This window comes from Ambystoma mexicanum, chromosome 2q, assembly GCF_040938575.1.
Source record: "Ambystoma mexicanum isolate Mex_15411 chromosome 2q, UKY_AmexF1_1, whole genome shotgun sequence".
In the NCBI taxonomy this organism is placed as follows: domain Eukaryota; kingdom Metazoa; phylum Chordata; class Amphibia; order Caudata; family Ambystomatidae; genus Ambystoma; species Ambystoma mexicanum.
Genome location: NC_090924.1, coordinates 508984260 through 509056348, shown reverse-complemented (window position 1 = coordinate 509056348; position 72089 = coordinate 508984260).

The window sequence follows — 72089 nt, the reverse complement described above, 5'->3', positions numbered from 1 at the left end:
CAGCATGCCCAAACCAGTTCACCCACTCCTAGTTATCAGATTCAAACAACCTGTTAAGTAAAATTAATATGCATGCTTTATATGCAAAGTGAACAGTGCCATAACTGTGAAAATGGTTCTGAACAGTAGTGGAGCTCAATCCCCTTTAGTGATTGGTCACTTCAATCTCTTGCCATAAAGATTGCCACCCTAAACAGCCCTTGTTCGGTGGTCTGAACGGGCAGTCATCTTTAATTGCAGTAACGTGCATATTTGGTCATCTGTCTGTTCATTAATGTGCATATTCATTGACCTGCATAGTCAGTGATCTGAATGTTTACAGATCCACCATGCTCAGTGTTCTGCATGGTTAGAAATATGTGTATCTCGCGACCTACACGTTTATTGATCGGCAAGTTAATTAATCTGCATGTTCAGTCATCTGCATATTCATTGATCTGGATTTTTAGTGAACCACATGTTCTGTGTTCTGAGTACTCACCAAATAACAGGTTCAGACATTTACATGTGTAGGGATCTTTATGTCTGTTGATCTACATTTGAGGGATCTGGGTGTTGAATGATCGGCATCTTTACAGCTCTGTGTGATCTGCCATCAACATGTTCACTGATTTCCATATTCAGTAGCCTGTGTGTCCCTTGAAATGTATACTTGTTGGTCTGTGGGGTCAAGGAAGCATATATCCCATGAGCTGGATGTTTGGTTGCCTGCTTCTACCGTAATTTGCTTTTTCAATGTTCTATGTATTTATTGTGAGTCCGGATGAACGCATTCAGTCAAATTCCGAAGCATGCGAATGTGGGTGTTTACACTGCGTCTAATGTTACTGAGATGTCTTTGGAGTTTGAGCAAAGTGGTTCTAGTGAGTTTGGCCTAAGCGTTTATGAATAAGGCATAGGCAGGTGCAGTTCATGATCATGTTACTAAGAAGATGCAGGAGGTTGCAAGAGCAGGAGTAGGAGAGTTTAAAAATTGAAATTACATTTAGTTGAGGGGCATTTAAAACATTTAAAAAGTATTAAAATGCGGCAGAGGTGGAACATTCAAATAGGGTTAAGTTAATTTATAAACGTAACATAGAATTTAGGTCAGTGCTAGGTGGAACACAAACAAAGGATTCAAATCTGGTAGTGGGAGACAAATACATCATTGTATAGGCCATCTGATTCTGACTAGTAGAGGAAAAATGTGCAGTGACCACATTGCTTGACATACACACATGTGATTTCTATTGTCAAAGAAAATCCCCAGCATTTCTTGGAGGCAGTGAGTGGTCCATCTTTTGTGCTAAAACAAAAAATCTTGTTGCAAAGAGACATCATACAATTCTTTGGAGCCAGAGATTACCTTCAGTGCATGTAACTCAGGTTGGCAACCTTTGTGGCAACACAGATATGCTACAGCATGAGGGCTGTTAACCATCACCTTATTAACTGGATTGCGTGTTTAACTGGCATCTCTCACTGCCAGTAACAGAACAATTCCGGAAATAAAGCTGGATATCAAAAATGTAAATTTGGGTAACCAACTATCCAAATAGTAGGGTCTCAGTAAACAGAGCAAAACGCCAGGTAGCTGTATAGTCAGACTTTTTTTACTCTATTGTTCAACAATCTTCCAGCTTGATGAGTGATATTAAAGTAATGCCAGTTAGCACCATGTTTTCTCTAGTTATGAAGGAAACATCTTAAGGTTATTTGTTGGCAGAAGATAACATTCAGCGGCTGAAACTCTGTGTGCAAACTTTACATGATGACACAAAATACTAGTTGCAAGAGAAAATCATATTATTTGGAGACATGAGATTACATTCGGTGATTGTAACTGACTCTGCCAACTTTTTCTGATGGACAAGACAAAATACTACTTGAGGAGAAGAAGCAATATTAGCATGGTTTGGGTTCAGAAGATCACAGTCAGTGGCTGTAACTGAGTGTGCGAACATTTTGTGATGAGAAAAAATACCATTTGTGTGAAAAGAAATCATAGCACTGTTTGGATACAAGAGATTACATTCAGTGGCTGTACCTGACTGTGCCACCCTTTGTGGTGGATGATTAAAGATTCTAACTACGAAGAAAAATTCCTTAGATTTATTTGGTGTTTTAATTTAAAAGATTCGTGGCAGGACACAATACTAATTGTGACCACAAAAATCATACAATTGATGAACAGTGGGAGATTACATGTAGTGGCTTTAACTGACGGTGCTTTCGTTTTGTAATGACCAAAAAATACTAGTTGTGAAGAGAACATCATGCAATGGTTTGGAAGCAAGAGATTACAATAAATAAAACATAAAATTGTTGGAGGCAGGTTATATTTTGTGGCTGCATTTGAGTGTTCAACACACAAACCATCATCTGCTCGCTATTAATAATGGGCAGGAGAGAATGCCAATGACCACTTTGTTTACTAACTGACATACATACTGGCAGGGGACATGTCTTGCCAGTTGGGGGAGAGATAACTATCTTGAGAGCAAACATGAATGGAATACCTAAATATGCAGGTTGTAAGGGTAGGGTAGCAGCTATATTGCATTTTACATTAGCCATAGCAGCTGCTGTGTGCAATGGAGATGCCAGAATTGTGTGTGGTAATTTTTTGGCAACAATGTTCCATTAAACAGCACTTTATGAGCAAGGTAATAATAGTTTGTGCTCAGCTATTTCAGTTAGAGGAGGAGGTCATCCAGTTCATTTTCTCTGGGACCGAAAAGGGAGAGCTTTCAATTTCATCTGCTGGTGGCCCTGGCGAAACAACGCATAGTGGAAAGAGCGCAGTGAGACAAGGGAACAACACAAACTGTAGAGGAGAAGGATATGGGAAGCGTAGTTAAGTAGCCTCGAGAACAGAAATCAAGCAAACCATGCAAGCAAAGTAAGCACATAAAGACATGTTACCACATAACTGATACATGGGCAGCATAGCTGAGAAGAACATCGCAATGCAGTTTCCTCTACATTTGCACTAGCCTGAGCTGTCATCTTGCCACTGGCCCTGAATATGAGGGGATCGTGAGGCTGCCCAAAGTCTGACGTATAGTCCCCTGGACTTAAGTAAAACAACATTATCCTCTTATGGGAGGAACCTTCTTGCATCTCCCCACTTTCACTTCACTGTGCACCCGGTACCTGTTGGGATACCTAGGATTTTCTGGTACATTTGGTACTTGCTGTGTGGGTTACCTGTGAGGCGAGCCTTTCCTGTGACTTCCATAGCTCACCTGGGTAAAACTCTCTACCCTTCCATTTTGAATTGAGGGGCTAAGTTAAAACATGTTCCTTTTGCTCTTGTTTCCCTGAGGGGCAACTCTCCTTCTTTCACTAGCGGAAAAATACCTCTTATAATCAACAACTCCATCTCACCACCCTGTTTTGATTATTATATGCATTGGGAGGCAAGCAAACTCAACTGGTTAACGGGTTTCTGCCATCACTAACTTCTTTTCTCCACACGTAAGCCGATTACATTATTTATACTAACTGCCATATGTGTCATTCTACATGGCATCAATTGGTAATGATGTCCAATACCTTTCCTGGGTGCTTTATCCATTCCTAAGCACATGGGCTAGCACCTCTCCCGGGACCTCTGTCATTTTGGCTTGATCCACATAAAGCAAGTTTCCTATCATGTGTTTGGGTTCTTCCCTTCCCAATAGGGGAGATGAGAATCAGAGGAAATCTTGAATGGGGCTTTTCTTAGTCAGGGACTGCATTCACAGAATCATTCACCTGCAAACTAACTGTTTATGCCTATCACAAGTCCACAAAGTCATTGGCAAATTTGACTGTCAGACATACAGTCACTGGGAAACAGCTAATTTCTTCCAATCTCTTTGGAGATACCATTCTGAAACCTACTGCTAGACCAATGCAACCACAGTTTGCTGACCACCCAACCAATGGACAGCTAGCATGACATCACACCAGGAGCTACTGATCTGGGAGCTTAACTCGTTAGATCCCAGGCAGATTTCCAACCAATAAATAGGAAAAACAGCTTTCTGAGCTTGCCAAATAACCTGAGACATAAACGTTCATCAGGTATAAATAGCAAGTTCACATGAATAAAATGCCCCTTAGCATGGGCATGACTGATAAACTGGTGCAAGGGCTTTGTACAGCACAATATTCTCATTGTGCTCCAGACAAAGGCTTTCAAGCAATATATGCCTTTCAACATATGGGGGGTCATTATAAGTTGGTCGGTAAGGGATACCCAGCACCGGTAAGGAGACCGGTGCCGGTAATCCCTTACCCCCAATTCCGAGGTCCCTTAGCAGGAGCCTCAAGGAACGTGTGGTCTGACCACACGTCCTTTACGGGTCCCGCTAAGGGACCAGGGCACTAATAACGGTACCGCAAATTGCGGTACCGTTATTAGCTACTTCCCCATTCCCATTGAGCCCTGTGGGGGCTCAAATGGGAATGGGGAATGGTTGGTTCAATGGGGACTTACCGGTCCCTCCAGGGTCGGAATGCACCGGTAGGTCCCCATTGAACCAGACCGGTGCCGGACCCGGTATTGGAGGCAGCCATGGTGCAAATAGCTACCTCCAATCTCGGAATGAGGCCCATATGTGTGTTTGTGTTCTCTTTCAGAGTAGTACAGTGCTATCTTTTGGTAAATTGATTGTTTGTGGTTTCAGTGTACTCTTTGTACATCATTTAAAACCCAAGCATTCTGTACTTAAAGGTGGGTTGTAACACTGATGATGCCTTCTGGATGGTACAGACATCAAAGGTATTCTATGTACCCTTTTCGGAGGCTGTGTAAGCTGTTGGATTTGTGCAGAAACTGCTGATTTAAAATGTTATTTAATGAGTATTTAATAAGCTAGCAAAGGCTAGCAACTCACTTCATAACAGCTACGTGAGGACAACACTTCAGTTCCATGTTTGTTGAAATGGTCCCGTTCGTTATAGGGAAAATACAAATTCATGCCTGTACATGTAAAATGCAGAGAACAATTCTAAAAGCCAAAACTATTGGTTTCCCCAATGCTTGAATTATTTCCTTGGTGGAAAGAGGAAAGGTTTGGGAAAGGGTTTAAAAACAGAAACAGTCACAAAGAGTTTCTCAAAGGGGGAATCAGACTTAATAAAACACTCAGAAAACAGGAGCAATACAAAATGAAGTCACACATGGATTGAAATGTGAAAGAGAGATGCACAAATGCTTTCACTTATGTAGTGTCCTGGCAAGGACACAGTTAACAGAGCTCTGGTGCTCTGCCAGTTTAGCCAATGAGCATGTGCGAGGCTTGCGCATGCGAGGTGAAGAGCCCGGGAAGCAGCAGTTTGACGCAGGGATTGAATACAGATAGTTCAACCTACTGCAGGCTCCTGGTCTTATTACAGGTCGGGGCCTGTTGAATATGAGTGTGTGTTGCTTTCCCCTCCTGCATGCCGTCTTCCCTCAAGGGCAAATTAAAAGAAGCCCGGGCAACCAGACAACTCTCTGCAGTACTAGCTCTTATGCTCTGTTTTTACTCTGGATCAGCCATGGTCTTCCCTCTAGCAGCTAAGAGAATATGGAAGGGAGCTGGCACTTTTTTCTCCAAACCTCTCACTCGGATTGCTCTGCTGGATCTCTCCGAGAAGTACAGGGGTTTTGATTGGCCAGTCAAACCCAAGCCCATCTGTTCAACTCACATGCAAGACCAGGCAGTGCTTCAGCCTGTCATTGAATCTTGCAATTTCTCAGAAGTCTGCAAAATCGGAGACACAGGATGCTATGCTAGTTCACATTTATTTCATCGTCTCTGTAATAGGCCTGTTTTCTCAACAAATATTCAGAAGACAATTATTGCACTGAAAGATTGACCAGAAAAGAAAGACCTGTGTAGCAGAAAGAAAGTATGACAGAGAGCAATAGAGAATTGGAGAGAAAAAGAGATAGACTACAATGAAGGGACAGAGAGGGCACAGGATGGGAAAACAAAAATCATCTGACTGCCAATAAAGTGGGGCACCTAGAAAGCAATGAGACTGAGACATAGGATAGGGAGTGGTGCACAAAAAGAAATAGGACTCATATCAATATTGGGCACATGATTGTGATAGGCAGAGATGATGCTAAGTCTGTTTGTTGCCCATTAGTGGCCATCCCGCAGAGGGGCCTCAAACCGACATGAACCCTCTCCATTGTCGGGTTCTAATCCACAAACCCTGCACACACTTTGCCATGGCCACTGCCACACTTCCCCAGTCTGTCTGCCTATGTGTCAGAACTCGTAATGAAAGGGTTTACCCACCTCCAAGTGTCCAGATTGACCCAACCCCCCAGTCCCAATCCTTCTTTTTTCACACTCCTTGGCTTCCCATCCTCAACGCCCAAACCTCTGACATACTTGTGATCTCCTCTTCCATGTCGGTATCTTCTTTGGGCAACATTTCATATGCATCTGCTTTTGGGCTTTACCGGAAACACGGTCCACACCATGAATGGGTATAAAGCCATTATCCCAGAGAAATAAAGTTGAGCAGAGATATTGCAGGAGAAGAGGGCCACAAAGAAGCAGGTTTTGGTACCTTTTCTTGGACTGCATGTAAGTATGGTGCAGAAGTGGAACACTGCATAAGCTTTCACAGTCCCAGAGACCTCTTCATCAGATGGTGCAGAGGGAAATTAATAGCGAAGAAACACTCACATGGATGGTCCATGCCAAGAGTGAAAACCAGGATAATCAATTTAAACATTATTGGGTGAAGAAACCACATGCGTGGAATCCAGGCCTGGGACCACCTCCTCATCAGCAGTACCATGTGGCAGGCAACACATTACTTCATACAGGGAAAACAGTTCACATTTTTAGCCATACCGAAGAGGCATTTTAAGGAAGCACATTTTATTCACACATGTTCTCGATATTAAGTACTGACAGTCTTACAGTGGGCCACAATAATTCAAGAGAAACATATTGAAGTTAAAGATTAAGGGCCTCATTACACGGTAGGCGGTAACCATGGCGCTATTAGCACCATGGTTGCCGCCGGGATTTTACTGTGTCAGCCTTGGTGGATGGCGGAATTACCGCCCTACTCCAAGATGAGCAGGGGCGGTAATTCCCCATTCACCAATGCACTTCCCCATTCCCATTTTTGCCCCCATAGGACATAATGGGAATGGGGAAGGAGCTAATTACGGTACCGCAAATTGCGGTACCGTAATTAGCACCGAGGTCCCTTTGCGGCACCCTACTTTAACGGCTGGTAAAACCAGCCGTTAAGGTCGGGTCCCGCAAAGGGAACTCGTAGTAAGGCGGTAAGGGTTTACCGGTACCCTTAACGGTACCGGTAAACCCTTACCGCCTAACGTGTAACTAGGCCCTTAGACATGCACAGTTGGAAAGTAGCCAGTATTTTGCATTTACCTCCCACAGAGTCAGAACATGTGCTTTGCAGCCTCCATTCAGTGTCTGGACATTGATTTCAATACAGCTGGTTAGGTTAACTGGCTGATATACAAAGTGGCCTCTAGAAAGTATGTACTCAAGGTTTACAAATTAAGTATACAATTGTACCTAAGCATGTCTCCAGCTTTATAATCTCTTCTATTATTATTAATATTATTATTATTATTATTATTATTATTAGGATATTTATTATACGCAGAGCTGCTTTGAGAAGCAACAGAGAGCTTTACAACCATAGGGGGAAGAACATGGTTAGGGAAGCAGAGCAACAAGGTAGTGGGGATCTAACAACAGGGAAGGGCAGGCAATTTGTCAGCAAGCAATCAGGGGAGGAAACAGTGGGGATCAGATCGCCCATTCTCAGGTAGGGTGGAGAGTGGAGGATATGTGGACCTAGGTGTTGGGGAGGAGCCATTCCTTGAAGATGAGGGTCTGGAGTACCTTTCTGAACTGTAGAAGCGAAAGGGGGAAGCTGATGTTGATGGGGAAGAGGTTCCAAAGTCTTGGGGTGTACACAGAGAAAGCCCTGGATTGCATGCAATGGGGCACTTGCAAAATTAATTATCATTTTTGAATGATACATAGTCTGCTATTATTTCAGTGTCTCTCATGCATGTTAATAGGCGCCAAACATTTGAGCTTAGACAACCAAGATTTCCGTTGTGATGTACTATGTCCTATGTCCCTACCAGCCCCTGACACCTGTTGTCCACACTTACCCATGCACTTGCCACATGCTGGCCGCTACTCACTTATTGTTACCATCTTGTACTGCACTTGCCACATGCTGGCCGTTACATACTTTTGTTATCATCTTGTACTGCACTGCCCTTGCCCCCTTCCCACACACTTGCATGATCTGAATAACACCTGGCCTAGTAGGATCGTTGTCTGTCCTCCCTCTGTTCCCCTCCCTTGCCTCGTCGGGCCTTGAAGCACTTGTGCATAACATATCATATCATATCATATCATATCAGGGATACTGAACAGTAGTGTGCAACAGGTGTTGGTTAAGATGGAATTGCAGGGTTGTTTTATGGCTTTGTTGATGTGATGGCCTTGCTAGTCCTGGGCTCAAAGTTGACTATAGTGTGTCATGAAACCTATACCTGTGTTTAGTACTCTTTCTTTTGGGGTAAGCATATTTAAGTACTTAGATTCCCCTATTCTTCTGTGTCTGGTATTTAAGAGGTCACCTTTCAAAACCATTACAAACAGGCCCTGCAGTGTACACCCACCCTGTGTGTAGTGGCAGTCCACTAGTGTTTTTTTATCTGTGGTTCAAGATGGTGTGTCCATGGAGGTTTATCCTTTCATGTACTCCTGGCAAGCACCGCCTTCAGACTTTCCTTGCTGGCATTTCTTGCATTGGATGGGGTTCACAACATTGAATGATCTGCAGTTGTACATCACCTGAATGTGTTTTGTTTGGTTCTGTGGGGATGTTCTGGCAGATTCGGTGCAGGTGTGTTTGCACATTTTGCATTTCCCCTCCATTCTAACCTGCGTGCAGATTATGTCCGTCCAACGGCCCCACATGCACCTGTGGCCAGGGATGCGGGATGGCTGCGGGAGGATCTATATGAATGCAAAACTCAGCCAGAAGGCTGATCCCAGACTCCATTTTGTACCACACTCCGACTCCAGTTTGTACATAGTAAAACAGGCCTTATGAGCAAGAGCCGCCTGCAGGGCTGCAGCTCTCCCCTCGAGATCGCACACAGTGGGCCAGTTACTTCCCTCACCCTCCTCCCCTGTGTGTCCCTGCAGCGGGCCTGTTCTCACAGGAGATTAGGCGCAAACAAGCTACAAGACAAACACTGTATCGTTCACCTTCCGCAGTCCATCGCTGACCTGTGTATGACTGAGCATAGGCTTGGGTTTGAGAAAAACAATTCATCTCCACAAACACGTCGCCGTCCCCTTGCAGGCCCTACATTTATGACATATGCTGTGGATAACCCCCCAACCTCACTCCTCTTTTTAAGTAACAGATATATACCCCACGCCTCTTTGCCACTCCATTTCACCCACAGTGCTAATCTCTTTGTAAAGGCTATACATCTCCTTCTGTTGTTGTGTATCAAGGGGCTGATTCTATGAAAGATACGATATGAAAGACAATTCTATGAAAGACAAGACGATCTTTACCTATTTCGCCATGCATAAAGCTATGGTTTACATGCCTAGGCCCCATACTGTTGATTGAAAATTATCATGTGTCAAAATCTTACACTGATGTATTATATGTTAATTTACTCATTTAATATGATGCAAGATATAAAGATCCGGATGCTCGATGGTTTTCTAATATTATGTATGTTCACAAACATGCTCAACTAATATACGTTTCTCATGTATATAATATAAAACTGCAAGGCCACAAGACTAATGTAAATAGATTCATTTCATAGCATGATGATCATGGTAAACATAATAGTATAATACATAGTGTAATTAGAGGTCACTCATTATATGATGTACCTGTATTCACAATGGCCTAGTTCTACCTCATCCTAATGATTCACATAAAACCCCACACAAGTGAACGGGACCCAGTTCAACAGGCCTCAGAGCTCTCTCTCTCCCCTTTCTTGCAGCACCACACACTCAAGCCCCAGCAACCTCCCCCCTCATGCAGGGCTAATGGCTGAAGGCCCTTGTTCTCACTGATGCCCTGATGATACAAATGTAACCTCTCACCCCTTCCTCTGAGCCTGCACCAAGTATGCACCCTCCCCTCAGCCCCCTAACTCATGATGTCACCATGAACTCACCTCACACCCCCTGACGCCGGTTAAAGAAATATGGACAATGAGAACCTTACCCCAAAGCCTTTTGATGTAACGATTGCATGCCCCTCATTCCATGTGTAGCAATATATTCTTTTCATGATAACAAACAATAAATAATTGCCTCAAGAGATCTAAAGGAATGGGTGATGAATGTGACAACATAATCTCATGAATAAGTTTGCCACCTGGACCCATGTATTCTCAATTTTATTGTCCAGGTCACATGTTTGGTAATATATCTCTCATCTGTTAAATTAGATAGATGATGGTCAAGGTATGTGTGGCACAAGGGCAACTGCTATGTAGAATAAATTGTAACAGCTCGGACATCATCAGACCCTGCGCTCCACCCCGAAGAGCCCAGCTGCCCCGTGCACCCCGCGCTGGCACCACGTGGACCTCTGCAAATCCTGGAATACCGGACTTAAAGATTACATAGTGTCTAGTCTTCGCCATCCAATCCCCACGATTTATGTGCCCCCTATAGTTTACATCATCGATGATGTGGTTTTGTAATAAATATGAATTTTTCTATTGTCTGGCAGAGCGCTCTCGGTGTTTGCAGAGTTCTCTGTTTGCCCTATTTGGCTTTGGGCCTCATTACGACCCAGGCGGTAAGTTACCGCCTGGGTCGTACCTTTACCACCATGGCGTAAACTATGTTTACGCCATGGTGGTTGGCGGACTTACCGCCCCATTCCTAGGTTGGCGGGGCGGTAAGTCCCCAATCCCCATTTACCCTTTCCCATTCCCATTTTTGCCCCATAGGGCATAATGGGAGTGGGGAAGGCGTTAATTACGCCACCGTAAATTACGGTGGCGTAATTAACAACAAGGTCCCTTAGCGCCATGGATTTTAACACCTGCTAAAAGCAGGTGTTAAATCCTCCATGGCGCTAAGGGACCTCGGAATCAGGCGGTAAGGGTCGGCGCTGTTTACGCCGCCGTAAACCCCTTACCGCCTGGGTCCTAATGAGGCCCTTTGGATAAACTTTTCTTTTTATCTTCACCCGCACTTGGTCCTGGTCTCATTCCCTCCTGCAGTTTGTCCATTACTGACTCTCATTGGGGAGTTATCATTGCATTTTTGGGGGACGCTCATTTTCAGTATGCACAAGGTCTTCTTTGCTCTTGATCTGGTGGGAATGCCTGTACGGTCATAGACCATGCTAGGTTTCTCGGTGGATTGTATGCAATTAAGGGAATTTCTTTGAAGATGTCTCTCATCTCATCATCTCTGCTACGTATTGGTTGCTTACTCCTTAACAATCCTATTCTGTTTTACTATTGATGAATTATAGTTGACAACCAAGGGTAATTCTTTCGTATTATAGCAGGTTTTCTGGGGGTATTTTCAATGAACAATAACATTCTCTGTCAATTTGTCTAGCTGAGTGACCCTTTTGAAAGGATGTATGAAGTGTGTGTCATACCCGGCCATCGCCACATCTTGCCCTCAACCGGTTGTCACCTGTACTCCCGCAGGTCCTCCTTTCCCCGGTGCGGCGCTGGTCCTCCATGCAGACCTATGGGCTGGAAAAATGACGGCCCGATTGAGAGAGTCAGATGAACGTGGGAAATCACGTTCCGGATGCCAAACCCAGCCCACACTCTCAACTCATCCTCAGCATTGCCATGGCCACTAATGCAGGGCTCCATAAAAGGAAGAAGCGCTGTGGGCAGGGCGCATCTTAACGCTCCGTCCAGGCAGCCTGCTTCCTCATGCTTGTCTCCTTTCTCTGCCCTGGTTGGGGCCTCTCTCAGCCTGACCTCCGCTCACCTTTGACCTGACTGATTTGCTCTTGTCTGGTGTCAGCTCTGTTTCCTTCCCTGGAGTTTCCCCTTCTCCTCTCTCTGCTTGTTTCCTGTTCTGCCATTTTCTTGTGCTTTCCTGTTCTGCCCTTCCTGCAGGTAGTTTCTCTTCTCCCCTCCTTCAGCCACTCTACATTCCTTGGCCTATCACTGGCCTTCATTTCATCTCCATTGTATCCTCATATAGTTCATTTGGCTACTTTCTTAGAGCCCTTTACAACTTCTGGTCCAGTGCTTGCACTGTCTTCACACCACAGAAAAATCGGAGGTCGAGTCTGTGGTGTGGGGAGCTGGTTTCCAGCTATACCTGAGTCCCATATTCTCAGGGTGGAAGGGGGCTCGTACCTCCTGCTACTCAATCACCTGGAAGCACATTGAACCAGCACCACCACCAAGACACCAATGAACCGGGCCAAGTGATCAGGTATTTGACAGTGCGGTGCATTGATTGTACCTTGTCTTCCTGTTGGAGCATCTGAGCTGGTACCTGTAGACAACTAACTGCTTTGTGTGGCTAGGGTGCAGATTTGCCCGGTGCAGGCATTTTTTCCTGTCCATAGGTTTCTTGTATACAGCTGTTTCTAGGTGGCCATTCCTTCCAACAGAGATAGTTGTATCCAGGAAGTGTATGCTCTTCTTAGAGTATTACACAGTGAAGTAGTTCAGAGGTGAACGCTATTTGGTCATTCATAGAATTCTTTAATATAATCTTCCCCTATTGTCCAAATCAAGAAGATGTCATCAATGTATTATAGGTATGTTATTGGTTTCTGGCTTTGCTGTTATAAGAATTCTTGTTCGAGGTCTGTCGTTTAAACTTTTAGCAGATTGTGGTGCAATTCCCAGTCTTTTGTAAAAGGGGTCTTCCATTCAAGCTAAGATTGTTCTGTCTATGAAACCCGTGAGATATGTGATGGCCATTTCAAAGACATGCATTTTCAAGTTGTAGACATTGACATTCTGCTCTGATCCACATGCATTGCGACATGTCTGGAATACACTTTTTCCCTTTAACTTTAATGTAATCTCTAACATGCATATGTTTCATTTTCATGTGGGATATTGGAATACAGCGAGGAGACATCCAGCATAGAATGGAAAGCATCTGGTGGCATACATTTTACCTCTTGAATCTTACAGAAGGAGTGTGTTGTGTCCTCTACACAGTGGCTATGCGGACAACTTCAAAGGTCAGGTTGGATTTAATATATTCTGGCAAGCCAGAAGAAGGATTGGACCAGAGAACATGTTGTAGAAGAGTTTTAATTAACTTTAAAGGAAATACCTTTCTAGCCCTATTTCTAAAAGGGAAGCTCCCTTCCTAACACACTATACTAAAGTGCTTGTCAATACCAAAAAATAAAAGAATAGTCCTCTGTTCAAACCCATCCTCTAAATTGGCCCTACCATTTAGAAGAAATATTAAAGAAAAACTAGGCATAGTGTCCTGCCCTTAGAGTTGTTCGCCCCTATCTCGTGGGGCTTCCAGGAATCCCTCATAGTTCCAGATCCAATGGTTATCTGCAGAAAACAATTCTCTCTGGTTTAACAGTTCTTAATAGTCTGTCAAAGTTCCAAATGGTTCTCAAGTTTAGCAAATAAAGTCTCAAGTACCTGAAAAGACCAAAAGCCCAGGTTGCCTTCTTTGTAGGGATATTTCCCTGATCCCTCTCCACCACTTGGGTTGGGTTTTTCCCCACTTAGTTCACATCTTGGGTGCCTCTGTGCTCCCCTCAAATCTGTTCTTCACTTGGTTTATTGGGCCCCTCTTGTTCTCTTGGGTTTCTCTGTCGCAATGTCTCACTTATCTCCTGGGAGTATTGGTAACCCCTCTTTCTATACGCCTCTCTTGGTTCTCTGGAGTTTCTGAGAGCTGCTTGGCTGATTACCATATTTGGGTTTCTTGGGCTCCCGTAACCCTTATTAGCACCCAGGGTGGGGGAGCCAACAAATCAGGTTGCTCAGATCGTGGGCTGAATCCCACAATCTAAGCCTAGGTTTGAAGCAACCTGATGGCTGCTTCCCCCACTCTGCCATCTTCCCCTCACCCTTCCTCCCTTCCACTCGGGTCCCCGGTTCCCTCCCATCCCCACATACCTAATCTCCTTTGGTGGCATCTGCACAACCGCTGCTGCTGCTCTAGTCTCCTGCGCCACCATGGAAATGGAAGAGGGGATCCATATGAAACACTGTCTTCCAGATCCATGGTGGCCATCTTAAGTAAGTATTTTGTTTCAATGAGAAAAGGATTAATTTCTCTGTGTGGTTGCCCCTTCAGGCAACACCAGCTTTACTCTGCCTTCGCCTCACTGACTCTGCGCGGCTCTGTGCGGGTTCAGCGGCATCACTCTTCCTCTCCTGTTTCCCTCCTCACCACAGCCAGCCCAGCTGTGTAGCACGGCTCTACCATTCAATGACGTGCTCATGTCGGAGGCTCATCTCTGCATATTGCTCCTTCCCCTCCATTCAAAGGTGATTGCACCTTTATTCTCGCTCTGTGACGAAATAGAGGCGTGTTGTTTATATTCATCTGTCAATCCCACGGAGAGACCAACATTGATTAGAGCCAAACATCCAAAGGCACTTTCAGTAATATTTTGAGTCCCACAGCTGAACATCAGTTCCCATGTATGCTTATAATATTCTTAGGTATATGGAGTTCCCCATCGGGAATGGGAGTCCTTGTCCCATTGAGGGGAGTCACTCCCATTGAGGTCCCGCTTTCCCATACCCCAAGGAGGCTTTTACTGAGCAGGCTCTTCAATTCTTTATGCTATTGTGGAGGTAGTTACCTCATCACATGATAATTACCTGATATTGTATTACTGCATGTGGTAATACCACATGTGTTAATATGGCCTTTCCCAATGGACATTAACTAAATGTTCCGCATGACTGGCATTGGGGCCCTGGGACTCTCAAAAAAATGGAGGGATGAGAAGTAGCGACAAATGGAAAGGGCACATGAGATTAATGGGCTATCATTCTCTCCACGGATAAAGAACGATGATGCTTTATTACAGTGAAAATCTTGTATGTGTTGATTTAGGCATGATCATGTGCTGTGTTATCAAATAACTAATCTCAGGATGCTCTTTTAACTTGCTAGTTGATTCAGCACAGAGGGCAGCAAGTCGCAATGTTCAATGTCGAGAACCGGGAGAAGAACTTTAAGACACTTAATTGGAGGGAACCAGCACTTAAACTTCTTCCATACTTTGAATGTGAAAGTAATCACCCCATCTTAATACTGTCATTGTTTTAATAGAACAGCCCTAGCATGAGCCCAGTAGTTATGAGTTAATTTAAATGAGACATTACTGGAAATGATCAGCAGCTGCTCCTGTCATTCTATTCATATTTTAATGTCTGCATACCGTGGGAAGTTACTGGTGATGCTCAATAGAGCTGCTATATTGCTATTGGTACTGCATCAACACTTCTTTTAAGGACTACTTTATTTTGAATGGCTAAATGGCAGTACTTCTTAGCAGGGATGTGTAATACAATTAAGACAGTACCTGAACTTTCTAGAAACTGTGACATATCTTTAATGAGGAAATATTGGTTCTCCTCAGGCTGATAATATTCTTGATTGGACGGTAGCTTCTTTACCCAAAAGGACTGCTATAGTGATCAGAGCACGAGTTCTCAGTTGGGAAGCAATACTTATATTGAGACAGTGCAGGCACTTCTCAGTTGGGCTGCTATACTCTATTTAACACAGCACTAGCACTTCTCAATAGGTCCCGTGTACATTTAATGACAGAATGGGCCTCATCATAAGTTGGGCGGAGCGGTAAAAATGAAGTGGTAAAGCTATTACCACAGCAGTAGCGCTCCGCCCAATGATGGGTTCGGCAGAAAGTAGCCTAACTTTACATCCAGCTTTGAGCTGGCGGTAGATCGGGTGAGTTTTCGCTCATTTGCGGCACTATTACCGTGGTTCAAAATGCACTGTGGCAATTGCACCCAAAATACCACATTGGGTCCAATGGGCCCAATGTTTATTTATTTGTATAGCGCAGACCAGGTCCGAGGGCAACCAGGTGCATATTTTAGTAGAACGTTACAGGTATGACATATAATCACAGTGGTCCCAACAGATTGTAACAAAAATATACAATTGACGTTACAAATCAAGGCAACCAGCAGAGCAGTAGTGAAGGAGCAAAGCAGAGCAGGGTCCCAGGTGGCCCGTCCAAGATCAGAGGAACGATTGTTAGTGAGATGTAGCTAACCAAAGCTTGGCTTTGTGTTTGAATAGGTTAAATTATGGTAGAGTTCTGATAGAGAGTGGTACAGTGTGGATAGGGACTTTCCGCTAATCCACCCCCAACCCCCGCAACTCGGGATCTGTTGCTGATCACACCAGACTGAGTTGCAGTAACACTATCAGCGTTAGGCAGTATACCGGCACATTTACCGCCGGGATACCACCCAACTTCGATGACCCCCCATGCCAGAACTACTTAGCAAGGCTGTTTTATCTTCATCATTATAATATTAACTTGGTAAAGCAGTGAACGCTTTCTATATAACATAGTGCTAAAAGGTTCTGAAAAACGTAATATCACTCAGAGCAGAAGAATAGAAAGCTGTACTCTGGAGGGCAAATTGCCTCAGTGTTTTAATATGAAAATACTGCACTTCTCAACCAAACTGTCATGATGGAATGTTACTTCCACTTTGCGACAGGGTTGCTTTAGTTACGGTGGGCAGCACTGCGCCAGCACAGCACTGAGCCAACGATGTAGGAATGCTTCACTTTTAATGGTACATTATGGCAAAAGGGGCACAACACCTAATTCGGAAAAGAAAAAAATGTCTCGCGGGCTGCTATGACAAAGAAACTAAAATGCTAAATGAAATCTATCTGCACATCCAGGCATTGTTGGCCGCCCATGGCCTATTCCTAAACGATGATAAGACTGAGTTACTTATCATAGGCTCTCAACCTCGACTAAAAATGTTAAACTCTACAAATCCTTTAAAATTGATGGTCCATTGAGGTCCAAACTCTTGGTATCTATTTAGACTCCACCCACTCCCTCACAAGGCAAGTCAATGCTGCTGCCTCAGCAACAGCCTATACTACCAAGCTGATCAATGCCTGCAAACCATATCTGTCCACTCAGAGCCGCATTACTTTAGCCAGAGCTCTGATCCTATCCAAGCTCGACCAATGTAACACTCTACATCTAGGTTCCAATGTACGTAACCTGAACAAATTACAAGTGCTTCAGAATAACGCACTCAGATCAGCCTTAAACATCCCATGAACTAACCATGTATCAGCAATAAGGCTAGGCACACACTGGTTCCCAGTGTGTGACAGAATCTCACTGTGAACTCTAGTAGTTACTTTCAAATGCCTGTCCAACACAGCACCAAAATACCTGGTCGACAAATTCATCAGGAACCAATCTTCCAGACCCTACAGAAAAAACTACTCACACTACCTCAAAATTCCTAAGTACAATCTTCAAAAAGCTGGCAGGTCCAGCTTCCCGGTGCTAGCTGCCAAGCTTTGGAACTCCCTCCCCTCTGAACTTAGACCCACATCACTTCTAGTCCTTCAGAAACTGAGTCAAAGAATGGCTTTCCGCACAGCAAAACTACATCTTTTAAATTCCTTCCATGTCTGATTATCTGTACCGATTGACTATATGCAACTATTATGTCCTATATACTTAGCCACTGTCTGTCATGATAACCAGATTCACGTTCATTTCTGCTTATCTGTACCAATTGTTTACCTCTGCAACTTGTATATGTGTGGTATACACAGCTCCTACCCGGCTTGATGACGTGACTTTTCTCATCTTACCTTGTTTATGTTCTACCTATCTGGTATGTTGATCTGATATATAACACAAGTCAACTGCTTTGTTTTTGTTTCTGTAAGTATTGTTCAAGTGTAAGCGCACAGATACCTCAGGGTTAAGTGCGCTCTATAAACAAATAAACTAAACTAAAACTAAACTATACCCAATGAGACAGTACCAATATGTCTCTACATGGCTGCTATACTTTTAATGGGGCACAACTGGCATTTCTCAGCAACGTTGCTCTACATTTAGTGGAACGGCTCTAGGCTTTGAACGGCAGGATAATTTACGTTTAATGGGGCATTGAAGGCATATCTCGGCAGGAATGAAATGCCATTACCTTCTGTTAAAGCTTAATGAAGTGCTTCTTCACCACTGACATAGATTCTAGGCACCTGTGCAGTCTCGTGGTTCGAGCAGGCAATATATCATTGGTCCCAACCATGTCCTGAGGTGCCTGCAGAATAGAAGCTATTTATCAAGGTGTTGGGTGAAGACTGGGACTGGGAGCTGCACGCACTAGAGATAAAGCATAGAAGCTTCAAGTCTCCTGGATGGCAGGACTAGTAGGTTCTTAGAATCCACCCGGACATTGTTCAGTGAGCGACCAGGATACTAAATGAAACTGAAGGGTTGCCCACTTAGCACTCATGAACGGAGACCGTATCCCACACAGAAAAAGACTTACCACCCTGCATACAAACTGAACTAACATGGTATGCATCTAAAGCTCAGCGGGTACCATGTTGTTACATCGGCAGGCTTTTTTTCAATGAGTTTTTTGCCAAAACTGTTCAGGCGAATCAACTCATTGAAAAATATGGGGGGTCGTGAGGGATATAAGGGGTGGGGGTTGGAGAATAGGGACTAGATAATAGGGAAGGGAGCACTTTGTGAGAACCCCTGCAAATATAACAAATATTCAATTCGTTTTTTCGTCCAAAAATATTTGGTAAACAACTCCACAAATAAAAACTCGCAATCTAGGAAAATAGAACCAGCTCAGATAGTCCACCACAGGGAGATTTCAGAGAACATGAAGACATGTTCATGTTTAACAGAAGAATGATACTTCCCCGGTGTGATCCTGACTCCCTTAACATAAATGGGTCATTGAGACTCACCAGAGGTGAAGCTTGATGTGTGAGATTACCATCTAGTGAGTGATACTGTGGTCCGAATTGGGAGGCTTTCGTGCAATAAATGTCTCTGTTTCAATGTGTGAAACTCAAAAAGAATAAATGAGGCTGTTGCCAAGGGTGAAGAATCACGCCGAAAGAGCCACATTTGAGTTTCGCACAAAATGAGGTATCTTGGGCTCTATGGATCGAGATGTGCACCAAAGTGGGATTGTGCTCCAATGTATGAGACACCCAGCCTTTTCCCTGAGCTGTGACACATGCTCAGTGGCTCTAACTTTATCCAAGATGTGAGACTCTCACCCAATGAGTGACACAGTGGGCCAGAGCCTAAAATAATAGAGCTAATGAACGGAGTGCAGAGAATGTGCTCATTTAATTTTTCCGCTAATTTCAAATATGCTCAGGTCACCTTATTCACAAATGTGACCTGAACATTTCAGTATGGGCTGGGCGTGATCACTGATCTGTGTGCTCATTGGCCTGCTTGTTCAGCAATCTCTGTGGTCAGGTCAGTAATATGTGGATATGTTAGAACACCAAATTTTTTGGGTCATGTGTAAAAATAACAATAATCTTTTACTGCAAAATGCGGGGGTGCCCCCTGCACTCGCCCCTCGCCTACCACAGCGAATTAGGACAGAGGTAAGGTGGCAATTGTCCCCTAGGATGGCAGGGCTGTTGCTCCCTGGGCCGGGGCTTCAAAATGTAAAAGGACACATTTTTCTATTTACTTTATTGGTTTTATTGATATTTTATTTCTATCGCGCACGTACACAAGTGTTCAGAGCGCCGCAAGGGAGGGGAACAGGGGAGAACAAAACAGCGATCTTACTAGGCCCAGTGACATTGAGAACGCGCAAGTACATGGGAGATGGGGAGGGGAAAAGTACATGGAAGGGGGGAGAACTGGAAAGTGCGAAGCAAAGGAGAAACAAACAAATAATAATAAATAAATAGGCAACAAACAGTGGTAATGCAGCCAGCAATTTGCAAGTGCTAGGTTTAAGGCCACAGTCAGGATAGGTCTGATAAGTGCAGGAAGCAAAAGGGGGGGCTCTATGGGAACAGATACAGACCCCAGTGCAAGGGGTGGCCCGGAGGCAGTGCGGGAGGGTGGCAGGGTGAGCAGGTACCTGGGCCCGGAGGACAGAGGGTGGCCAGGTGCACAGTGCCAAGAGAGAACAGATCAGCAGAGGAGAGGGGGAGCAAAGGCAGAACAAAAGAGGAAGGTCTTGAGGTGCTTCCGGAACCGGAGATGGTTCTCCTCAGGTTTTAGAGTGACAGGGAGGCTGTTCCAGAGGGAGGCCCCAGTCAAAGACAGAGATCTACCCCCAGTTCATTTCTTTTAAAAACGACTGACCCAGAGGGAGTTAGAGGTAGAGGAGTGAAGAGCTCGAGAGGGGAGGTATTTGCTGAGGGATAGCTGAAGGTATTTTGGACCCAGGCCCCAGAAAGCCTTGTGGACAATGCAGAGGGTTTGGAATGTAATCGTTGCACCCACTGGGAGCCAATGGAGAGATTTCAGAGCTGAAGGGATACGATCCCAGGGCTTTAGGTCAAGGACAAGTCTCGCAGTCCTGTTCTAGATTAGCTGCAGAGGGCGGAAAGTAGAGGCAGGTAGATTTAGAAAGAGGCTGTTACAATAGTCCAACCTAGAGAGAACTAGAGCTTGGGATACGGTGAGCTTCTGGGGGAAGGAGAGGAAAGGCAGAGTACCTCTGAGGAGGTGCAGTAGGAAGTTTGACTTTTTAGAGACCTCAGAGATATGGGCGGAGAAGGAAAGGGTGGAGTCAAAGATGACCCGAGGTTCTTAGCCTCGCAGGTGGGGGTAGGAGGAGGGCCAAGGGAAGCCGGCCAGAGAGTGAGGGGAAAGGATGGTGAAGGTGTGCCGATGAGGAGGACCTCCATCTTTCTGGCATTCAGACAAAGATCATTGGCGGCACAGGAGAGGAGGTGGCCGAGGGCAGTCTGAAAATGAATTGAGTGTCATAAGCGTAGCACTGGAAAAATGAGCAGAAAAAGTCAATGCAGTGGGCAAGAGTTGCCAGGTATTGGTTGAAAATCCAGGGGCGAGAGGTTTTCCCGGAGATGGTTGAGAACGATGGTATGGTTGACCGTGTCGAAGGCAGAAAAGAGATCGAGGAGCATGAGGACAGAGGGAATGTTAGAGTCAAGGTTGGAGAGCAGAACTTCACGGATGTTCAGGAGAGCAGTTTCTGTGCTTCATAATGGTTTAAAATGTCAACCTTTCAATGTAAAAACATAATTGAACTTTATAAAAATACATTTGTAAAAACACATTTGCAAACAATGATTGAGAGTGTAATTCTAAAACATTTTACACGTTGAGTTAAACATTTTAAAAGACGACGTTACTCGCAACATTAGTTTGTTAGATTAAATGTGTTGTGTGGTGTCGAATTTCATGTAAATTGTAATCCCGACTAATTTAAGATGTATACATTATATTAAAATGTAACAGGTTTTATAGGGACAGAAGGAGATTTTCCAAGATGGAATACATTGTTTCGGGTTGCTAAATTCAATGTGATGTGCTGACCCTTAAATATTATGTTACACATACCATCTGGCCTGGGTATTAGAAAGTTTGCAAAGTGTTTGTAGAAGAATGCCTTTCTGATTTGTGCAAGACTAGGACATACTACAATCAAATGTTTTACTGTTTCTAGTTCAATAGAATTACAGCAAAATCTGCATGCCTTCTGAGACTTTGGAATTTGCCGGCGGTCACAGAGGACTTTGTTGGTCAACCATGAATTGAAACGTAATCTCATGAAATTATTACGATAGTTTGGGTCTGGGAATTTTTGGACGAAAATAGGAATCTGGTGCAGAGGTTTGATTATAAAGTCTCCTTTTTTGAACAGTTTATAGGTGTTGCACTCTGCCCAAGTAGTTTGCCAGTCATAGAACCAAGGTTTGAACTTGGCCCTGTTTGGATTGGCTATTAAAAGAGGTTCACCAATGTCTGCCTGAGCCATTATTGAAAGGCAATGTTTATTTCATGCATTTAGAGACTGATCCGATTGATCTGCAAAAGTCTGAGCAATGTCAGCAATAAACTGTGAGGGGCAGATGAGGAAAGAAGGCATTTTATGTAGAGAGATAGAGTGTGCCATAAAACAATACTTTTTAAGGATAATAAACCCAATTTATATCGCATTATTTGTATTGGGAGGCTCAAAGGTAAGAAGAGAGTCTTTTTCCAATAAAGGCCTTCTAATTGATCCCACTTAGGGTGGTATTCTGGAAGTTTAGTATTGGCTCCATAAGTGACTATAGGATCTGGCTTCTGCTTGTAAAAATTAATGATATGCTTGCATGTGAATGTGCCATATTTGCATTGAAGTATAACGGCTTGCAAGGCCATGACTTCCATTTCATGTCTAGTCTCTACTTTGTACGGGATTTCATGGCCATTAGAAGTCACATTCAAGCCAATATACTTGTATTCTTGCAAAATGACCAAAGGGCAAGCATTTATGAGCCAGTTGAAGGATTTATTTGTATTTGTTTTATTCTCGGTCATAGTGAGAATGTTAGATTTGCTGATGTTATTTGAAAGAGAGTTGGCTGTTTCACAGGCTTTGAGGGAGGTTAATTTCCTTTGTAGGCATATTGTGGTTTTGTCTAGAATCACTAAATCATCAGCTTACAATAACTATGATATGGGGGTCTTGCCAATTTTAGGTTGGAATGAGGGGCCCCAGGTCATTGATAAAGAGGTTGGAGAGTACAGATGCTATAGTGCAGCCTCCCTTAGGGCCGCTGCAGGTAGGAATGGAGTTAGAGAGATGCCTTCTTGATTCAGTGTGACTCGGATTGACATGTCTGAATAAAGTTGAATTATCAAATTCAGAATGTGGGAGGGACACTCCGCCTTGGTTAATTTGTTCCACAAAAGAGCTCTAGGTACTGTATCAAAAGCCTGTTTGAAATCTATGAAGGCTAGAAAGATCGATTGGCCAGAGAAAGACATTTGTTTTTTTATTGCAGATATAATTAATACGTTGACTGCAGTTCCCAGACCCTGGACGAATATGGATTGATGAATATCTAAGTGAGAGGTGGTTCAAAGCCATTTCCAGAGATGTTTGAGGATTATCTGGGCACAGATCATGCCTAGGATGTCCAGCAGAGCAATTGGCCTGTAATTTTCAGGCATCTCTCTGTCTCCCTTTTTAAAAATGGGGATGATAATTGATTGTTTCCACGAAGTTGGGATGGAACCTTTGAGTAAAATCCGCTGAAAATGTAGCAGTATTATGGCTGCACAGTGATTTGGATGGGATTTTAGCATAAGGTTTGAGAGTCCATTTTAATTTCTTTTTATGAAACTTTTATTTTTGTTGGCAGAGGTTTACAACAAACACAAATGTCAAAAATCAAGAAAACAGGTGGAACATTTACCATGCTTTTAAGAGGCATTTGAAACTCTGTAAGGACAAAAAAACATAGAGACAATTGTGACAGTATTATATCGCAGTGCACCACGTCATTCGAATGTCTTACTGCGGACCCAGGGAGGTACCACTCTCAGATGTACTTTCCTCCAGACTGTTAAGGTAGCTGTTAAATGCTAACCATGTGTTCTTTGGACGGGAGTGGGGGGGTAGGCATAGCAAGATATTCTTCTTTGCAGTTGCGGGACCATATAAGTACATTTAACTACTTCTGAAATGTTGGGGGGGGGCTCTTCCAGCTATGAAGTATACATTTCTTTGCCACCATGCAGCTTATGTTTAGGAATCTAGCCATGCGTTTAGTATCAATGGACTCCCACACCCCAAACAGGACTTCAAGTGGATTAGGATTAATTTCAGTGTCAGTGATTTCAGACAGAGTCTCCAGGATTTTCTCCCAGAAGTCCCCCAGTTTATGGCATGTCCAAAACAAATGGAGATGATCCGCGTTGTCCGCCCCGCAGCGGGGGTAGGAATGTGTGGTAATGCGGGCGAATTTGGAGATCCTAAGGGGAGCATAATAAAGCCTGTTCGATAGTTTATATTGCATTGCTCGATGGCAGAAGTTGAAGGACACTTTGTTGGTGTTCAAACACACCCTTTCCCACAACTGGTCTGAGATTTCTAAGGTCCAATTCCGCTGCCCAATCATTACGTGTTCTGGAAGGTTGGGCCGGGGTGGCTGCCAGTAGGATTCTATATAGCGAGTACACCACGCCACAAGCGCCTGCCGAATTAGCAATGTAAGCAACCCCTGGGGTATCCGGGGGCTCTTCGGGAAGGATGGGCCAAGTGGCACGGAATGCAGCCTGCAGCCTGTAATACTTCAGGGTCTCCAGCGCCGATCCAGAATGGCCCGGCTTCCATGTCTGTGGGTCTATGAATCTATCATCGGGATAGAAATCTGTTAGTGCCCTGTAGCCCAGGGTCTCCCAATGCCACACCAGGGCTGTATCATGAGTGGGCAAAGAGGATTGGGGAGAATGGACAGCCCTGTCAGGTACCTCTGAATAGTGTGAACAGCTCAGACGTTAAGGAATTGACCCGGACCCTGGCACCGGAGATGTATATAGTAATGTAATGTATCCAATCATATTGGGGCCAATGGCCATCGTCTCCAGCACCAGCCACATGTACCTCCACGACACCATGTCAAACACTTTTTGCGCGTCCAGTGTGACTGAAACAGCGCTCGCATCCTGGTCAAGCCGGGACATTACATTGAACAGTCGCCTGATATTATGGGATGTGGATCTCCCGGGTACAAAGCCTGTTTGGTCCTTGTGGAACAGGTGCGTCATTATCGGGAGCAATCGATTTGCTATTACTTTGGCGAAGATCTTAGTGTCCAGATTCATAAGGGAGAGGGGCCGGTATGACCAACATTCGTTGCCAGGTTTGTCGGGCTTGAGCAGTACTGTAATAATGGTTTCTCAAAGGGAGGGAGGTCAAACGGATACGCAGAGCGACTCCTCCCAAACCTCCCGTAATTTGGGGGCTAATATGGCTATGTGTTCCTGATAGAATTTGGCCGTAAACCCATCGGGGCCTGGCGCTTTGCCTTTGGGAGGTCCAATATGGTCCCCACTATTTCGTCCAGTGTGATTGGGGAGTCCAACAGGTCTCTGGTCAAGGAGGAAATACAGGTCGTGGGTATCTGGTTGAGGAGCTCCCTTATAAGGTGTTCACTATGTTCGAGGGGTGGGGAATATAGATTTGTTTAGAATTCGGTGAAAGTAGCCAATATCTGATTGTCAGACCATTGTGGGACACCCTGCGCGTTGTTGATAGAGGCAATTTGGGCATGGCCGCATTCACCCGTGTGAGGGTTGCTAGTAATTTCCCAGGTCTATCGCCCTCCCCATACCTTTGTGCTGCCTGTGGGTGGCTAAAATACTGAATCTCTCTTGTGGTGTGTGTGTTAAATGTCTGGAGTTCCTTGCTGACGAGAGCAAGTCTGGTGGGGTCAGCTGCTGTAGAGCAGTCCTGTTCCAATTCATGCAGTCTAGATTCAGAGCGGTTGTGGTCCGCCCTTGATATGGACATTCCCCTAATGTATACTTTGAAGGCCTCCCAATGGACCCCAATAGACGTTGCCCGGGGAGAATTACACTCGAAGAAGGTTTCTATATCTGCCAATATGTCAGCCTTGAACACAATATCTCTGAGGGCTGTGGACTTGAAGCGCCATGTGCTGAATGTGGGTGCGGGCATGCCCAAGTCTACTGACAGGGTTATTGGGGCATGGTCGGACAGTGTGCGGGTCAGTATTTATGCTCCCTCCAATCTACCCATCACCTCACCTGACACCATGAACCGATCGATTCTAGAGGAACTATTGTGGACAGAGGAGTAGTAGGTATATTCACGCAAATGAGGATGCAATGTTCTCCAGGCATCTCGAATGTTAAGTAACGCACTTTGTTTAAGTAATCTGCGTGCCGCCCCCGACAAAGGCCTGGGTGCGGTTCCCGTTCTGTCCAGGGTAGTGTCCAGCACAAAGTTCCTGTCACCTCCCCAGATAATCTAAACCCCTACATATCCCAGCAATGTAGAGGTCAGTGGGGGTCATTACGACCCAGGCGCTAATTGCGCCAACTTTACCACCATGGTGTAAACTACGTAAACTACGTTTACACCATGGTGGATGGCGGATTTACCGCCCCATTCCAAGGTGAGTGGGGCGGTAAATCCCCATTTCCCATTTTCCCTTCCCCATTCCCATTTTTGCCCGATAGGGCATAATGGGAGTGGGGAAGGCGCTAATTACGCCACCGTAAATTACGGTGGCGTAATTAGCATCATGGCAGGTTAGCGCCAAGGATTTTAACGGCTGCTAAGAGCAGCCGTTAAAATCAGAATAGGCGTTAAGGGTTAACGACGGCGTTAACCCTTAACGCCTGGGTCGTAATGAGGCCCAGTGTGTCCGCAAAGTCGGGGTTATCGACGTTAGGACCGTATGTATTTACAAGAAGGTACTCCCTATTTAATATTGTGCAGTGCAAAATGACATATCTGCCTTCTGTGTCTATATAGCTCTTGTGTAGTGCAAATTTGACAGATTTGTGGATCATTGTCAGCACTCCTCTGGCTTGTGTGGATTAAGAGGTATGATATCTGTTAGGTCCCCACGCTGGTGCCATGCTCATTGCCAACCGACCTGTAGTGTGTGTTTCTTGTAGTAACAGTATTTTACTGCCATGCCTTTGGGCATAGGCCATTATTTTGCAGGCCTTGGTGTGGTTACTTAGTCCCAGGACATTCCAGGACATTATAGTGATAGGCATTTTACCTGTCTAGTGCACAGCCCAACAAGTTTGTCACGGCAAATGCTTGCATTGCACATTGTCGCTCCTGAAGAGCTCAGGTATAACGTGGTAAGTCAGCCTCTGCCATTTCCAATATAACTTCCCATAATAGTTCCTTCCCCCACCCTCGCCACCCAACCGTGTCTGGGGGCGCTCTCACGCTCCCCTTCCCCGACATCTACGGACCTACCCCAACTCAGTCCAGGTACCCCATGTGCCCAACGGGTCCAACCAGCGAAAACCCTTCTAAACAAGCCATTGCAACTGCAGTGGGGTGCGCTGTTGCTGTGCAGCCAACCAAACTAGGAACAGTTAAGATACCAACAAGGGTACGTACATCAACGGTATGCACATCATTGAGACTCTTTCATTTTACCAGTGTGTGTAACAGGAGCGGAGGTAAGTAGCATATGTGGCATTTGTATAGCAGAACCACCCCGCATAGGTGCCCCTGGCGGAGACATGAATGCGCACATAGATCTGGACCACAAGTAACACAATGAGGTGCCAATCAGATAGTGGCTGAACAGTGGTTATCAAGGAGTGCACACCATCTAGAAGAAGGAATTTTGGGTATGCAAGAGCCCATATGGCTGACAGTTCCATCATCTCGTCCTAAAGCGAATGTCCCAGAACCAATGTGAGTAGTATAGCAGCTGTGTATGGCTGTGATCAGTCATTGTACATGTGCTCCTCAGGCAGGGCCTGAGGCGGTATCTGCGCTTCTATGAATTTTATCGCCTCCTCTGGGACAGTAAATAAGTACATCTTCCCTTTATAAGTGAACTTGAGTCACGCCGGGAACAGTATGGCATAGGGAATGTTGCGCTCTCTCAGTAATTTCTTCACCCCGAGGAATTGGCGTCTTTCCTGCTGCACTCCTACCGAGAAATCGGGGAAGATCCTGACGGTGTCAGATCCGAGGCAAAATTCACCCTTCTCCCTTGAGAGACAGAGGATCAGATCTCTGTCACTCTAATTAAGGATCCTGGCGATGATAGGCCTGGGGAAGTCTCCGGGCTTAGGCCATGGGGACAGGGCCCGGTGGGCTCTCTCGACAGTGAAAAACGGGGGTAGGGCGGGATCCCCAAGTAACTCCTTTAGCAAGTTTTCAACCGCCAGCTTCATGCAACCCTTGAGAGTGTTCTCCGGGACCCCGATAACTCGAATGTTGTTCCTGCATGACCTAGATTCAAGGTCATCACATTTGGCCTTTACAGTTTTCATGTCACGGGTCAAGGAGGCCACTGTGTTCTGAAGAGAATGTAATTCGTCCTCGTTAGTGCTGATTCTAGCTTCTGCCTCTGTTATCCTGGTCGCAGTCTGGTCCATTCTCGATTTGATTGAGGCAACATTTGCATTGATATTGTCTAGTTTTTCATGGAAGGAGGCAAAGTTTCTGGCCATGGATTCCATCATTGCGGCGAGATCAGGGGTTGGAATGCTGGGACACAAATCCGGTTCCTCCATGCCAGATGACGCATTGCCCGACTCCAGCCTAGGAGTCGCTTTAGCAAACTTATCCATCGCTCCCACCTTGTTGGCACCACCAGATCGATTAGACATGGTCTGTGCACTGAGGAGAGCAGTGGTGCTTGGGAAAAGAAATTAGGGGTGGTATGGAAGCAAGCACTCAATCCTGTGCAGATAGCACGCACCTGGTATATCAGGAGTGAATGAGCTGAACGGGAGGAGGCCAGAGGGGCACTAGCAGCTTAGTCACGTGGATCTGCAGTGAAAGGGAGGAGGTAGGGGCCTTTCAGTGGGAGAGTGGTCAACGTGGCTCCGTCACTGGGTGAATGGAGGTTTAGCAGATGGAAGTAGACAAGGCGTTGGTGGCAAAAAGGTGGAGCAAGAGCAGTCCAGTTCCCTGTGTCGGAGGCGCACTTGTGGTCTGGGTCCCGAAGCACAGCAGGAGCCCAGCGAATTCACAAGGCTGAGGTGGCGCTCCTCTCCCAAGTAGTGCACCAGTACTGATGTGAGAGGGCACCCTGCCATCCAGATTGTGGAGATGCTATTATGACTCTGCAAATATAAAGGCTAAGGTGGATGGTAGAAGGGTGATATCTTAGGAGGCTGTGACTGGGAAGCAGTTCTGAGGGCAAGGCAGGTCCGAGTCCCGGAGGCACGTGGGCAGTATGGTGTGCAGTGGGGCATGAGGTGCGCCCGGGGGAACCCAGGTGGGCATGGGGCACCCGCGCTGGGCAGTCACAAGGCGCAGCACGTGCTGATACACCGCCCCCAGCCGCTCACCTGCACTTGATGAAGGGCTGTCGGCTGTCGGTATGCCGCCGGGCCCCCGGGGCGCACGCAGCACAGGATCTCGATGTAGCGTTTAGTGTCGCTGCAGCTCCGGGGTCCCCCCAGCAGAGAAGTTGAGGCCGAGTAGCCGCCCGATGACTGCCAGGATGGAGGAGGGCGGTAAGGGCAGGTCGCTGTCCGCGAAGCACCCAGCTCAGAGCGCAGCCAACTGCCGCGCAATGAAGGCAGGGGGGCCAGATACGCGGCCTTGGTCTGATGTTGCTGGCCGGTTAGTGTGTGCAGCGTAGAGCCGCGTCAGGGGAACTCAGCCCCGGGGCACTGTCAGCACCACGCCAGTAGTGATTCAGGGGATTGAGGGGGCGGGTGCGGGAGCGCCGCAATGTTAAAGGATCCGGCTGCCTCCCAGCCCAGCCCTCAGCAGCGCCGATGCAGTGACTCCACACCCGCCCGCAAGGACGGCCGAAAGCAAGGCCCACACACACGGCGAAAACACCAACAGCCGCAGTAGGGCACCAGACATCCGATTTGGTGCCAGGTTGGAGCCAGTCACTCCTCAAGGTGTCCACAACACAATGCAGCGATGATGGGCGGTGAAGATTAATGAATACCGCAGATGTGAGCAGATTGGTGTTGGATTCGCGCAGAGCTCCGATGCTAGGCAGCCATTTTCGACTGCTCAACAGCGCCCCCTGAGTCCATTTTAATTTCTAACAGGATGTCCTCACGGTCGAAAGTTAGGAGTCACAAATCAGGCGAAGAGGATGGGGGGATGAGTAATGTAGTGGTTTCATCAGCGAATAAGGCAGTGCAATTTGTAATCCATGTTTGTTTGCTGACTGAGTTAATCATTGTAAGGCGGGCCCATGGTGTTTGTTCTGGTTCTTAACAATTGCCAGATCTGAGCACTAGATTTAGAAGCTAGTGAGGATAGCATGGCTTCTCCATCTGATTGTATCTTTTTTGCTACGTGCATTCTAGACCAGTTTCTGTATTCTGTGTTGATCTTTCTTAGGAGGGGGAGTCTGTCTCCTGAAACTCCTTGTAGTACTCTTTTTCGCTCCTTTCTACATATAGTTTTCATGTTCCTGACTTCTTCGTCATAGGAGTGTTTGTGTGTAAAAGAGGGACTTGCGAAAATGTGCACAAATGTGGTGTATGGCTCGTAAACTGGGTTTTCAATTAGACCACAAACATTAGTTAAACAGGCAGTAAAATGTTGTAATTTAGATGCTGTCCATGTTAGTCTATTCCTGCCTTGTGATGGATGAACTTGAGGTACATAGTATTTATTTTGTGACTTGCTTGGTTGAGTCCAGGCCGGCGTTAGGATGTTGTGGTTACTAATTTGGGATGGCAGGAATTGAAAATATTCCATCTCAGGTAAGGAATATCTGGTGATAAAAATATAGTCAATTATGGCTGATTGCACCTCCCGATGTGGGTTGAAGAGGAATATCTCTTCAAGTGGGTTGAAGAGGAATATCTCCTTTGAGGGCTCAATTGAGCATAATGAATCCTCTATTATCCGTTAGGTCTAACCATCTCTTGGCCCAGATGGAAAGAAGGTGATGAGATACATTCAGGCATTTGATGTTCAAGTCGCCCACTATTAGGATCATGTCAATAGCTTTGTGGGCTATAATTAAATCAAGAATGGATTTGACTTCAGTAATAAAATCATCGTCTGGGATGTCTGTCGGATTCCAATAGAGATTGACGATCGGAGAGTCTTTGGTGCCCGGGCGACGAGTGCCTATGTAGCCTAGTCTGATCAGCTGGATAAAAGTATGAGGGGAGGCCCATAAAAGAAGGGAACGTGCTGTGTCTATACTACAGGCGGTAAGTTGGCCTGCAGTAGGGCAATGTTTGGGGCCATTTAAGGCTGGGGTCTAAGCGATGGAATATCCAGACCACAGAGGCTGAATGAAGAGCCACGTTTCTTGCAAAAGAACAATGGCAAATGAAGATAGATTTAAAGTCTGTTGTGAGAATAAGGGCCTCATTACACGGATGGCGGTAGGGATTTACCGTTACCGGTAATGGAATACCGGTAACGTTAAATCCCCATGCAGATCACGACCCAGCACACCGCTATTAGCGGCATCGCAAATTACGGTGCCACTAATAGCGGGCAGGCCGTGTGCGCGCGACCCTCCATCCCGTAAATTACGCCATGCCGCTATTAGCACAGCATCACAAGGCCAGTGGACATGCTAATAGCGGCATGGTAAATCCACCCAAACCCCTTACCGCCATGTTGCTAATACCGGCATCGCGGACCACCCGTTAAGAGGAATGAGCAGTGTTCCCACCTGCCACAGGTGGACACAATCAGCACAGGTGGAGGCAATGGAGACTGTGGCAGCTCAAAAGGAGCACACCACACCCCTTCCCACACCCCTTCCCACACAAAGATGGTTCCAATACTGGCAGCAATACATGGCCTGGGGGACCTCATTGCAGCGCAGCTGATACTACAACAGGCAGCACAAAGGAGACGCAGGAGGAGGAGGAGGAGGAGGAGGGCAAGACAGGCACAGCAAGCACCACAACGGCACCTATTCATACCACAGAGGCACCCACCAATCCCCAGGATCAGAGCCAGTCCATTCAACCTAACCCCTGAGCAGATACACACCCTGTACCGTCTGGACAGGGTTACCATCACCAGCATCGTGGACATGATCCACAACGACATTGTGAGCCTCATAGACATCAGAACTGCCATCCCCCCGCTACTGAAGGTGGTGAGTGTGCTCCACTTTCTGGCCACAGGCACCTACCAGCATACAGTGGGACACATGCATGGCATCTCACAACCAGTATTCTCACGCACGCTGAACCAGGTACTCGATGCACTCCTGAAGCATGCACCTGAACACATATCCATGCCACGGACTGCCCAGGAGATTGCAAACACAAAAGTTGGCTTCTATTCACTGGCAGGCATCCCAAGTTGCATTGGGGCCATCGACTGTACACATGTGGAATTGGTGGTCCCACATCACAATGAAGTAGTGTACCGAAACAGGAAGCAATTCCACTCTATCAATGTCCAAATGGTATGTGACGCCAACAAGATAATCACACATTGCTGTGCCAGATTTCCAGGATCAACACATGATTCCATGGTCCTGCGGAACTCAACTATCCCACGCTACATGGAGCGACACCCCGGACAACGTTTGTGGCTACTCGGTGAGTAGCAGGGGAAGCACATGGCAACGTGATTGGGGGGGGGGGAGAGAAACATACTGCAACTGGGAGTGATTGGGGGGGGAGATACATACTGCAACTGGGAGTGATTGGGGGGGGAGATACATACTGCAACTGGGAGTGATTGGGGGGGGAGATACATACTGCAACTGGGAGTGATTGGGGGGGGAGATACATACTGCAACTGGGAGTGATTGGGGGGGGAGATACATACTGCAACTGGGAGTGATTGGGGGGGGGAGATACATACTGCAACTGGGAGTGATTGGGGGGGAGATACATACTGCAACTGGGAGTGATTGGGGGGGGGAGATACATACTGCAACTGGGAGTGATTGGGGGGGAGAGATACATACTGCAACTGGGAGTGATTGGGGGGGGAGATACATACTGCAACTGGGTGTTGACTGTCGTCCGTAGGAGAAATGGACATACAGATGTACACCAATGTGCATCCGGGAAGGCCACGATGTACTTGAGAAGAACCCACATGCAATTTGAAGCTGCACAACATCGACAACAATGCAGGTTGCTAAATATCACACATCCATCCACATTGAACATCCTACCACGCCACATTTCACACGAATCTGCAACATGGCGTCAAGATAGTAATACACAATCAGCGCAGCACAACATCAATCCAGCAATGCGCACTTGAATGCATGCAAAGGGATCACCCCTAGACATAGCACTGAACCACACACCTATAGCACCACTGAAGTGATGCCTCACAGCATGGCCACATTGGTGTCAGAATGTCAGTACACTCGCAGTGTGGTACCAAATTTGCCTGGGACAGGGACACCTAAGACCTGGCCTCACCCAGGACATGTCAAATACTGTTGGAGGCATTAATGTTGCATTACTACTTGCAGGGTCAACCTCCCCCTTGCACGTTGCTGCCACACAGACCATCTGCATGTATGCTGTCAATTCAGTACTTGAATCACAATGCAATGTCAATTAGTGTGATGTGAACAGGCCGCTCTTGAGGTGAACAGTAACAGGACCCTGTTCATTCCCCCATACAGGTGATGCGGGCTATCCCCTGAAGACCTGGCTCCTCACACCTGTACGGAACCCACAGAACAGGCACGAGGAGGAATACAATCGTGCACATACCCGTACCCGCATCGTGATCGAGCAGACTTTTGGACTTTTGAAGTCACGTTTTAGGTGCATTAGCAGGTCTGGTGGTGCTCTCCTGTATGGACATGAGAAGGTGGCCAAGATCACCATGGCATGTGTCATGCTGCACAATATGTGTATCAGACGGAATGTGCCACTGCCCCCTGACGTTGAAATAGAAGCACCTGATGAGGATGATGATGGTGATGAGGACGGAGGTGAAGGGGATGCAGGTCTTGCAAGAGGGGATGGGCAGGAGGGACGTGCTGTGAGACAGCATCTGATCAACCAAATATTCTGAGGAACATGTTTTCGTACTGTCACATGGTAATGGGGAGTAATGCACTGGTGTATGTTTTCGAGCACACAATGGACCCTGTCCCCAATAAAGTACACACACACAATGAAGTTGTCCAAGCCAGTGTTTAGATCAGGAACCAGTGTATTGAGTAACATTAAGGTGTGAAAGTGCAAGTCCCAAAACATCCCACCACCCTTCCCCCCACCCCCACAACAGACCCATAACACCCTTCCCCCCACCCCCACAACAGACCCATAACACCCTTCCCACCCCCCCCCCACAACAGTCCCTCATGTGTTTGCCAAGTTTGCCCTGGCCTATGCACACATAGGGATCTCTATCGACCCCCTATTTTCAATAGTCCTCGGGGGGATTCAGAGGGCTGGCAGATTAGCGCCTGGTGGTGCGCGTTGAGCGACGGAGGGGGCTTGTTTGTCTCGACCCAGAAGATGAGGATGGGGCAGACTGGCCTTGTTGGGAAATGTGGCGGTCCATAGTGTCAGCCATGCGTACCAGGACCTCCCTGAGCCTCCCTATCTCATCGCACAGCCTGTTGGTGTTGGCGTCCATCCGCTCTGTGGAGTGCCTCAACGCCTCCACGATGTTCTCACTGCGATTGGCAGCCTCCTCAACATGCTGGCCAACCAACACAGAAAGCTCTTGTTGGCGCTGCAGGATGGTGGTCAATTTGAGGCCAGTGCTGGGTGACTGTGCACTTGAGGCTGTGCCCTCGGATGCATCCACTACAGCAGGTGATGCCAACATGGGGGACATGATTGCAGGGTTGGTGTCCTCAACTGTGGAATCAGACGCAGGGGTCTGGAATGGCACTGGCTCTGGTGATCCAGGGGGGCTTGGGGTGTGCATCTCCATGGCCTGGTCTAGGGTGTCCTCCAGATCGGATAGGGGGGCAGTGGCGGCTGCCTCACCAGTGGAGCTTGCCGCAGCTGATGGTGGGCCCTCGGTGGCTGGCATCGGTGCGGGTGGGTTCACCACCGGTGGTGGGACCGCAGTTGGTGGTGCAGCTAGTACTGCCGTGGCAGTGGCACTCCGACGAAGTTTGGCACTCGTCTGGTGGGGCCTGCCCCCCTTGCCCCTTGATGTTGTTGGGGTATCCGCCGGCTCCTGTGCCCTTGGCCTCTTGCATGTAGCTGTTGCCTGTGTTGCATCAGCAGCATCCTCCCCATCTGTATGTGAGCCTGTCAGGGACGAGACGGGGGATGGCATTGGTTGCGTTTCAATATACTTGATGCAGATTACATGAATGATGCAGTTGTGGCAATTGGGACTTAGTGGTTGTGGATGCAGGTGATGTGCCAGTTCAGTGCCTCATCCATGCATGGTTGTGTTTGGGACTTGTCTGTGGTGTTGTGTGCATGTGTGTGTGTGTGGGTCTGACACAGGCATGGTGAGGGATGGATGCATGTGTGGATGTGTGTCCATGCATGAGAGGAGTCTGTGCTCACATATGGGGGGTACAGTACATTCACATCGCTTCCTGTCATGTGTACACTCACCTCCATCAGAAGTGGTACCCACGCCGAGCTCCATGCTGCCTACTCCCTCTATTGACTCGACGGCAATCATGTTAGCGCACGTCTCCTCCCATTCCTTCATCCGGATTGGGGATCCATCTCCACCAGCACTGGCAATGCGGTGGTTCTCAGCCAGGATGCCCCTCACCCGCAGCCTGAGGTCGTCCCACCTCTTCCTGCATTCGTGCACAGTGCGCGTGCTGGTGCCCACTGCACTGACTTTGGCAGCGACCTCCTCCCAGATGGCTTTCTTCCTCAACAGGGTTGGCCGGCGCATGTCATTCGCGAAGACCACCTCAGCATTCTCCGCAAGGGTCTGTGTCAACATCACCAATTCCTCATTGGTGTATTTTTCTTTGCGCTACCTGTCAGTTGATTTCTTGAGTGCCTTAGGCATGATGCAGGTGTCCACAATTGTTTGGCACGGCTCACGAATCAATACAGGTCCAGGGGGCAGAGGATGGCAATGGATTGTGTTTTTAAAGATGGCCGCCGGGCTCTTTCCCGTTCCGGCGCGATGACGCTATTTCCGGTTCCGCAATTTTACGGTCACCGCTAATAGCGGTGACCGCTAATGGCGGTCACCGCAATTTGCATGTAGCGTGAGGGCGGAGGTGCTATCTGCACTTTCGTCAAAGCCGGTAAGGGACTTTTTTGGGACTTTTGCAGCATGGCGGTAGGGTCATTACCGGCATGGCGCTATGCTTGTGTCCGCGTACTCGTAATGGTACGTAATTAGCGCCCTCTTACGAGGGCGGACACGTTAATAACGCCATGCCGCTAATATGCGGTTTTTAGCGCACAACGTGTAATGAGTCTCTAAGTGTTTGAAGCCCCTTCTGTTGCATACCACAATGGTGAACTTATTAGATGGTGTCTTATTAGACGGTGTCTTCTCTGGGCACTAGAGATAGGTGTGTCTCTTTTCGTGTCTTGGAGCCACGACCAATCTGTGGTTCGGTGCATGGTGGGATGATCTTTGAATGCCACTTCTCTCGTGAGTTTCCCTTAACTACCATGGCACGAGATGTTCAAAGGTTCAAAGGTGGTCTTTCTTTCTCTTTCATGATGTGTTATATTATATCTTGAATGAGATATGTAGTCTGGCGTGTGACAATGTCTATTCCAAAACCGCAATATCTACGTTGGTCTTTGGCATCCCATGTATTTTGTTTTACGAGTTGAGAAGTTATGATACACGTTATTTTATCAAATTTCCGATGGTTTGTATATCGGGTATATTTAATATCTTTTGATTGGATGGTTTTCAAGGAGGGAGTGGTTTTAAGGACTGTCAAGATGGTTGTCCTGTTTGGGTCTGGATTATGATGCTGTCTATCTTTCAATCTTAGGTTTATACAGGACGGATGGCTCAGATCCACTGGACTTTGGTGCAGACTGCCACTTTTGTTGCTCTGACGGTGATGGGTTATTTTTTGGTTAGGTGAGTTATTAAACAGTTGAACATTTTAGGTATATGGGGTTTTGGATCTGTCACATCTGTTTTCAGAGCGATGGCTTTACGGCGTTTGTTTGAAGTTCCGCTCATGCATTAGAATAGGTATTTGTTCTTTTATTTTGTGGAGGGTATGCCATCTTCACTGCTCAAGCGTGTTAAATTCTTGTTGAGAGCTGGGCATTCTGTCGGGAAAATTGCTCTTGTGTGTCTCAAATGTCCTGCAATCAGTGAGAGAGCTGGCTGAGGTTGACAGTTTTATGAGTGATGTGCATAAAGAATGTGGAGAGACAGAATATGTCGATAGATCCATCAGGTCTATGTCCTGAAGCAAAGATGTTACGTTTTCTTGTATGCAAGGTGCAGCTTGAGAGAAAGCTGGAGAACGATCCTCATCTCCTAACTCCAATGATGGGTTGATTTATTTCTTTCTTGTTTTGACTTTGGTGAATACTTCGACGTAGTTTCCACCTTCACTGGGCTTTTTTTTTTTTAATGCATGCCACATGAGGGAGGGTTCAAGTGTTGATGAACTTCTTGAAGAAGTTTATAGATGATTTGGGAACTGTTGTTTGGTTTTTAGTTTTTTTCTTATTTTGATTAGGGTTTGATACTTTAGTTTTCCTGTGCCGTTTTAGTTTTTTGAACACCTCGTATAGGGGTTTGACTTGATTCTCACTGCTTAGGGGCAAACCGCAATGGTCTGATGCACAGGTGGAGAAAGCGCTTCCTGCTTTAGCATGTTGGTATCGATCTGAGGTTCTTATCGAGGATGGAGAAATGTCTCATAATTTTTCAGCTGTGAGGTGTTGTTAAGAGATAATTCTCTTCTTGCTGCTGTCACATCAGGGGCAGATCAATCTTCGCACAAGGCCATGGATAGGGCGTTCCTGGTAAAGGTTAGTGAGTGTTTTAGGGCAACACATTTTGCCTTAGTGTTTCAATTGCACTGGATTGATTGCTCAGTTTAATTTCTATTGTCTCAAATAGTTTTGTTACAGCTGTCAAACCATTGTTGAGAGCTATGAGAGTGATTTCGATAATGGAAGTAAAAGCTGGATTTAAGCAAAAGACATCTCATAGTGGGTCTGGCATATGATGGTGCAGAACTAGAGGAATAATTCAAGGATGATTTTGTTGAATTGGAGCACAGAATGGGAGAAGCAGGGATACTGAGTGGAGGGTCCTGATGAGGTTCTTTTAGTTGGGTTTCTGGGACAAATAGGCCTTTGTGCTGAAGTGGCATGTGCAGGTCAGAGGCAGTTTGGATTGGGCAGACAGGTGATTGTTGTAATTTCAGTGCCTTGGGAGTAACTGGGAATTGAGATTCTCGAGCAACTTGAGTCTGTAATATTTGCAAATACAGCCGCAACTGGTCTAGAGCACCGCGAGGACAAACAATATATTTTGTGAGAACAGTAACATGGCTTGGTTATTGTGATACTGGAAATGCATCGGAGGGACAGGGCCTCCGTATCCTTGTCCTTTACTGCTTTTTATCGTGTGTTCTGTTGTGTTTTCCGTGCAGGAGTTCATGTGGGACTCCTGGCGGTGCAGCTCTCTTTCTTTTGGTTTGGTGAACGGACCCGTGGGATACCCTTATGGCACCCATGGCTGGGGGTACAACCCTGTGCCCCTAGTGTATGTTTTTGGGCACCTGTGGGTGGCCCACAGAGCAGGGTATGGGCTGGTGGCAGCTCCATGCTGAATTTGACAGGTGCCCAGACTATCCTCCATTTTGGGATACCCCGGCCCTGCCATTGGGATCAGTTGATCCCTGATGGAAAACAAGATGGCCCTGGTGGCCCCTTGCTTTCTATTACCCATTACCTTGTTTTCCCAAAGTCCTGGGAAGCCCTGACTCTGTCCCTTCCCCCTGACTGGCTGTTGGATGGAAGTGCCATATATGGTGTTGGTGTGAAGGCCCAGTCAGACTAGCTGGAGCCTTCCCGGTGATGTATGTTGTGGCTAACTCCTGTGGGTGGGACCTGGGTGAATAGAGTGTGTGACGAATATGCATTCTGTGTTGTGGGTGTCTAGTATCTGGCGGTTGACACAATGACTGAGACAACCCTGCCCGAAACCGGTATAAATGCAGCTTGGAGTGTTGAATGGCTCAGTACTTGTCCCAATACACATAACTTGTTGTGAGTGTCTGGAGAGAAGTGAATGGCCTGAATACTTCGTGCGCCTGATTGGCTGCCTGCCTGCATGAATGCCCGTAGTCGTGATTGGATGCTTGAGTGTGACCCAGCGGAATGAATGGGAGATCAACAGTATATCTGGGGACCTCTCACTGCTAGGAATCGTGTTCAGAAGCTGAAGTCCACTACGACGAGTAACTGGATTAACTGACGCTTGACCTTGAAGCCCTGCTGGATGAGAAGAATTGCTGTTGCTCTCCTTCACAATCTGAAAGCTGCTGTGCCTCCAAGGACTGACCCAGAGAGGACCTGGTAAGGCGCCCTCTTCCCAAGCTACGAGGGACCATCGTGCACAGCTGATCTTTGCCAACGCTCCCTGGTAGACAGACCTTCGACAGGCTGCCGACCCGATACGGGGACTGCTGCGGAACTCCAAGGAGAAGCACTCGGACTGTTGTCCGCCACTGTCGACGATCGCTGTCGCCGACCGGAGCCGCCGTGCTCCTGTTTGCCTAAGAACTTTCATTGATCATCGGATGCTCTCGTCTGCATCGCCATCCGCTTGTCTCCTGCTGGAGAAGGCCCGACCATTGACGCGCCGAGGAGTATCCACCGGTGGGTTTCCCGCCACCTACAGACCGCAGAGACGCCGACGACTCGACACCCTTACTGGGCCACAGTTCTTCATCATCTCTTTGCGGTCCAGAACTATTGTCACTGAGGTGCCCCGCACGCCTCAACCTTGCAGGACGCCAACGCTCTGTCGTCGACGAGCACCGCTAGGAGCGAAGCTGTCACTTCCTTGCCATAGTTCACCCTGTTCACCGTCGGACGTTCGACAACCCGTGACTCCTGCCTTAAAGGGAGGGCACTCAAGAAGGGCCGTCAATTCCCTGACACCGAATGCCAAGTTCCCTGACACCTCTCGACGATCTGTGGCTCCCACCTGAAAGGGAGGCACTCAAGAAGGATCGGTCGGTGCATCGTCGGAGAACTCTACTCCACCAGGTACATTGGGGGGGTAAAACCTTAACAGGAAGAAGTAAGACTATTGCACATTTGGACTGGGCGTGTGCTATATATCTTTATTTACAGGTTGCCCAGGTGGGGGGATTTCCACACAGAACTGTGCCTAGTGGTAGGGGTCAGCATTCTGCCTATTGTTCTAACCATCTTACCTTCCTTCCTATCTCTATTGCTGGTTTACTCGTTATTGATCTGTGTGACATTTTAACTGTACAGTTGATGCACTTTATTGAGATTTGATAACATTAGTGGTACCACTCTAGACGTGTATATATTTATCATTATTGACTTCCAAGTACAAAGTGTGTTATTGTGATCGTGTACATACCTTTGAATATTAATTATATAAAGACTGTGTTTTCAGTAATACAGTGTGTGGACATTCCTTTGTGGGGGTTCGGGGACTACACTGTACTTAAGAACCAGCCCGCATCACCTCCTGAGAAGCTAGGCCTTGATTGCTCGTCCATTGCTACCTTTATAGAGAATCTTGGCTGGGGTCCTCTGTGCCTCTCCTCTACCATATAGAGAGCGGAAGTAAAGATCCCCCACCGGGTCTTTACAGTTACTGGGCCAGAGCCAGACTATATAGCTGGTGAGCATATGGCCCTTTAGGAACGTGCATATGTAATGCATGGGATCACACCAGAATAATTCTGAGTCCAAATAAAGGAACCAACTCAGGAAGATGGCAAGCTACTGTTATATTAGCAATTATCTAAAACAGGTAGGTTACAAGGAACATCAACGGGCATACGCTCAGTCTCTCAATGCTCTCTACACAAAATATGTTTTTTATTTGAAAAATACATCAGAGTGACATCATACTAGGTGGCAATAATGAAAAAACCTATCAAGGGTCGGGATTGATTAAGGGAGACATTTAAGTATACTTTTCTATAGGAGCAGGGATTGTTATTGGTTGTCCATTATCAGACGGACATCTTATGCCTACCTCTAAAAAGACATCTAATTTCGGAAACATTAGATTCACAGTTTCTTATTGGTCTTCAAACTATAAGGTCTTTCGTTATATGGACTAATACAATTTGTTGGCACGCTTGTACCATGTTTGGAACATTCAGTTCATTTAGCAGCACGTAAGCCAAGACCCAGGTGCAGGGAGATAAGACATGAAGCTACCTCACCACCCAATTAGCCCGACATCTCTCATCGCCCATGCCTTCTGCCATGAAATTGTCTTTGTACTTAGCCTTGCAGAATATCCTTGTCTTTGAGAATGCACAGGAGTGAGGGCACTCGCTATTATGTCTGGGACTCCAAGTTCAAGCTTTATTTCCATTCTTGGCTCACATGATGGGCAACCAAGATTTGGTCCAATTTTAAGCTTTTAAATGCTCTAAATTAATTAAAGTTTGGCATCCTTTGTGTTCTATCTTGCACCTTAATGTGAGAAGGTTCATCCATTGCACATTCATTCTTCTTCAGAACAGATAGCTGACCTTGCTTCTTGAATCTTGACTCCAGGCCTGGCAGCCTTGCCCTACAGCTTCACAAGCCAATTATTCTTGCTGCGAAACAGTTTTCTATTCCTGCTTCATGGGTTCTGGCCTACTAAATTCATGATACCAATGTTCAGTTTCTATACAATGGCGGCTTTGCCTGCATTCTATTCACTACTCATAGCCAGCTTCCATGATGACTTAATATACCTTGCATTTCAGAAACTGCACATTTATTGAACAATTGTTTTTTTGCAGCACTTAATGCACGTGTAATCTTCCTTTTCTATATTAGGAAACTGACTCAATTCTTTACTTCGACATTAGTTTCTTCAGGATCTATACATCATCTTTTAGCCAGTATCTCGAGACGTCATGCACACTTCTTATGACATCATCAATTCATTGGTTAGCTTCTTTTTACACTCCTCTAGGTTTTTTCATCCTGCAGGTTATCATCACATCGAGGGGACATTTGCTAGGGTTGTCTCATTGGGTATTTTCATTCAAACACTCGCTGCAGTATTAGTATTATGACTGGTGTTGGGCAGGTCACGGTTTTGTGTCTCCAATACACTGGAGGTAGGGGGTGGGATATCCTGCAGATGCCCACTGCTGCTCCTCTCCTCTGGTTTTGCTGGTTCCACTGGAGGTAGTTCACTCGTTGAAGGGCATGGTCGCTTGCAGTTATCAGGTGTTGCAGGATTCACTTAGGCGCTGCTGGGGGTGTCACCAAAGTTAATTGAATGGAGGTCTTGCGATGTGAGAAATTGGTTTGACTAAATCTCTGACACAGGAAGAGGCGGGGTGGTAAAGGTTGTGGTTTCTGTGGAGAAAAGCAGTCTCGAGATCCCTTCCACCAGTAGTGTTTAATGCAGGCAGAGAGATATTAAAAGCGTGGTAGGTTCTTCGTCTTACAAGTCATGGCAGGCGGAGGAATGGAAGTTGTGACCATTGAAGTTTTGCAAAGGTCGCTTGCATGTTTGGGCATGGCTGTCTTCAGGTTATATGTAATAGGACGGATCTCAGAAGACAGGAAGGCAATGAAATAAAAGAAACTAAGTATAAAGGGAAGGTTGTTTGGTGGGGAGTTAAACTTAAAATAATGTGATAGATTGCATCAATACAAGCTGCCTTACCGCCAAGCTTCCAAACAGCTGAACAGCACTCGTCAAGTCCTCCTGAAGCGAGAGCACAGGAACTTGCGCACTCCAGGATTTAAAGGCATAGTCGGATATGGGTGGGGCTTAAGGCAGGCAGAAAAAAAAAGATGCCCATTTTGTCCGGTTATAACCGCCAGAAAGTATTAGTGCAAAGCACTCCTCAAAGAACTAATTGAAAAAGGTGAAATTCTTCAGAATCCAGCATGCCTTGAAGGAACCACATGCTCTCTGGCCTGCTCGGCTTCTGTTTAGATAGGGTGAAACACTTGTCTTGATTTCAGCAGTGTTGCGGATGTGCCTGGGTGGTCCCCACACATGGCCCTCCACAGTGGGTAAGTGAGAGCGAGAAGCCTAGGCACAGGTGGATATGGGCGGGGCTGAAGACAGGCAGAAAAAAAAAAGATCCCAATTTTGTCCGGTTATAACCTTCCGGTAAGGGTTAGTGCAAAGATTAGTGCAAATGTTCACTCTTGAACAGGTTTTGATAGATTCCCATAGCTGAACAGCACTTGTCAAGCACTCCTCGAAGAACAAATTGAAAAAGGGGAAATTCTTCAGAATCTAGCCTGCCTTGAAGGAATCACATGCTCTCTGGCCTGCTCGGCTTCTGTTTAGGGTGAAACACTTGTCTTGATTTCAGCAGTGTTGCGGATGTGCCTGGGTGGTCTCCACACATGGCCTTCCACAATGGGTAAGTGAGAGCAAGAAGTCTAGGCGCAGAGTTCATTCTTGTGTGGCACCCAGCCGCTCCTCCTCTCTTGCAGGTGTATGAGCCCAGTCTGACACTTGTTGCTGTCCTAATGACAACTTCAAATTGCTTAAAAAGTAAGAATACCCATCACAGCGCCCCCCCAATCGGTGGTAGTGCCGTGTTATATAAGTGAGATTGCCTCCTTACCCTCCCTGGTAGCAAACAGTCAGGACAATGACTGCTTAACTCCTCCTGTTTCTGCCAGCTGTGTGCGTCCTCGAAAATGCCTTCTACTGAATACCAGGTCACTTGTTAAACATGCATTAGAGGTGGCCGATTAAAGATTGGATGTAACATTGACATTTGCGCTGTAAAAGAGACCTGGCTGCATGCTGCAACAGGCCCTTCGCTATTGCTAGCCATCCCAGAGGGTTTTAATATCCTTAGAAAAGACAAAGTGACTGGGAAAGGTGTTGGGGTGGCTCTCATTTTCCTGAACAATTTATCGATCAGACAGTTGAATCTCAGGGAAATGCCGAATTGTAAAACCTCATTGGTAAAAATTGAACTGAACCCTAACACCACACTTATTATTTACACTTTGTATAATCCACATTCCCCTCTTCCCGACTTTGGAACTTACCTAATTGAATTGATTTCCTCCACTCTTAAACCTAAATCGAAAGTGTTGCTGGTGGGAGACTACAACCTGGATTTAACAACCCATATGACCTCCTGGTCAAAGCAAGCATGAGTGCTCTGGAAAATCTGGACTTCATGCAAGTTATTGGGCAACCTACCCATTCAGGTGGTAGAATCTTAGATTGGGTATTGTGCATGGTATTGCACCGGATAAGATTGAACTTAAACCATGTCCCTGGTCGGAACATGGGCCTCATTACAAGTGAGGCGGTAAGGGGTTAGCGGCACCGGTAAAGGTGCCGGCGCTGTTAACCCCGTACTGCCTCATTATGAGGCTCCATCGCGGGACCCGCTCTGGACGTCTGGTAAGACCAGGCATCCTTTGCGGGTTCCGCAAGGGGACCAGCAGGCTAACAACAAGCCCATCATTAACGGGCCTGTTGTTAGCATGCTCCCCATTCCCATTGAGACCCATTGGGGCTCAATGGGAATGGGGATGGTCCGGGTTCCCTGAATGGGGAAATACCGGGCCCTCCAAAGTCGTAATGGCCCAGTATTTCCCCATTCAGGGACCATGGACACGGACCCGAGTATGGAGGCAGCCATGCCCTTATTAAAGGCATGGCTGCCTCCAAACCTGTAATGAGGCCCCATGACTCCATAAAATTTGAAATACCTCTGACGACTCCCAGCAAGAAAATTAAACAGTCAAGGGGGAAAGTCCTCTGTTGGAATACACGTAAACTGACCCCTGAGGCATTGGCCCCGTTCTTTAGCGCCTATTTGAACAATCTTGCTCAATATAGTTCTGCAACCGATTTGTCAGCAGCTTATAATATGATGATGACCAAAGCTGTTGGATGCTAGCTCCTCTAAAGTCAAGAGCCGATAAAGCTATCCATTCCAAATATTGGTATTCATCTAAAATACAAAATGTAAAAGTCAAGAAAAACAAGACTGTACGGAAATTGCAGAAATCACTCATGGCGGATGACAAATCCAACTATGCTCTCGCAGCCAGAGCATACAGAGGCGATCGGTGCTGCTAAAAAGTGCTTCACTGAACAGACAATGAGGGGAGCCGCCTCAAACACAAAGGAACTTTGTAAGATCTTTATAAGGTTGAAGACCCCTGCCCTAGCAAGGTGGCAGTTGAGAAACATGTTGACTGGTGCTCTCAGATTGAAAAGGCCATGTCCAATAAGATCCTAGTAATTAGAGAGGATATTAAGGAGAGGCTTGCCCATCTGAATCCTCCACCTCCTCTATTTGGCACTCGACTCCAGACACCTATGCCAAAACCGTTTACATTTACAGAAGTGACAGAATCGGAAGTCCTGGGTATATTACCCAGGTTGAAGCCTAAGAGCTTCAAGGGCGACATATGCCCCGCAAAAATAGTTAAGTCGCTTTTCCCAATGATCGCAAAATTTGTAAATGCATCATTTACAGACATGATCGTGCCCATTAGTGTCAAACAAGCATGTATCACTCTACTTTTCAAAAAGTCCTCATTGGATCCATGCTTGGCTGGTAGCTATCCACCAATTACCAACTCTCCCTTCTTGTTGAAGGTGTTGTATAAAACAGCACACAATCTGATTCAGAGCTTTTTGAGTACTCACAGCATTCTAGGCCTTAAACAATCAGCCTTTTGGAGTGCGCATGGTACTGAATCCACACTGTTGGACCTTAAAACTACACCTATCAATTGATCGACAAGAGTAATACATCATTGTTGATGCTCCTGGACCTGACGGCCTCATTTGACCTGGTAAATCATTCCATTGTAGCCAGCAGACTGCTTTAAAGAGCCTCCCTTCCTAAGGAAGCAGTCTTTTGGGTGCTTTCATTTCTGTCAGAACGATCGGCCAAGGTTTTCCAAGGAGATGCTGGTTTTACCCCACTGTGCGGTGTTCCGCAAGGCCCGTCTCTGTCTCCTACTTTGTTCAATCTATTATGCTCACACTGTTTGATCAACTGGACACTGATGTCTCTTCCCTCTGTCAGGTGAACACTCTAAAGACAGTGAGGTCATTAATGCCACATGTAACCAAATCCAGCTCTGGATGCTGCACAACGCCTAGCCCTGAATAACTAAAAAACTGAGATTATCATATCATCCTGGCCACCGACCCAAACTGTACCTTTTAGATCAGTCCTATTCATCCTTTCAAATCGTGGATTGTCTTCTCCCCACCCTGAAAAAAGTAAAAATCGTGGGGGTCACTATTGACCAAGAACTCTCAATGAGGTCCCATATCAGCTGTATAGTGTCCAACTCAATATACTACATAAAACCTCTGGCACATATTAGACCATTCCTTGAGGTCACCAGCTGTGCCACCCTAGCTAGAGCGATCTTTGGGACCGTTTGAACTACTGTGCTAGCAGTCTACTTGTTGTAGGTAAAGGAAAACTTAATTGTCTGCAAGTTCTCCAGAACAATGCAGTGAGAGTAGTTATGGGTCTACGTAAAAGAGATCATATCTCAACATCACGTAGAGCATTACATTGGCTCCCCATAACAAAGAGGGTCAAGTTTCGTACCCTTTGCATTGCACATGCTTGCAAGTATGGAATAAGACCCTCTTATATGCCAGTACAGCAGAAGTGGCTACCAAACAGGCGCAACCTAATATTCAATAACCCTGGGCTGCTCACTACCCCAAGGTCAAACTCCCAGTCTCAATTCCTCATTTGTGGAATACACTTCTGCCTGAATTGAGGCTGTGACCCAGTCTTTCCAGGTTCACACGTGACCTGAAACCCGTTCTTTTTGAGTCAATTCCTTCCCTGGCCTCCACTAACTTCTCTCAGGTTTTCTCCTTCGGCCTCCTCGAGCTTTATGTTTTTTATTGTATGTCGTGTCAGCGCTCTTATGCGTAAGGGCTGCTGTTCTAGAGCGTTAGAAATAAATAAATAAATATATATATATATATATACATATATATATATATACAAGGGCATGTGCATATCGGCCGTTGATAGTCCGAAATGCATTGGCAATTTCTTTCATCTGCATTGAAACAGATATGAATTAAAAACAGCACATCTTTAATATCAACACGAATTACAGAATGTTTTGAGTTTATATACTTGATTGCAAGATTTCTTTTACCTTTGATAACTCAGAGCAAACCCCCTGTGGGAAATCGGATGTGCGGCCCACACTGAAGGCTAATCAGCCAAGGTCTACTCTTCTCTCCATTATTTTACGTGCCTAGCACGGTGGCGCTAATTAGTGGTCTGCATCCCACACACAATACGTAACTTGCTACCACTAAGTTTGAACGATTCAAATATAAAGAAGAACAGAAATAAGCCCACTTCCAACGCCAATATTCTCATCACAGGTTTCCAATTCCACCAAATTATCTTATGCTGGTGAAATCATTTAAATAGGTTTGGTGTGTAGGGAAGGTACCCTGGATCCTTGGTCTCTATGAAAATACAAACATACTGCCTGTTCTCCCCTGCTGACCTACCATCCCCCTTTCTATATAAATACCCCAACCCCCGATCTACCTGTTTGGTGTAAATAAATGCAGTAAAAAGATTGGTTAAACAAATTGGATGTTTTTACGCACAACAAATGAGGGGAGTACCAGGAGGCAAGAGTTTGACCTGAATTATGGCATATGTTTAGGCGCTGAAGTGGCCAGAACCTATACTCTACTTTTGCAAGATATGCAAGACGTCCATGTGGGCTCTTCTTAATGCCAGCCTCCCTCCCCCGTGCAGCTATGCCCTGCTCTGCTGTCTCTTACGGTGGCTGCTATATTGGTTCCCTTCCGTGTGTGTGAAATCATGAATGGGGCTCATGGACATAAAAAGAGCACTAAAGAAATCCATCTTCATCCAATGTACTTCCCGATCAAATCTCCACCTGCCCGTCTCGACGTAAATACCGCTCCCACGGTCAGATGGAATTGCTGTTCTCAATTATTAATTGAACATCACCTGCATTCAAACAGCTGTAGTAACACATCACAAAAAGATGGATAGTGCCCGTGTGCTTCCGCTGAGATCACTCGGTGCATTGCATAATGTATTCCTGCCAGCGCAGCACTATTTCTCCCACTCTGCAATCCCCTGCCTGGGATATGAATCAGGCACCGCGCCCTGTGACCCCGGGAATGGATTACACAAAGATTATTCATTTAGTCGCGGCGGAACCGCAAAATTCTGTCACCTCCTGTTAACTAGATTAGGAGACCTGACACCGCGCAGCGCCCCCTGTGCGTCGGCCGCCTCTGAGCCCTGCTACCACGTCCGTGTACCCAGTGGCCACGCGCTGACAATGATCATATTTCGCCACCTGTCCATCCGACGTGCCTGGCGCTGTAAAGTGTAATAGGATGTGAACTGTCACATTTCCCCTGGTAACACTGGCAGCAGCGAGACTCCCTGAATAATCCAAGTGTCATCCTTGTCTGGCATGTTGCATTCTGACCAGTTGACAGCTGGTGGTGCAGTTCTAGTTGCTTCCCGAGGATCACTAATGCTAAAAATCGATTTCCCGCCAAATTCTTTTCTTCATTTGTCCTCAGGGGTGTTTCAGTCATTCTCTACCTCTGGCTTTGATGGACGGGCATGGACCGTTGGCTGGGCACAGACCCTTAGAATTGTAAGAGTGCCTTGAAACTTGTGTACCGGGGATGCATGCTGACAATTTGAACTTGACTCCCTAATTACATGAAAAGTGCATATAAGCTGTTGCAAATGATGAATGCACAGGTCACTGTTGTCACACGAGGTATTTAAAACATGTTTTATTACATTAGTAGTACAAAAACAAATGGGCCTTTTGTTGCTCCCACATGCTTAAACACGCCTCATCCCAAACTTTTAAAGTCAGCAGGCAAATCTTGTCTTTGGAACACCCTCCCTGGAGGAACCTACTCACTAAAGTTCCTCTGATGGTCAGCATTTCAGTGACATGTTTCTTCATGAAAGGAGTCCTCTTGCCACAAACCAACGGCCATAACTGCAACTAGTGTGATCTCTGTGGTGGGGCCTTCCTATGTGTATTGCCCTTTTAAGATGTTGACACAAGCTAATAAAATTAGCCTCAGAACGGCTGCAGACTCCAACAATGGAACTCCTGTCTCTGTCTCTCATTTCGGGCCTGCAGGCACTCACAGTGTGATCATGGTCCTGCAGGCCCACACCGTGTGATCATGGTACTGGAGGTGCTGCTGGCCTGGGACCCTCAGGTTGGCATGGTGCACAGGGTCTGCCCAGGCTACTCTTAAAACAGGATACTCCTGGCATCCCCAGTGCCCTGGCACCCCAGGCCCGTGTCTGCACAGGCAATCAGGATCCGCCAAGCAACACTTTAATAAGTCCAGGTAACCCAGGCAACTAAACCAGTGCTGGCTGTCAAGCACTGATGGGGCCGGCTCGAGTGAGCACGGACAGCCCATGACAATGGCGACGAGGATGGGATACCCCTGAGGTTTGGTGTGACTGCCCTGCTGCCTGCTGTGCCGTGCTTTATAAAAAATAAGAGCAGAAGCGGCACAGCCATTTGCTGCTGCACTGAAGAACAATCACCCCCTCCTGATGGAGGAGGAAGAATGCCTGCTTCGGTTTATCGTCATTTCATCTAAAACCATTGCATCTAATGCCATTCCATTGAAATTTTTCCATCTAAAAAATGTCCATCTAATGCATTTTTTTCATGTTTCTTTCTTTTTTTGGGGGGGAGGGGTCCCCTCCAAACCCCCGTTTTTACCCATTAAAATACACTTGAACAAAAATGAGCCCTTTAGCCCCCAAAAACATGCATTAGATGGACATTTTTAGATGGAAAAAGTTTGATGGAATGGTATTAGATGCAATGGTTTTAGATGAATTGACTAGATACCCCTGCATCTCTGCGGCATCTGCCGATGGAGGAGATGAACCCCATGGTGCCCCCTGCTCCACGGGGAAAGAGTGGCCCAACTCGCCCGCATGGGGAAGAGAGCTGAAGCGGTATCCGTTGCCAGAAAGGAGAGAAGGGGCATGCTTGCTCCATGCAAGAGTCGAGGAAGCATGAGAAAGAAGCCCACAACGGTTTCCCTGCACAGCGAGGAACGAGTAGTCCCGCCTCGCTGCTGTGAGGAGGAGCACTTCTCCTGTGATGCACTATGGCTGCCCGAGAGAAGCGCGGCAGATGCCGCCGCAGCATCAGTAGCAGGTCTGGTGAGTGCGGTGCCCAGACCCTGGCCTGCAAGCTGCAGTGCAAGCCTGCAAGTTGCTGCCCTGCCAAAGCCCTTATATGATCCCAAGCCAGGCAGGCGGCGAAAGAGAAGGCATTCTGTGTCAGAGCAGAGAATGGAAACTCATGGGCCCGACAGGCGGTAAATTGCTGCACTCTTCATTCAGAGCTGTGAATGCGAGGGGCTGGGATTCCCCGATCTGGGTGAGGATGCCGCTTTTACTGCCGTCTACCAGAGTGAGGAAAACTCCCACCTAATTTGATTTGATTTGATTTGATTTTGATATTTCTTAAGTGCACGCTCACCCAGAGATATCTTAGCTCTGGAGCGTGAGGTAGACATGCACAGTGGAGAGCCGCTGAAAAGGGGGAGCAGAGTTGTCTAAAAGAGAAGTGTCTTAATCGCTTTCCTAAAGGCCAAGTGATTGGAAAGTTTCTTAATGGGAGCTGAAAGCTCATTCCATAGTCTGGCAGCGACTATAGAAAAATCTCTGCCTCCAATCCTCGTGCGACGATAAGAGGGCACGATAAGCACATTAGCAGAAGCTGAGCGCAGTTGGCGGTTGGGATAATAACGTGTGAATTTAGCCTGCAGAAATTCAGCACCTAGATCATGTGTGGCACGATGAACTATACATAGAGCCTTAAACCTTATATGCTGGTTAACAGGAAGCCAGTGCAAAGATCGCAGGACCAGGGATATATGGGCTCCGTAAAGGGAGCCAGTTGCCACCCGAGCTGCCAAATTCTGTAGGAGTTGCAGTCTCTGGAAAAGCCCATTTGGTTGGGCTAAATACAAAGAATTGTAGTAGTCCAACCGGGATAGTATCAACGCCACTACCAGAGGAGGACATAGGGACACAGGAATAAGAGGGAGTACCTTCTTCAGAATTCTCAGTTGGAAATGTCCTGCTTGACACACAGTCGCAACTTGATTGGCCATAGACAGAGAAGCCGAGAGAACTACACCCAGATTTTTTACCTTACCCACTGGGAAACGAAAGACACCAAGGGAGGCAGGCGTGAAGGAAGAAACCCAGAGTGAGGGATCCAGAGGGCACCCCACCACCAAGACCTCTGTCTTGTCTCCATTCAATTTGAGGCAATTATGGTTCATCCATTCTTCCGTGGCGGCCAGGCATCCTCGCAGGCACAGCGACATCTCAGCGTGATCGAGATCTAAACGTATCAGGGTCTGAGTATCGTCGGCATAGGAGTAACACCTGACGCCGTAGGAGCTGATGTTGAATACAATCCGAGACAAAGACAAACCCTGTGGGACTCCACAGCTAAGATGGCATGGAGCAGATAGAAAGGGTTGCATGGAGAGAGTCTGGGTACGATCCACCAGGAACCAGGTGAACCAGGAAAGTACCTGGCCAGATATACCTATCTGGGCCAGCAGGGACAACAGGATGGGGTGGTCGACAGTGTTGAATGCCATGGACAGATCTAACAATATCAGGGCGCCAACTGATAGAAGGAAGGAGCGGCCACACCGCTGTAGCAATAATTGGAACATCCCCCGCCCAAGGGGAGGAAAGAAGTGGCGGTGCCCAGCCAATGTAATTATATAAAGAACCCCAGCCCTGGAGTAGGAGCTCTAACCCTGGGTAGCCCCGGGCAAAGCAGGCGATGAAATTCAAAGCGATCCATGCCGGAGTTAAAACAGGAGCATGGGGGAAATCAAAGGAGTGTGTGCTCTTCCAAAGAAGTTTTGATAAAGAAATGGGTGTGGCACATGCCCAAGGCAGAAGCACATGGGGGTTGCAGCTCAGTGAGAGTGCTTATGTGCCCTCTGACGCTAGCAGTGTGATGTCAACAACTCCTACTTGGGGGAGAGCAAGTGAATGCTGTGTGCCCGTATTATCAGCAGAAATGCATTGAAGAAACATTTTCCCGATAAGCAGCGATGGATTCACTTCTAGTGTGGTGTACAGCATACATTCCCATCATGGTGTCAACAAGAGCACTTCGAGTGGCAGTAGAGCCTCATCACTTCCCAACATATTAAAATTACCCAAAGATGAATTGCAAAGGAGTGGGGACAAGCCAAAACATCTTTTGTAGCACAGTAAGTTTATCCACGAGACAAGCATGGCACCATCCATTAAAGTGGAAAAGATGCACTTGAACCCAAAGATAAAAGTGCTGATGCTGGTCCAACTTGTTCTGTCATGGTGGGTTCCTTAAAGACTGCCCTGCCAACAAGTAGGCAGCCCCAGCCCCTCCGCCCCTCAAGTAATCTGCCTGTGGCACTTATCCCAAGAGAGTGCTTGTGCGGCTACGTCAGGAAGATGACCGCAAGACCTCCTGCCTGGGTGAGAGTGGCAGACACCCTGCAATCAATGTCTTGCTGCCCCACTTCCGCCACCAAGAAGGATGTGTCTCCTGCCTGGGGCAGAGGCAAATGAAGGCAGCCTCCTGCTGCCGTGGGAAGGCATATGACTCCTGCCTGGGGGAGTGTGGCCCAGACACCATGCCACCAATGTCTCGCTGCCCCACATCTGCTCTGCTGTAAGGAGGAGAGTCCTGCTTACTGCATGGAGCAGCCTCTCCAAAGGTGGCTTACCATCATGCCGCTCTGACCATGGGCCGGCCCTCCACTGAGAGGGTGTTCGTGCGGCCAAGAAGAGCGGGTGAGTAACATGCTGCCACCCCATACCCTGTCAACATCCAGAGACATTCCCTCCTAGGGGAGCCTTAATGTGGTACAGCCTGTTACCCTGTTGTCAGTGTCTCTCTGCCCACCCCAACATCAAGGGAATCAGTCGATGTGACCCTGGTTGTGGCATTGCCACCCTCTGAACTGTGCTGTTCACTGTCCTGAACTGATACTAGTACACATTTGAATTGGTTTCCTGCAGCCATGCAGATGCTTAAAGAGGGCTCCGTAAACATGTGTTCAGATGCTGTGAGCCTGCATGTAATTTATATGTTTAAAGTGCTCCCATTTAGAATGGATGCAAAGCTGTTCTCCCGCAGTTTGTCGGCATGCTGTTTATGGTGCCAGTAGCTGACAATGGTATCATTCAGTGGTTGAAGTTCCCTCCTCCCATGTGTAATAAAGTGTTTTACAATGTGGTAGAGATGTCAACAGACCATCAGCAGTCCACTAAGCCTGACTGTCATATAATGATGCTCTTTATGACAAGACCAGTCGACCAAATATTTGTTGCTGTGAATCAAGCAGAGAGATCTGTCTGTGTGCTGTTGGGCATCTCTCAGGCCCTTCTTATAAATAGGCTCAATAATGGCATGTCTCCAGGAAGCCAAATAGGAATGCTGGACCAATATGCCATTAAAGAAAATCATGAGCACAGGAGCCCAAAATTATTCATAAGAACAAAACAAATCGGAGGGAATGTAGCCAGCCCTGGACTCTTCCCCCATGCTGGCACCCAAATGGTGGTTAAGATATCCCTGTTCTCAAAATGCATGTTACATTTCACAACTGATGGGAGATCCCCATGGACCTTCACTAACTTATCACTATTTTTCTTCGCCACCTGTTTTGCAAATAATGTTGTAAACATCTTTAACCACATGCTGTCTTGAACATTAGTCATTAATAGTTTGCCTTGGGAGCGATGGTTCGGGCCATGAGTCACTGTTTCCAAGAAGCCTCTTGAATTGGAAACTGGATCTTCCATCATCCCTGACTGCCTATCTGCCAGACAGTCCTGGTGTACTTCCAGCGATCTCTGCCTCAATACCAGCAAGACTCAGATCATTCCCATTGATCCCCCGCTCCCTCTTTTTCCCCTCACTCTGGCTATCCTCTATGGGCTCTCCCCCTGCTCCTTCTTCTGAAGCAAGAATCCTTGCAGTCATCTTTGACTCCTCTCTCTCCTTCCTCCCTCACACTCAGAACATTGACAAGAAGTCCCACTTTCAATGCTTCCCTCTCAAAGGAATTCTCCCTTTTCTCACTTTCCCCCAGAAGCTCAATGTTACCCGAGCCCTGGTTCTCTCTAGTCTTGACTACTGCAATAGCCTTCTCCTGAATCTGCCTTCTTCCACTTTACGACCCCCGAGTTAATCCAGAACAGGGCAGCAAGACTTATCCTTGGCCTTAAGCCCCGGGAACACATCTCTTCTGCCCTAAAAACTCTTCATTGGCTTCCAGTTGTGGCATGGATTAAATTCAAATCCCTCTACATCATCCACAAGGCTGTCTGGGGCCTGGGACCACGCTATCTGCAACTTAATCTTACTAATTACCCTCCCTCTAGACCTCTGCGGTCCCCTGGCACCAACTCTCTGTATGTAAAGCATTTCGCTAAACAGAGGGCTGGAGGCCAATCACTTTCTTCAGTTAGCTCTCTATTATGGAACAGCCTCCTCCTTCCTCTTTGTCTTGAGCAAGACTTGCACAAATTCCAGAAACTCTTCAAGACTTTTCCGCTTCACCTCCTCCTTCCCTTCTTCCCTCCTCTGCTACTCTCACAGTTGCTGTGATTGGTGGCCAGGGCCCTTATGTATCCTTCGGGGACCTGACCTCCCATATCCAATCACCACAGCCTCTGCCTACCTTGCAGCACTTGCTCGGCATCCACCGGCCTCAATCCTGTGGGCTTGAATTTTCTACCCAATGTGGCTCCATGCCGCATAGCACTTAACATACTATGCAGTTCATCTGGTGCTCATCCATGAGCACGGACATTCCACACTTACGCACACCCCCAATTCACCTCTTTTCACTGCACTTGCACATTCTGAATACTCACAAGGCATAGTAGGTTAATCTTAATCTTCCACTGTATTAATTGTTTTCAATCCCATGTTCCCTGCCTGTTGCCCTCTAGATGCTTTCATGCAGAATTATCTTACTGTATAAGCGCCTGACAAATGCACAATAAATTAACAAAATAAATAAATCACATGTTCTTAAAGTACTTTCCTTACGGTTTGGTCTGAGCTCATGGTGGACATATATGGGGCAATACGCAGGCCTCAAACACACAATTCATTTGTATGCATGATGATGAACTTTAATGTTATTGACATTTTCTGGTGATGTTGTTTCTTATTTACTTTAGTTTCCCTGTATGTGCCTCTGATTTGTATGCATTGTGGGTTTTCATATGTATTGTTTGTACTAAAACAAATATGTAGTAAGTCTTGAATTATTAGCTATTTATTCCATGATTAACATTACTCACAACTCTGATAAAGTAGCATTCATTATGTTACTGTCAACAATTACCAGATAAAAAATATTGTACTTTCATGGTGCATCCTTCATCAATTGCCTATCTGTATGTCTGATTAGGTTCCTGTATTAACAACAACACTCTAATATAATGTTTTGTTTAGATGAGTACATTCTTAAATACATCAAGTAGTTCATGGCAGGTCTCCCGATCACCCCTGACATTATGTTACCCACATTAAAAACACAACCCCTTGTAGGGATTATTCATCAAAAAGATTTTCATTTGTGATGTCATTAGTGATGTCATCAATTACATTGGTGGTGTAATCTTTGATGTCCTGTCTGTTAGTCTTAGCAGTGCATGGTGGTGGTGCAAGTTATGGTAACTTAGCTTACCACAACTGGTGAATTTCCGTTTTTTTGTTTGTTTTACTTATAACCATAACGTCTTTTTAACAAAGTTTTTTCTTTGATTTTCTTAGTTTTTTATTAATGAAAATGTTTCATGATGTTACATCACTGTACATAAATTATTAATAATTCCTCTTTTAAAAATATCAAAGAACTGAAAGAACTGTAAACCTCCTTTAAGAAACATATGTTTTGCAAGGCATACTGATGTATGGCGTTATCAGCAGTGAATGCTGAGGATGCAGGTCATGGTTCATTTGCCTTGGGAATGAGGCTTGACCATGACCCCAGCCCCACCAAACCACCCCTGTTCTCCATTGCACCTAACCTGCATCCTAGTTCAGGGTCCATTATACCCTATAATGTGACTAGTCAACACAATCCATGGCTTCGGCCATGCCACATTCCCCAATAGGCAAATCAGAGTAGATACTTGTCCTTGCCGAGGGCCAGGCCCACTGCTTAGGCAGCAAAGTTATATGACTATTTTTTGGACTTACTTTTTGAAACTTTCAAAAAAGTAAAACACAGTACATATTTGCAAAAGCATGCCTTGAGGTACTTGCTCATGCTCTTCACGCAAGTTTGCTGAAATCCTGTCCAGCACTTCGGGCTGCAGCCACATGCAGATTATTTTCCCCATTTAAACCTAGGGCTACGGCCATGCTGCATGCCCAAATATGCAAATCATATTAGGGATTCTTCCTTGCCGAGGGCCAGGCCCATTGTCCATGCATAAAACGTATGGGTTATTCAATAGGTAACTGTTGTCGTAAAAAAGAAGTCTTCAAAACCGTTGTTGGTGCTATATTTATTGTTAGAAGTCATCCAACACCTGTTTTGACTCTGTAGGGCCTTTTTCAAGGTGTAAGGATTGCGGTTCATAAAGAAACAAATGAATGGGTCAACCTTCCCTATACCTATGTCTCAATTGTTCGTTTTCTATAAAGTATACGACACACCTTGTTGGAGTTTATACAAAGTATGTGTATTCAAAGGTAAAGACCTACTGGTCTACAAGCACACATCAATATAGAGTTACCCACTCTTAAGACATAAAGCAAATATGTTACAATTTTACACAAACAATTTGAGATACATTGAGACTCAAAGGCAATACGATCAGGTTAGAACAGTATCAATTGTAACACTCAGAAAACAGAAGGCTAAATAATTATAAAGTTATTCCTGTGGCTAAGTCCCTAGCCAAACACTTAAATGACCCTATCTGTGAATAATCTCGTGCCAAGTGAATCTGAGCCCTAGTAGGTGCTGCTGGGCCGACTACAAATGGTGTCGAGATCTTATCCCTATTCTCTCTAAAACACTTTCCTGGTGTCTAGTACGTGCACACAGAGTGGAGGTCGATGTCGCCCCCAAGCTGTGTGTCTTATCATAAAAACAAAACAACTGATTCTATGGACGGTTGCCAATAGAAAGGATTAAAAAAAAGGGGAAAAACTGTATTTTTCGCCAACCCAAATATAGGTGAAAACAATATGTGTGGATAACAATTTCAATTTCTTTTAACAAGCCCTCTATTTTCTTTGTAAGGGAATTGAGGTCTGGGTTATCCACCAGACCAATTAAACAGTCAACCGGTTTCAACGGGATTCTCAAGTGGCCGCTTTCTTCAGGACGAATACTTTTTTTTCCAATTCTTGTATTCTCAACACTATCTTCAGCACTGTGAAGTATTAGAGGGTGTCTTCTAGGGTCCAAAACTGGATAGGGTAAACAATTCCTGATCCTATATGGACAAAGACAAGAGAGACAGTGGGGCTAGTATCAGTCTCAAGTACTATCAAAGTCTATTAAAATGAAGAATACTAGTGATTCTACCTACTTGAGATAATGTTTTCATACCTCTGTGGCAGAGTCCCAGAATCTGTAATGCGCTGTATGTCTCAAATGGTTTCTTCTGCAGCTAGATGTCTTAGCTGTTGACTCTTATGTGGGGAGGGTCTGTTCTGTTGTCTCTCCTCACTCCTATACCCTGTAGTTGGAAATAGAAATGGACATATAGGTGTTCTTAAATTTCCACAACTAATTATTCACACTTTTTCAACAGACAGTGTCTGGAGGGATTCCCAGCATCTACGAATGCGAGACAGTGTCTGGAGGGATTCCCAGCTGGAAATCTCATTAGGATTTCTTATGAGGACATCTGTATGTTGTCAGTGGTACTGCTCCTCACCAAAAAATAACATTTACAAAAATAAACAAGAATCAGGGAAACATGAAATAGACATGGAAACAGGTTGTGAGCAGGAGAAAACATTTGTAAGTGGTACCACACCTCTCTAATGATCTACAATTTACAGATGTCCTCACAAAGTATGTTACTGCAGAGGTGCAGTACCACTGACAACATACAGATGTCATCATAAGAAATCACATTGAGATTGGAGAAGTAAGGTAACACAGACAACATACAGATGTCCTGCTAAGAATTAGAGTTTTTAGGATGTGTTTTGTCAGAGGTACTGCACCTCCCCAAAATAATAATTGTTTGTATGCTAACAGCGAAGCAGTGCTTTGATGGAAGTTATCGTATGTCACTATCGTATCATAAGCTGTTTTGGCTTTTGGCGCAGATCCCTTGCTGGAGCGCCTGGTTGGCCGCGGCCAGCAGGGCACAGGGATCTATCGGCACTGGCAAAATGGGCGCATAATCCAGGCGTATTTTTAAAAATAAAAAGTGCATTGCTTGGATCCGGATCGGATTTCTCGTCTTCAAGGCATGGCACTTACTTACACAAGACCAAACAAGGCTGATAGCTTTAACGTGCAGAACCTGTATACTTACCTTCCAATCATACATATATGTATAACGACAGGTTAGGTATGATGTTGTGCCTCCACCTAGATGTCTTGTTTGGTCATGTGGCTAATTGCTGTGCCTTGAAAACTGGTGACCAGGGTCCTACTGCAAAGATCAGTGTGTAGCCTACACCTTACAGGTTCCTTGCCCAGTAAGCGAGATAGGTGTACTCTGCATATCACAGGTTTTGATTCAAATATAGCTCAGAAGGGTAATGTGCTTGTTGCACAGATGTCTGTTCACCATGCAGGCTGATGATGATATTTTAGGCTCGCAAAGGTAGCGGGCGCCCCTCTCTCGAAAGAACAGACATGATAACCTGTTCAGTGGTTATTAACCACTTGAGAGTTCGCAGCCACTGCTTTTACTCACTGTGCCTTTCACAGATGGGAAATATCCATTTGCATATCAGTCTTTGTCCTGCCCAGGGGCAGTCCAGCACCGAAATGCAATGGCAATTCCAACCTGAACGAGAGTACCACCAGCAACCCCATACACGTGTTTCACCCTTGTTGGGGATCATCAGTGAGGTGAAGCTGATGCCTCTCTAAGCACAGTGAGAGGGAGACCACGTCTGGTTGCCCCCAGGAGACCTAGGGTTACCAATCCCAGGTTCCTTGAAAAATAGTTTTGCAAAGGTAGCGGGCGCCCCTCTCTCGAAAGAACAGACTTGATAACCTGTTCAGTGGTTATTAACCACTTGAGAGTTCGCAGCCACCTTTGTAAAGATATTTTAGGCTCAGCTGTGCTAACCTGGGTTATTTATTTGCTGTTGATTGAAAAAATGCGGGCCATGCTGCACAGTGTTTATTTTAATTCTGGTGTGCATCAGCGACACTTGGGAGTTGACGTGTCCGTGTCCAGTTTGGCACCGTACACCACAGATGTGTATATGTCTCCAGCTCTGGTAGTGTAACCACTCTCATTGGCACTGTAAAGAAGCTGTGCCCGTAGTCTGCAACCGTACAAATCACAAATAACAAATAAAAGAGAGCTTGAGGAGGCGTCTATAAAAAGAAATCATAGATGGATTTTGAGAACATTTGTAGTAAGAATTATGATGAGAGCATTTTGTTTGTTTTGTTTTGACCTTGAAATTAAAAATGCTACTGCAGCGAGGTTTTGTTTGCATTCCCTTGTGCAGCCTGTACGTAAGCATTATTTACCTGAAGTAAAATGAAAATGCTGTGGAAAGTATTTCACACACCCTAATAGGAGTATATCAGAATTATGCAACCGTTTGGCGCTAGGCGATTTGGGCACAGCAGCTAAATGTCAGCAGCTGCACCTAAATCAACCTTGCGCCGAATGAGAGGTACCGAATTGGCTTTTGCGCCACTGTGGTCGCGCCAAAAGGGGATCTGTGGCAACAGTGGTGCGAAAAAACGTCCGGCATCAAAAGGCTTGTGCCGAAATGTGCTGCACCGTAGTACCAGTATCCAGAAAGGGAAATCCACATGTAGCCCAAGGAGGCCAGGAAAGTAGCCTAAATATAGCCAAGTCTCCTCTTGCTGTGAAAAGAATATCACTGCGCCATCCCAGCTTTGAAAATGATCACAAGACATTATACAGAACACCTGATAGGGAGAAAATAAAAAGTTAAAAACTTAAACAAGCAACTATTGGATATTGTCGTAAAGGAACAAAAAATAACATATAGTGGGTCAGCCAATTATGCCACAGGATTGCCACAAGGTCAGCTTTCTCTCACTACTTTACTCTCTCTCTTCTCTGTATCAACGGTATTGGGGATATTTTGGTGGGTGCCACCTAATTCTTCCAAAACCAAAAAGGCAGACATACCATACGTTGGATGTTTAGAGTATCATTTATATACATGTTTTGGGCAGAAAGAAAAACATCTATGGCTTGTTTTATAGAGCAGTTTATGAACTGTCTAAGACTCTCAGGGATTTGGGATCAAATAGCCCTGGCACTTTTAGCTGCATGGTCATCTCTCAGTGATCCTGAAAGTTTAGCTTTAGCCAGAAAAAAGGGGTGGCCTAATAGAGAACAGTGCTGAAAAGAAGAGAGCCAAATTGTGAAAGACATCACGTCACAGTGAGATAGATTGGTATCTTTATCTGGGGTAGGGCCAAACATGCAGCTGCTCCCAAATCATCACAACTTTGGTGTTAAAATGACACCTTTTCCTTTCACAGGACTCCAGATGGTACAGCTATGTTATATACTATTAGTGGAGATTTCCTCTCTGCCAGTCCTTGAGTCCAAAATATGTGTCAGGTGTTATTTGGAGAAAAATCCTGCATGTTAGGTTTCAATTATTTGTTGTGTAGGGCCCAGCTGCCGACCTAAACTGAAGGAGATGGTTGTTCAGTTTTACTGTCTGCTATTGTCTGGTCAATAGTTCATATCTTAAGCCTTTTCTGTGTATTTAGAGACAGCCTGCACTTCCAAGTTTGAACACCGGGCAGGGTTGATTCCATCCTTCCTGCATCGAAGGCTAGTAAATCGAATGTCGTTAACTCGAGTAATAAACACATTTATTATCACAGCACTTAAAAGTGTAAGCAATTTGTCATTAAGCACTATATAAGAACCTGATATTATTATCACTCCCATCTGCAGAGCCGAGTTATTGCTACAGCTGAATGCCATGTATGCCATTAGTGAGATTTTGAATTGTATTTTTTCTGGTTTTCTTCTTTCATAGGGCCCGCCACATCAAAGGCAGCTAGCATGGTAACCATCTAGATTCCATGACCTCAGAGTCCAACACAAGAGAGATTCACCAGACCACATTGTAGATGGTGCGTTAGAGGAAGAAGGGATTGAGATCACAGTTAGTACAAGAGATTGACATTGCTGGTGCGGCTCCAGCACCCCAGACAGTCTACAGCCTCAACCCTTTACAAATCCCTGGCCCTAACACCTTGCTTACTTCTACCATTATCAAAAGCTACTACCATGCCTTTGGATGTGGTCTCCTTGCCCTAACGGTTTTGTCAACCGACAACCTTCTCACAATTGCCACCTCTTTTTTTTGTTTCATATGCCTCACCATTGAACCTCATGTGGATTCCAAGTACTACAAAGCAGTGACTTTGGTTGACAAGTAGGAGTCACCTTTTTAGACCCTGTGAGGCAATCGTAATAATCGTAATCGTAATCGTAACCTTGACCTTCTGCCCACAAGTTTGAGTCCTCACCTTGACTTTGTCCACATTGGGAGTCTTTGCCACAGACCTTCCCATTCATTCTGGGCACAATTGGGTGTTGGGTTTACGACTCCTCAGTTGCTCAAACAGTGTTTCCCCCATTGTGGAGTGTGTAGACAGTCTGTATTGGAGCACTCTTTCCTTTCCGTGATTGCACTGACCTTCCACCTGTATTCACTGTGATCCATAATGGAGTGATTGAATCACACAACACACCCACTGCCCTTCGGGTGACATAAGGAGGTAGTTACATGCTTAATCTGATACCTTTCAATGATCCCTTTAAATTTGCTTGACATTAGTTGCAAAGCATTATTATTATTGTGTATTCATAATGTTATGTTATGTTATGTTATGTTATGTTATTTTGCATTTATATAGCGCCTTATATACCATTGGTATGGTCTGAAGGTGTTGGTAGGTTGAACGCCCTTGGGAACCGAAGTTCAGGTCAGTAGAGAGAGTAGAGAGAGTCCAAAAGTGCGTGTGCGCACCAGGTATGTGTGCAGCTGGTGCGGAATTCAAGTGGTAGCTGCTTCTTAGCTGTAGGTGTGGTGGTTGAGAGATCAGGAGTATGTGTTCGCTCTGGTCGGTTTTATCCAGAACGAATGTGGCTGTGTTAGGCCTGAGGAGAACGAACGCCTGGCTGGGGGTGTGAAACCAGCAATGTTTACTTAGAGTGATGTGGAGTAAGCGGGAGATGTAGATATGAGAACAGTTATACCGAATGGTGTCATAGTATCTCTGTGTTCTAGATGAGTGGTGGTGTAAGGGAGAGAGTAAGCGTGGGGTGTGGTATGATGTATGTTTTCAAGTGTTTCCTTCATTCCAAAGCATATTAAGTATGTCACGCTGTTACGTGTGGGCAGGTCCGTCTATGCATTTTTGTTCATTTCAGGTGTTCGATTGTCCTACACATTCACGTCTTATTCATGTGCTCTGGTTCACGTTGCAAGCTCAAGTCTGACCTTCATTCTCCAGTGTGCTTCACGCATGCTCTCATGTGTTCCATCCGAATGCAATCCTGTCCTTCTTGCGCATGCACACCAGTCTACCCCGCGCTTGTACTTTTGTCTGCTTACACGCTCATCTCCTCAAACACTCATTCGCTCCATATACACATCCGCTCCATACGCTCATCCACACCACACATTCACTTTTTCGCTCTCCTCTATGATGCGACTCACCCCTCCGTGCAAACCATCAACCCGCCGTGGCCCGTTACCCAGATGGTTCACTCCTGAGCTGAAGACCACTAAACGACACTACAAATACCTAGAACGCAATTGGCAAAAAGAGAAAAACCCACGAGAGCAGGACCACCTTGGCCCGACACTTGTACCGGTACAAGGCCGAAATCCGGAAAGCTAAAAAAGCCCACTACAACACCCGAATCCTAAACTGCAAAAACCCGAGCAAAGAACTCCACAAAATCATCTCCGAATTCACCAAATCAATTTGTAATACAACCGTCCCGACCCCGTCACAATCACTGTGTGACTCACTCTCCCTCCACTTTTACACCACAGCTATTGAAAGGACAAAAACTCTAAACACCAAACTGGCTCTCTTACAGCCAATTGACAATCCTCCACCCGTACCGGCCAGCCCGTCAACTGCAACCTCTACTCAACCAACGTTCGAATCCTTTAGTCCAATATCACCAGAACAATTTCTCAAACTCCTATCCGCCCGCAAACCATCTGGATCCCATCTAGACCCCTGTCCAGCCACAACCCTTAAAGAAATGTTTGCTTCCACCTGCGCAGGAGAACACGCAAGGTCTATCATAAATGCCTCCCTTTCCTCTGGTATTTTTCCCGAAGCATTCAAAATGGTACACGTCAAACCTCTAATTAAAAAACCTTCGCTCGACCCTCTCGAGCCCAAAAACTACCACCCAATCTTAAACACCAGATTCCTTGCCAAACTCATTGACCGAACCACCTACTCCCAACTAAACGCCTTTGTCGAAGCCAACAATCTCCTTGACCCCGCCCAATCAGGTTTCAGAACACGTCACGGAACTGAATCCACCATAACCTCGATCTGGGACGACCTTAAAATGACAGCAGACTCCGCAGGATGTGTCGCTCTAATCCTCCTCGACCTATCCGCTGCCTTTGACACGATCAATCACTCAATCCTCCTAGACCGCCTCCACTCCCTAGGAATTCGTGGAACCGCTCTTAAATGGATAGCCTCATTCCTCAAAGACAGGCACCAAATAACGACACTCTCCAGCTTTACCTCCCAAGCTCGACCAGTTGACACGGGAGTCCCTCAAGGAGCATGTCTATCCGCCCTCCTGTTCAATCTCTACCTGATCACCCTCCCACCAATAATTCGTTCACACAACATCCTATGTTACAACTATGCCGACGACACTCAACTAATTCTAAAATTCCTGAACTTGAAACCCAACTCCCAACCCGACCTGGCATCCTGCCTCCTTAACATAGAGCACTGGATGACCCAAAGCCACCTCTTGTTAAACCCCTCCAAAACAGAAATCATGGTCTGCGGCAACCCCGACCTTCTTCCGCACCCACTACCCTGGCCACCCGCCATGGGCAACTCACCGACACCCTCCAAAACAGTGAAAAATCTTGGATGCACCCTCGACTCTGTGCCTATAAACAGAAGTCAGCTTGCTCAGAAACCCTTCCCACCAGAATAATAACTCTAGGTAATCACAACCCTTGAGGATGTGTACTTTAATAAGCAAACCTCAGGGCGCTTGGACAACACTCCCACCACCACTGGTACATATGCATCACTCACTTTGCAATTGAACAGACCCAATAAATCCAGAGCAATTCCACCCAACAGAACCTCTGTAAATCCAGGAATTGGCACAGGTGGGGTCGGCGTCTTTGACAGTTTGTCACTCTCCACACACTCCAAATATCCTGCAACTGTCCTATCAATAAAACTGTCCATACCCGGCCACCAAATGTCAGTGCAAATGAGGTCTTTTGCTTTTTTCCCCACATCCATGTGACCTTGATAGCCCAGGGTCACCACCTCAACATGCATCCTTTCATGAATTACTAGCCTACGTTCTCTGCACATGTACCTCCTTGTACTATCAACTCATCCTTTAATATCTTGTACTCCTTGACAGCCATATCAGTTACTTATACCGACAAGCCCATTTCCACATATCTGTTCAGTTGCACATATACTTTGTGCTTCTTACATGCCTCTTCCTATTAATCTTTCTTCATGCTCTGTTGAACTTGAAATAGATCCTTTAGATCATGAATACTCATATCCTCAACTCATGAACATCCCCTCCCCTGACCTGGATTCAATGAAAGGGCATCTAATATCACATTCTTGTCCCCAACAAAAAACTCCACTGCGAAATTCAACCTCAGGAGGCTTCTAACCCACTACACAATCCTCTGGGATACACAAGCCAAGTCTATTCTGTTAAGAAGTGGAATTAACCGTTTATGATCTGTCCTGACAATTAAAGTTGTTCCCCATAAATATTATCTGAACTTCACTATTGCCCATGCAAAAGCCAATACCTCCCTCTCAATGGCTGACTCCATCCAGCCCCTGTAGAGGCCCGCTGCACCTGCGTGCACCGTAGCTTGTCCCGGCCCTCGCGCTCTCTCTTCCCCTCCCAACCCGCCTCCCAGCCCACCTCCTAGCCCGCCCCCTCCCCTGATAGGCTACCTAAATTCCTTGTAGGAACTAGGCCTCTGCAACTCACCTCGAGCGCCACTTTCCATCTGGACGTATCGAGGTGAGTGCAGCCCACCCAAGACCCTTCTGGGCCCTGATCCTGACTCCATCCAGCCCCTGTAGAGGCCCCCTGCACCTGCATGCACCGTAGCTTGTCCCGGCCCTCGCGCTCTCTCTTCCCCTCCCGACCCGCCTCCCAGCCCGCCCCCTCCCCTGATAGGCTACCTGAAATCCTTGTAGGAACTAGGCCTCTACAACTCACCTCGAACGCCACTTTCCATCTGGACGCATCGAGGTGAGTGCAGCATACCCAAGACCCTTCTGGGCCCTGATCCTGACTCCATCCAGCCCCTGTAGAGGCCCCCTACACCTGCGTGCACCGTAGCTTGTCCCGGCCCTCGCGCTCTCTCTTCCCCTCCCGACCGCCTCCCAGCCCGCCTCCCAGCCCGCCCCCTCCCCTGATAGGCTACCTGAATTCCTTGTAGGAACTAGGTCTCTGCAACTCACCTCGAGCGCCACTTTCCATCTGGACGCATCGAGGTGAGTGCAGCACACCCAAGACCCTTCTGGGCCCTGATCCTGACTCCATCCAGCCCCTGTAGAGGCCCCCTGCACCTGTGTGCACCGTAGCTTGTCCCGGCCATCGCGCTCTCTCTTCCCCTCCCGACCCGCCTCCCAGCCCGCCTCCCAGCCCGCCCCCTCCCCTGATAGGCTACCTGAATTCCTTGTAGGAACTAGGCCTCTGCAACTCACCTCGAGCGCCACTTTCCATCTGGACGCATCGAGGTGAGTGCAGCACACCCAAGACCCTTCTTGGCCCTGATCCTGACTCCATCCAGCCCCTGTAGAGGCCCCCTGCACCTGCGTGCACCGTAGCTTGTCCCGGCCCTCGCGCTCTCTCTTCCCCTCCCGACCCGCCTCCCAGCCCGCCCCTCCACTGATAGGTCCTGACAAGAAGATCTGCACTCATTACCAGTCCCCCCAGGGCAGCCCTCTGCCCGGCAGCCCATCGGCTAAGGACCTGAGGCAAAGGACGGCTCCTACAGAGACGGCTCCAGGTTGTATCTGCAGGTATCAGCAGGAGAAGCAAGAAGCCAACATCAAGTAAGTGTGGAAAGGGCGGGGCCAGAAGCAATTACTTCACACCATACTACCCTACCACTCAACTAACAAAGCATCACCATCATAAATTCATTATATTTGCATTCAGAAACTCTGCCCTCTGCATGTGAAAGTTGCATTTAGAAGTTGCGCACAATAGCCTTGCTGAGAAAGTTGCATTTAAAAGTGTACCCTATAGCCTTGCTGAGAAAGTTGCATTTAGAAGTTGCGCCCAATAGCCTTGCTGAGAAAAGTTGCATTTTAGAAGTGTACCTATAGCCTTGCTGAGAAAGTTGCATTTAGAAGTGTACCCTATAGCCTGTGTGTGCATTTAGAAGTTGCGCCCAATAGCCTTGCTGAGAAAGTTGCATTTAAAAGTGTACCCTATAGCCTTGCAGAGAAATTTGCATTTAGAAGTTGCGCCCAATAGCCTTGCTCAGTAAAGTTGCATTTTAGGAGTGTACCCTATAGCCTAAGTGTGCATTTAGAAGTTGTGCCCAATAGCCTTGCTGAGAAAGTTCCATTTAAAAGTGTACCCTATAGCCTTGCAGAGAAATTTGCATTTAGAAGTTGTGCCCAATAGCCTTGCTGAGAAAGTTGCATTTAGAAGTTGTGCCCAATAGCCTTGCTGAGAAAGTTGCATTTAGAAGTGTACCCTATAGCCTATGTGTGCATTTAGAAGTTGCGCCCAATAGCCTTGCTCAGTAAAGTTGCATTTGGATGTGTACCCTATAGCCTTGCTGAGAAAGCTGCATTTAGAAGTTGCGCCCAATAGCCTTGCTGAGAAAAGTTGCATCTTAGAAGTGTACCTATAGCCTTGCTGAGGAAAGTTGCATTTAGAAGTGTACCTTATAGCCTTGCTGAGAAAGTTGCATTTAGAAGTTGCGCTCAATAGCCTTGCTGAGAAAAGTTGCATTTTAGAAGTGTACCTATAGCCTTGCTGAGGAAAGTTGCATTTAAAAGTGTACCCTATAGACTTGCTGAGAGAGTTGCATTAAGAAGTTGTGCCCAATAGCCTTGCTGAGAAAGTGTACCCTGTTGCATTTAGACGTGTACCCTATAGCCTATGTGTGCATCTAAAAGTTGTGCCCAATAGCCTTGCTGAGAAAGTGTACCCTGTTGCATTTAGAAGTGTACCCTATAGCCCATGTGTGCATTTAGAAGTTGTGCCCAATAGCCTCCCTTAGAAAGTTGCTTTTAGAAGTTGTGCCCAATAGCCTCTCTGAGAAAACTGCATTTAAAAGTGTACCCTATAGCCTATGTGTGCATTTAGAAGTAGTGCCCAATAGCCTCTCTGAGAAAACTGCATCTAGAAGTGTACCCTATAGCCTATGTGTGCATTTAGAAGTTGCGCCCAATGGCCTTGCTCAGTAAATTTGCATTTAGAAGTGTACCCTATAGCCTTGCTGAGAAAGTTGCATTTAGAGGTTGTGCCCAATAGCCTTGCTCAGTAAAGTTGCATTTAGAAGTGTACCCTATAGCCTTGCTGAGAAAGTTGCATTTAGAAGTTGTGCCCAATAGCCTTGCTGAGAAAGTGTACCCTGTTGCATTTAGAAGTGTACCCTATAGCCTATGTGTGAATCTAGAAGTTGTGCCCAATATCCTCCCTTAGAAAGTTGCTTTTAGAAGTTGTGCCCAATAGCCTCTCTGAGAAAACTGCATTTAAAAGTGTACCCTATAGCCTATGTGTGCATTTAGAAGTTGTGCCCAATAGCCTCTCTGAGAAAACTGCATTTAAAAGTGTACCCTATAGCCTATGTGTGCATTTAGAAGTTGCGCCCAATAGCCTTGCTCAGTAAAGTTGCATTTGGAAGAGTACCCTATAGCCTTGCTGAGAATGTTGCATTTAGAAGTTGTGCCCAATAGCCTTGCTCAGTAAAGTTGCATTTTAGGAGTGTACCCTATAGCCTAAGTGTGCATTTAGAAGTTGTGCCCAATAGCCTTGCTGAGAAAGTTGCATTTAAAAGTGTACCCTATAGCCTTGCAGAGAAATTTGCATTTAGAAGTGTACCCTATAGCCTATGTGAGCATCTAGAAATTGTGCCCAATAGCCTCCCTTAGAAAGTTGCTTTTAGAAGTTGTGCCCAATAGCCTCTCTGAGAAAACTGCATTTAAAAGTGTACCCTATAGCCTATATGTGCATTTAGAAGTTGTGCCCAATAGCCTCTCTGAGAAAACTGCATTTAAAAGTGTACCCTATAACCTATGTGTGCATTTAGAAGTTACGCCCAATAGCCTTGCTCAGTAAAGTTGCATTTGGAAGTGTACCCTATAGCCTTGCTGAGAAAGTTGCATTTAGAAGTTGTGCCCAATAGCCTTGCTGAGAAAGTGTACCCTGTTGCATTTAGAAGTGTACTCTATAGCCTATGTGTGCATCTAGAAGTTGTGCCCAATAGCCTCCCTTAGAAAGTTGCTTTTAGAAGTTGTGCCCAATAGCCTCTCTGAGAAAACTGCATTTAAAAGTGTACCCTATAGCCTATGTGTGCATTTCGAAGTTGTGCCCAATAGCCTCTCTGAGAAAACTGCATTTAAAAGTATACCCTATAGCCTATGTGTGCATTTAGAAGTTGCGCCCAATAGCCTTGCTCAGTAAAGTTGCATTTGAAAGTGTACCCTATAGCCTTTCTGAGAAAGTTGCATTTAGAAGTGTACCCTATAGCCTTGCTGAGAAAGTTGCATTTAGAAGTTGTGCCCAATAGCCTTGCTGAGAAAGTGTACCCTGTTGCGTTTAGAAATGTACCCTATAGCCTATGTGTGCATCTAGAAGTTGTGCCCAATAGCCTCTCTGAGGAAAGTTGCATTTAGAAGTTCTGTCCAAAGCCTCTCTGAGGAAAAGTTGCATTTAGAAGTGTTCCCTATAGCCTCTCGGAGGAATAGTTGCATTTAGAAGTGTACCCTACAGCCTCTCTGAGGAAAAGTTGCATTTAGAAGTGTACCCTATAGCCTCTCTGAGGAAAGTTGCATTTAGAAGTGTACCCTATAGCCTACGTGTGTATGTAGAAGTTGTGCCCAATAATCTCTCTGAGGAAAGTTACATTTAGAGGTTGTGCTCAATAGCCTCTTCTGAGAAAAGTTGCATTTAGAAGTGTACCCAATAGCTTATGTGTGTATTTAGAAGTTGCGCTCAATAGCCTTGCTGAGAAAAGTTGCATTTTAGAAGTGTACCTATAGCCTTGCTGAGGAAAGTTGCATTTAAAAGTGTACCCTATAGACTTGCTGAGAAAGTTGCATTAAGAAGTTGTGCCCAATAGCCTTGCTGAGAAAGTGTACCCTGTTGCATTTAGAAGTGTACACTATAGCCTATGTGTGCATCTAAAAGTTGTGCCCAATAGCCTTGCTGAGAAAGTGTACCCTGTTGCATTTAGAAGTGTACCCTATAGCCCATGTGTGCATTTAGAAGTTGTGCCCAATAGCCTCTCTGAGAAAACTGCATTTAAAAGTGTACCCTATAACCTATGTGTGCATTTAGAAGTTGCGCCCAATAGCCTTGCTCAGTAAAGTTGCATTTGGAAGTGTACCCTATAGCCTTGCTGAGAAAGTTGCATTTAGAAGTTGTGCCCAATAGCCTTGCTGAGAAAGTGTACCCTGTTGCATTTAGAAGTGTACCCTATAGCCTATGTGTGCATCTAGAAGTTGTGCCCAATAGCCTCCCTTAGAAAGTTGCTTTTAGAAGTTGTGCCCAATAGCCTCTCTGAGAAAACTGCATTCAAAAGTGTACCCTATAGCCTATGTGTGCATTTAGAAGTTGTGCCCAATAGCCACTCTGATAAAACTGCATTTAAAAGTGTACCCTATAGCCTATGTGTGCATTTAGAAGTTGCGCCCAATAGCCTTGCTCAGTAAAGTTGCATTTGGAAGTGTACCCTATAGCCTTGCTGAGAATGTTGCATTTAGAAGTTGTGCCCAATAGCCTTGCTCAGTAAAGTTGCATTTTAGGAGTGTACCCTATAGCCTAAGTGTGCATTTAGAAGTTGTGCCCAATAGCCTTGCTGAGAAAGTTGCATTTAAAAGTGTACCCTATAGCCTTGCAGAGAAATTTGCATTTAGAAGTTGCGCCCAATAGCCTTGCTCAGTAACGTTGCATTTTAGGAGTGTACCCTATAGCCTAAGTGTGCTTTTAGAAGTTGTGCCCAATAGCCTTGCTGAGAAAGTTGCATTTAAAAGTGTACCCTATAGCCTTGCAGAGAAATTTGCATTTAGAAGTTGTGCCCAATAGCCTTGCTGAGAAAGTTGCATTTAGAAGTTGTGCCCAATAGCCTTGCTGAGAAAGTTGCATTTAGAAGTGTACCCTATAGCCTATGTGTGCATTTAGAAGTTGCGCCCAATAGCCTTGCTCAGTAAAGTTGCATTTGGATGTGTACCCTATAGCCTTGCTGAGAAACCTGCATTTAGAAGTTGTGCCCAATAGCCTTGCTGAGAAAAGTTGCATCTTAGAAGTGTACCTATAGCCTTGCTGAGGACAGTTGCATTTAGAAGTGTACCCTATAGCCTTGCTGAGAAAGTTGAATTTAGAAGTTGCGCTCAATAGCCTTGCTGAGAAAAGTTGCATTTTAGAAGTGTACCTATAGCATTGCTGAGGAAAGTTGCATTTAAAAGTGTACCCTATAGACTTGCTGAGAAAGTTGCATTAAGAAGTTGTGCCCAATAGCCTTGCTGAGAAAGTGTACCCTGTTGCATTTAGAAGTGTACCCTATAGCCTATGTGTGCATCTACAAGTTGTGCCCAATAGCCTTGCTGAGAAAGTGTACCCTGTTGCATTTGGAAGTGTACCCTATAGCCCATGTGTGCATTTAGAAGTTGTGCCCAATAGCCTCCCTTAGAAAGTTGCTTTTAGAAGTTGTGCCCAATAGCCTCTCTGAGAAAACTGCATTTAAAAGTGTACCCTATAGCCTATGTGTGCAATTAGAAGTTGCGCCCAATAGCCTTGCTCAGTAAAGTTGTATTTAGAAGTGTACCCTATAGCCTTGCTGAGAAAGTTGCAGTTAGAAGTTGTGCCCAATAGCCTTGCTGAGAAAGTGTACCCTGTTGCATTTAGAAGTGTACCCTATAGCCTATGTGTGCATCTAGAAGTTGTGCCCAATAGCCTCCCTTAGAAAGTTGCTTTTAGAAGTTGTGCCCAATAGCCTCTCTGAGAAAACTGCATTTAAAAGTGTACCCTATAGCCTATGTGTGCATTTAGAAGTTGTGCCCAATAGCCTCTCTGAGAAAACTGCATTTAAAAGTGTACCCTATAACCTACGTGTGCATTTAGAAGTTGCGCCCAATAGCCTTGCTCAGTAAAGTTGCATTTGGAAGTGTACCCTATAGCCTTGCTGAGAAAGTTGCATTTAGAAGTTGTGCCCAATAGCCTTGCTGAGAAAGTGTACCCTGTTGCATTTAGAATTGTACCCTATAGCCTATGTGTGCATCTCGAAGTTGTGCCCAATAGCCTCCCTTAGAAAGTTGCTTTTAGAAGTTGTGCCCAATAGCCTCTCTGAGAAAACTGCATTTAAAAGTGTACCCTATAGCCTATTTGTGCATTTAGAAGTTGTGCCCAATAGCCTCTCTGAGAAAACTGCATTTAAACGTGTACCCTATAGCCTATGTGTGCATTTAGAAGTTGCGCCCAATAGCCTTGCTCAGTAAAGTTGCATTTGGAAGTGTACCCTATAGCCTTTCTGAGAAAGTTGCATTTAGAAGT